The 72,089-nt window shown below is 39.6% G+C and overlaps 1 protein-coding gene across 3 annotated transcripts; it reads right to left on the bottom strand.

Moving 5' to 3' along the window:
• Window positions 1–49,736: 49,736 nt before the first annotated feature.
• Window positions 49,737–69,778, bottom strand: LOC134336579 (thyrotropin-releasing hormone receptor-like). Of its 3 annotated transcripts, none has more exons than XM_063030871.1 (3): window positions 69,598–69,778; window positions 68,105–68,967; window positions 49,737–51,977 (listed from the first exon to the last, which is right to left on the bottom strand). In XM_063030871.1, the coding sequence occupies exons 2-3, from the start codon at window positions 68,900–68,902 to the stop codon at window positions 51,567–51,569; spliced, it is 1,209 nt and encodes a 402-aa protein (XP_062886941.1). In that variant the 5' UTR covers window positions 68,903–68,967; window positions 69,598–69,778; the 3' UTR covers window positions 49,737–51,566. The 3 variants fall into 3 exon arrangements, with proteins under 3 accessions (XP_062886941.1, XP_062886948.1, XP_062886958.1); XM_063030878.1 differs by lacking the exon at window positions 69,598–69,778 and adding an exon at window positions 69,104–69,313; XM_063030888.1 differs by having other exon boundaries at window positions 51,592–51,977; window positions 68,089–68,967.
• Window positions 69,779–72,089: the final 2,311 nt, after the last annotated feature.

The following is a 72,089-nucleotide window of genomic DNA, read 5'->3' as shown; positions in this document are numbered from 1 at the left end:
AATGGTTCGGCACAGCCAAGAAGGGCCAAAAGGCCTGTTTCTGTGCTGTAGTTTTTCTATGGTTTCTAACTGTTATCAGCCTAAAATCATCAGGCTCCTGAACCAGTGTGGATAATTTCACTCACCCTAACAATGAACTGATTCCACGCTCTAAGCACTTACCTTCAAGGAATCTACAATTCATTTTCTCAGTGTTAACTATCTATCTATCTACTTACTGACTATTATTTGTTTTTTTGTATTTGTACTGTTTGTCTTCTTTCGCATATTGGTTGTTTTTCAGTCTCTGTGAGAAGCTTTTCAATTGATTCTATTTTATTTCATTGTTCTGCTCTGAGTGCCTGCATGGAAATGAATCTCAGGGTAGAATATGGTGAGATATATGTACTTTGATAATAAATTTCCTTTGAAATTTGAACTTTTATCAACTGAAAGGAAACATGCCTGGCATTTTCAGACAACAAGCTGCATGTCTGGATATGCTAACTTTATAACAATATACGTTTCTATCAGGCACCGCCACTGTTCTCAGAAATGAATTCAAAATCTATCTCTTTCAAGTCCTACAATAAACTCTATTAATTTTTGAACTGTCATATTATTTTGATCGAACATCAAACGTATTGTATATATTGAGATAGATATATCCAGGATGTGTGCCCTTCTTCATCTCTGCTGTCTTGAGCACATCTGTCCTGTCTTTTATATCTGGCCCACGAGTCCAGCTTTTGCAGCACACTGAGAAGAACCAACACACACAAAATGCTGGAGGGGCTCAGCCCGTCAGGCATTGTCTATGCAAAGCAATAACCAGTCAATATTTCAACCTGAGACCATTCATCAGAAACAAGCAAGCAATAAGCTCAAGTTCAGTGTTGACTTTGATCACAAAGAAGCACTAGATCAAAGAGAATAATGGTGGTTCATCTCACCCTGGACCAATGTTTATTTGCAGCATGTCCAGTGAGTCTCCAGAGTTTCTGGCAACAGACTGTAGATATAAGTATGCAACTTCAGTGAGCAAAGAGTTCTACAAACATGTTTTTTTTTGTGACTGGCCTTTGATTTTTCTAAAGTACAAATGTGAGCCTGTTTTGAATGACTTCACTCTTTCTACATTTCAGGCACTTCTGAGGTGCATTATCATGCAGCATAATTCAGACAGCTAGGCTGAATTTAACAAACTGCACATTTCTGCAGAATGGCACAATTTTCAAAATGTTACCATATAAACAGCAAATTTTGATCACAAGGACACTTAAAAACACAATGCCACATGATCTAGTTTCCAGAAACAGTGTTTTTTAATACCAAAGTGGTCTTAATTAATAAAACTTTCCACATTAATGCAATGGCTTGATTATTCCGAAAAACAGGACTTCATTGTGAACAGGAATACAAGATGCATTTTCAAATCATTTAAATTCGGACAATTCTGTTCAGAATAACCCAATAAATATTCAGTCAATCAATTATTCAATGATAATCTTTTCATACTGTTCTATTCAATTATCCAACATCAAACAAAATACTCCAGTGTTTTACAACTTGAGCATTCCCATTTTCATGCATCATTTTAGCATGTTAATAGGAAACACCTTTGTTCTTTGCAGTATTTTCAAAACTTCAACAATGCAACACACTGTGTATGAGTGCTTAGAGGGTAATGAAGTACTTCATTTAAAATTCATTTTCTATTATACATATCTGTTTTCTATATTGTTCTTTATTTGCATCATAGCTATATTTTCTGAGTTATTATTACCGCAGAATTTTGCGAGGTTCTGTTTCTTTAAATAAACTCAAGAAAAAAATCGTTATTATTCTTGTAACAAGTATGCAATACGTAGCATCCATACCTGGACCACCAGACTCAAAAACAGTTACATTCCCCAGGCTGTAAGGCTGATCAACACCTTCATCCACTAACCCACCCCTCGACATCCACAACCAATACTACTTTACCTTTTCCTGTCAGAGTCACCTTATGTACAGGCACTGTTGTGCCTAGCGTCACTTTATGGACATACATTCAGCCTATGTACATCAGCTATCTTATGTATTTATTATTATTGTGATCTTCATCTTATTGTGTTTTTTTGTCTTGCATTGGATCTGGAACAACAATTATTTCATTCTCCTTTACTCTTGTGTATAGGAAAAGACAATAAACAATCTTGAATATGAGAAAATCAATCACCATATTGCTGGGCTAATCTGCCAACTGTGATTATGAGACGAGATTGCTATTAATGTGTTGTGTGAAGAGCAGAGAGGAACAGGTGGTTACATCTGAAATGAGGAAGCTAAGCAGTGAAGTGTGATTGTATGCAGAAGGACGTACTGAAAGACAGGAATTGTTGAGAGTGATGGGAGGAGAAAATGCTGGCAACCTTCAGCAGATTGGGCAGCAACTGTGGAAAGCAAAATAGTTAACATTTCTTTCTGAGACCCTTCATCAGAAATGGGAAATAGAGAAACACTTATGTTTTTAGTAACAGAGAAGGTGGGGGTGGAATATGTCTGACAGGATGAGAACAAGTGAGTTAAAGTAATGGTTAGACCATGAGATAGGATCAAAATCTGCTTCCTTCTATGACAGGCATAAAATCCAGAGAAGCTCAGTAAGTTAGTCAGGATGCTGCCTGACTTAGTGAACTCCTCTAGCAGTTTGTGCATTTTTCTCAAGGTTTCCAGAATCTGTAGAATCTCTTGTGTTTCTGCTTCCTTCTGTAGACAGTTGCCAATAGCTGGATTGGAACAAAACAATACTCAAAGAAAAATAAAAACAAAGTTAAAGTTCAAAATAAATTTCTTATCAAAGTACATACATGTCACCATATTCAACCCTGATATTCATTTTCTTGTGGGCATACTCAGTAAACCCAAGAACCATATCAGAATCAATGAAAGACTGCACCCAAACAGACCAACAAATAACCAGTGTGCAAAAGACAGCAAACCGCACAAGTACAAACGAAATAAAATTGATAAATAAATCAGCTCTTTGGACTTGCTGACAATGAGTGAAGGCTATTGTGACACCACTCAGTCAGATTTTTATTCTCCCTCCTATATGCAGATTCATCACCACCTTTGATTCAACAAATGACAGTGTTGTTATCAGCAAGCTTAAATATGGCATTGCAGCTGTCCTTGGCCTCATAGTCATAAGTGTAAAGCGACTAAAGCAGGGGGCTATCACACAGCCTTCTGATGCACCTGTGCTGAAGGAGATTGTGGAGGAGATTGCCTATCCAAACCGACTGAGTCTGCAAGTGAGGAAATTAAGGATCCAATTGTACAAGGAGGTACTGAGGCCAAGGCCTTGAAGCTTGATGATTAGTTTTGATGGGATGTTAGTATTGAATGCTGAGCAGTAGTCAATAAAGAGCACCCTGATGTAAGCATATTTCTTGTCCATGTATTCTAGGGTTGAAAAAAGAGCCAATGAAATGGATGTGCTAGTTAGCAAATTGGAGTGATTCCAAGTCACCTCTCAGGCAGGTGTTGATATGTTTCATCACCAACTTCTCAAAGCACTTCATCACAGTGGATGGAAGTACAATAGTCATTGAGACAGGTTCTTCTTAGGCACCGGTGTAATTGAAGCCTGCTTGAAGTAGTTGTGTACATCAGACAAAATGATGACAGACAGAGATAACCAATTCCAATATGGATGAAAGGAAGAGTGAGTAATCAAAAGGTTCTCTAATGCCTGGATGGAAGATAAAGTATTGTTAATTGGGTCTTTTTGTAATAGTGTAAGAGACTACAGGTAGAAAAGTCACATATGGAATGTGTTAAGAAATTTTAAGTGGCAGACAACTCAAAGTTCTGCATCACTCCTGTAAACTGAAGGCAGGTGCTTAGCAAATCAGTCATCAAATCTGCATTTAGTTTCTTCAGTATACAGTGAGTCACATGTGAACACAAAATGTGATAGACTAACTGGAAGAAGTGCAAAAAATCACTGGGAAAGACTTAGTCTTTCCAGGTGAAACACTGATTCACGTACACATTTAATTCAATGTTTAAACTGAGGCTTCTTGAAGAAACTAATCAGAGATTTGGTGATTGATCTGCAGAATCTTTGTATTCAGTCCAGAGGAGAGACCAGAGCTTCTGGTTGTCTAACCTGAACAGTCTTTCCAGGTGAAACAGTGACTGACACGCACATTACACTTGCACCGTAAGATTAAAGACTTAAATCATTTTATCCAGCAGCAAAATTGGATATATTACGTAGATAATCCAATTTGGTGAATTACATTTTAATTATCTGCTATTACACATTCATCTATCACCTATATACATACACCTACAAAAAATCCTGGTATTTCTCTGGGAATATTTCAGAATCAGAATCCGGTTTATTATCACCAGCATGTGTCGTGGCATTTGTTAACTTAGCAGCAGCAGTTCAATGTAATACAAAATATAGAAGAAAAGAATAAATAAGTAAATCAATTATAGTATATGTATATTGAATAGATTAAAATTCATGCAAAAACAGAAATAATATATATTTAAAAAGTATGGTAGTGTCCAAGGGTTCAATGTCCATTTAGGAATCGGATGGCAGAGGGGAAGAAGCTGTTCCTGGTTTGCTGAGTGTGTGCTTTCAAGCTTCTGTACCTCCTGCCTGATGGTAACAATGAGAAAAGGACATGCCCTAGGTGCTGGAGGTCCTTAATAATGGATGCTGCCTTTCTCAGACACCGTTCCCTAAAGATGTCCTGGGTACTTTGTAGGTTAGTACCCAAGATGGAGCTGACTAGATTTACAACCTTCTGCAGCTTCTTTCAGTCCTGTGCAGTAGCCCCTCCATACCAGACAGTGATGCAGCCTGTCAGAATGCTCTCCACGGTACATCTATAGAAGTGTTTGAGTGTACTTTTTGAAATACCAAATCTCTTCAAACTCCTAATAAAGTATTGCCGCTGTCTTGCCTTCTTTATAACTACAGCAATATGTTGGGACCAGGTTAGATCCTCAGAGATCTTGACACCCAGGAACTTGAAGCTGCTCACTCTCACCACTTCTGATCCCTCTATGAGGATTGGCATGTGTTCCATCATATTACTCTTCCTGAAGTCTACAATCAGTTCTTTCGTCTTACTGACGTTGAGTGCTAGGTTGTTGCTATGACACCACTCCACTAGTTGGTATATCTTGTTCCTGTACGCCCTCTCCTCTGCATATGAGATTCTACCAACAACGGTTGTATCATCAGTAAATTTATAGATGGTATTTGAGCTATGCCTAGCCACACAGTCATGAGTATAGACAGAGTAGAGCGGTGGGCTAAGCACACACCCCTGAGGTGAACAGTGAGGTGCTAACTCCATATGATTACACTATATTATCAGAGTTTCTATCTTCTGTCCAAATTATGGTTGAATCCTGTGCCAATCCTTGTTTCAAAGACGTTCCTTTAGATATACAGTAATTATATTGTTATCAACACCCTCTAGTGGTGAGATGATATGAGGAAGACTAACAGCATGTGATCCTTTAACTGCTTTGCTTAGACTGAAAGCTTTTACTCCATGCTTGTCTACACTTAAAGATGTAGATATAACAAACCCCATATGAATTCCCCATATTTTAGAGGTAAATGTAGATGCAATCTACTCAACTGTCTTTTGTTTATGTAATTTTCTTCTTTCTTTTTTTATCAGAAGTCCTGTTTCATATAAACCACAGAATCATTTCAACCAATACATCATGGCATACTAATGAGTGTTCCTTTAAAGATGAACTAGAAATGTGTCTCTCTATTACTGTCAGATAATGATATGGCTGCATGTAATCCTGTGACCCACACCCAAATCCTCATCAAGGGGTCAGCAACGGAAAGAGTGAGCAGCCTTAAGTTCCTGAGTGTCCACGTCTCTGAAGATCTATCCTGGGCCCAACATACTGATGCAATTATGAAGAAGGCACACCAGTGGCCATATTTTAGTAAGAGGTTTGGAAGACTTGGGGAGATTTGGCAAATTTCTGAAGATATAGAGTGGCGAGCAGTCTAACTGCTTGCATCACAGTCTGGTATGGAGGTGCCAATGTGCTGGTATTGGAAAAAGCTGAATTAGATTGCAAACTCAAGCAACTCCATCATGTTCACTTTTCTCCTCACCACTGAGGAGATCTACAGAGGTGATGCCTCGAGAAGGTGGTAGCCATCATTGAAGGCCCTCACCATTAGGACATATCCTCATTGCTACCTTCAAGGAGGAGATACAGGAGCCTGAAAACACACGTTCAACATTCTAGGATCAGTTTCTTGCCCTCCACTGTCAGATTTCTAAATGGACCATGACCCAAGAATACCACCTCACTATTTTCCTCTCTTTTTGGATTATTTATTTGCTTTTTTAAATATTTCTTATAGTAATTTCTATTTATTGCACTGTACTGCTGTTACAAAACAACAAATTTCATGACATGCGTCAGTGATAATAAACCTGATTGAGATTCTGTTCAACTGAAAAAATGTATTTATAATCTTGTGAATATGCAGAGTAATGACATGACATTGAGTTGGGACACAAATTTGTTTGAATCGTGCTTGACCAGATATTTTTAATTCATACCAATGCAATTTCACATACCAGAGATAACTCTTGAAGAGTTTATATTATTTATAGGAATAACTGAGAGGCAAGTACATCAGAGCGCAGGGTAAAATAATTTTCAACAATTCTTGCCCTGCACTAAATCCAAAGAAGTGGATGTAGGAGGCAGGAGATGATGGCTTCTCCTCATTTGATCTTCACAGTCAAGGTAAATCCACTCACTTGCGACTATGCCCACTCATGGGGAAGGCTTTGGGAGTAAACCATGAGGGAAGAATCTAGAGTTAGAGTCCCTAAGGCAGTCCTACATTGAGTTCAATACTGACTGGCAACTCCTGCAGTGCTGCTGGTACTAAACATTATCAGTCTCAGCCATTCCTTTGGGTTCATCAGATGCATGGGGAGGGGATGCTTGCTACATGGGCAACAAAGTCCTCTCCATATTGTACTGCCCAGACTTGCATATCTAGATAGCTAGGATGCAATTTCCATGGTCAACTCTGACTGACAGAGCCCTATCACCTCACAGGTATCGACACAATACATTTTGCTTAAGCATTGCTCCTACTTGTCCAACCAACCACCATCTTCCTTCCCCCAAATCAATTTTACAGTCAACCCTCTCCCTACAAGGTGAGACATCATACAAAATCAAAGTTTTCAAAAGGGGTCAGATAAATGAGACATTGAACACACATATGATGAATCTGGAGTTGCTCGCTTACTCATTGATCCGCTGATGGGATTACATGTGGAATTCAAAGTGTTTGATGCTTACAGTTATTGAACTACCAAGGGATGGCACTACATACAGTATGTTATCAGAATCAGAATCAGGTTTATTATCACCAGGGTGTGACGTGGAATTTGTTAACTTAGCAGCAGCAGTTCAATGCAATACATAATCTAGCAGAGAAAAATAAAATAACAAATAAAATAAAACATAATAATAAATAAACAAGTAAATCAATTCTGTATATTGAATACATTTCTTTAAAATGTGCAAAAATAAAAATATTGTATATTAAAAAAGTGAGGTAGTGTCCAAAGCTTCAATGTCCATTTAGGAATCGGATGGCAGAGGGGAAGAAGCTGTTCCTGAATCGCTAAGTGTGTGCCTTCAGGCTTCCGTATCTCCTGCCTGATGGTAACAGTGAGAAAAGGTCATGCCCTGGATGCTGGAGATCCTTAATAATGGATGCTGCCTTTCTGAGACACCTCTCCCTAAAGATGTCCTGGGTACTTTGTAGGCTAGTGCCCAAGATGGAGCTGATTAGACTTATAATCTTCTGCAGCTTCTTTCAGTCATGTGCAGTAGCCCCTCCATACCAGACAGTGATGCAGCCTGTCAGAATGTTCTCCATGGTACAACTATAGAACTAAGAATAATAACTATTCTTTCAATTCTCCCAGCACAGAAGAGAGCCTGAATTCATACCAGTATTATCTACCTTGGTATTATAACGTAAAGAAAGAGGCCCTACAACTCATAGATTCTGTGCTGGCCATCTGACACCATTTGTATACTAATCCTACTCTACCCCAATTTATTCTTCCACATTTCCTTCTACATGTACAAACGTTTGTACATTTCCCCTACACCCTCCACCACCAACATCTTCCCCCTTCTCTGCTACCACTCTCCTGATTCAATACCATAGGGGCAACTTGCAAAGATCAAATAAACCTAGCAAACCATACATCTTGGGGATGATGGGGAAACCAGACCACTGAGAGAATAACACAGTTTCAGGGAAAGCATGCAAACTCCACAGAGACAACATTGGAGTCAGGATTGAATCCAGTTCTTTTCTCAGAATATGTGAAACGATCCTTGTCTATTATTCTCTGATTGCATCACTGACACCTTACTAATTGCATCTATAAATAATCAGGCATGGTTTTCTGTTTTCATTCTGATTTGGAGTATTTAATTGACCATATACTTCTAATGCTATCCTTTCCTCACTAGCACTTTGTGTCCCTTCTTTAGGTAGAATTCCCTTTACATCTTGTTGAAGAATTGGTACCATATCAATTGGAAAATCATTTCCCAATTTTGTACTCCATTTTCTGTAATGAGTCCATTTGGTAAACCTTTATGTCACTCAAGAGAAGCTCAATGCCAGAGCAGTCATATAAATATATATATATTATATACTGTGTACATACATCTAATGATGCTTCTGGACACATCTTCAGTGATGTTCCTGGAATCATCGGGTGTTTCGGGTCTTTCAACATCATACAACCTCCTCCAGGTGACCCAACCGGGGCTGATCAGACCTCAGCTTGTGTCCAGATGGCTAGCTACTTATGACTCCATGGCTCCCCTCTTTTGAGCCACAGCCATCTTGAGGCCCTCTCTGCCGCATCGGTGGTACTGCGGATGGCTCTCCTCTTCCTCTCTCCCTCGATGCCCAAAATGCTGAAGGCCCTAACTAAGGAACGGGCTGCGAATCCCCTACAACCAGCCTCCACTGGGAGACACCTCGCTCGCCATCCAGCCTGCTGACAGTTGCTGACCAGTCCTGCGTACTTGGAGAGCTTCCTTTCAAAGGCCTCTTCCAAGCTATCTTCCCATGGGACTGTCAGCTCCAGCAGCACCACTTGCTTAATAGACTCAGACACTAGGACAATGTCTGGTCGGAGGGTGGTGGCTGCGATATGGTTGGGGAACTTCAGCTGCCCTTCGAGGTCCACCAACAGCTGCCAGTCCCTTGCAGAGGTCAGAATGCCTGCAGATGTAGTTGAAAGGATGTCGAAACCTCTATTTGTAGTAATAAATGGCAGGAAAGATGAACAACGTGAAACTTCAACAGAAGTCAGAAACAGGGAGTGACGTATCACAGAGATAGCAATAACTATATGGATCCAAGGGTGAAAGAGAGAGTGGAAATTTGAATACCTTGCATTCATGCAGAATGAATTGGACCTGGAAACAGGTGCCTAGAAGACAGTGCTATGAAAATATTTGTTTTTGTAATTGCATGGTCACAAATTAGAAAGAAAAAGTGTTTGGAAATGATGGAATCTGAAGAAAAATGAAATGCTGAAAGAACTCAACCAGTCAAGCAGCATACGTGGAAAAAGAAACCAGTCAATAATTTAGGTTAAAGTCCCATCATCAGATAACAATTTCATGGAGAACAGGAATAGACAGAACTCGCTGCACTGTGGTTGACAGTGGTAACATTAGGACTGATAACACTGATGTGCCAACTAATGATAAATATCATTATCAACTCAGAGTTGATAAATTCCAGTGGCACAGAAACCAGTAGAATTTAGAATAATAAAATATTTCTCAGAAAGCAGAGTATCTTACAAACGTTTGTATTTTTCAGAAAAAAAACATTGAAACTAAGGAAGTTTATCAGACTTGGATAATTTTAGGTGCTGGTATTCCTGGCCTAATTTTCTAGCTCTTACTCTAACATATAGCAACAAGGGTATGTTTTAGAAGTTCACAGTAAATTGCATAAGACATTAGACATAAAAGTTGTTGAATAACTTTTAATGAGATATGTTGTGATATCCTTGGAATCCTTCAGGATGAGCAAGTTATCATACTTGCTTTTAATACTTCATTAATAAAATGTATTTACTTTATTGTGAGAGTAGAGGCAGCAATTAACCAGCAAGATATTTTTAGTCGATGAATAGAAGGCATCAATGTATGAATTAATGTTTGAAATGGACCACCTCCAAGCTTTCTGGCAGAAATGAAGGTTTTGGATAAGATGGTAAAGAAGTGCAAGAATAAAAAGTATATAAGTTGATTGTAAACTCAACGAGAACATTTTCAAAATTTTCCACTGATTTTGCCATAAATAAGGATAATTCTTATCCTTATTTAATATCCTTATAAAAGCTTTAGAGATCATATTTCAAAACCCTTGATGTAATTTACTGATGAAAGCAACTTGAAATGGAAGAAATAATACTTCAGATTATCCAGAATTACTGCTAAATGCAATTTCATGTATTCTACAAAAATCATTCATTATTAGTACTATTCACCTGCCTAATTCTGATCTTACTGTTTTCATTTGATGGTGTGCTAAAGGATTCAAATTCATCATCTGTTGCATGCATTAAATATGAATAAAAAAGCATACCACCTGTACCTAATAGACTGGACACGGAGTGTATGTTCATGGTCTTCTGCTGCTGCAGCCCAACCACAATGTTACGTGCGTTCAGATATGCTGTTCTACTCACACTATATGAACAGCTTGAACAAGTCTGGCCATTCTCCTCTGACCTCTCTCATTAAAAAGACATTTAGGACTATAAGACCATAAGATATCGGAACAGAATTAGGCCATTTAGGGCTTTGAGTCTGCTCCGTCATTTCATCATGGCTGATCCAATTTTCTTCTCAGCCCCAATCTCCTGCCTTCTCCCCATATTCCTGCAAGCCCTGATCAATCAAGAATCTATCAACCTCTGCTTTAAATATACATAAAGATTTGGCCTCTGCAGCTGCCTGTGGCAAAGAATTCCACAGATTCACCACCCTCTCGCTAAAGAAATTCCTCTTCATCTCCATTCGAAAAGGACATCTCTCTATTCTGAGACTGTCCTCTCGTCTTAGACTCTCCCACCATAAGAAACAATTTCTCCACATCCACTCTGTCAAGCCCCTCCATCATTCGATAGGTTTCAATGAGATCGTTCCTCATTCTTCTGAATTCTAGTGAATACAGATCCAGAGCCAACAAATGCTCTTCATATGACAAGCCATTCAATCCTGGAATCATTTTCATGAACCTCCTTTGAATATTCTCCAGTTTCAGGCTCAGGTAAAGGGCCCAAACCTGCTCACAATACTGCAAGTGAGACTTCACCAGTACTTTATAAAATTTCAATATTACATCCTAGCTTTCATATTCTAGTCCTCTTGAAATGAATGCTAACTTTACATTAGCTTCCTCACCACAGACTCAACATGCAAATTAACCTTTAGGAAATCTTGCACAAGGACTCCCAAGTCCCTTTGCACCTCAGTTTGTTTTTGAATTTTCTCTCCATTTAGAGTATAATCAACCCTTTCATTTGTTCTACCAAAGTGCAGGAATATATATTTCCCAACACTGTATTCCATCTGCCAATTCTTTGTCCATTCTCCAAATCTGTCTAAGTCCTTCTGCAGACTCTCTACTTCCTCAAAACCGCCTGCCCCTCCACCTTTCTTCATATCATCTGCAAACTTTGCAAAAAAGCTATCAATTCCATCATCCAAATTATTAATATAAAATGTAAAATAGGTTCCAACACAGACCCCTTTGGAACATTACTAGTCACCAGCAGGCAACCAGAAAAGACTCTTGTTATTCCCACTCTTTGCCTCATGCCAATCAGCCACTGCTTTATCCATGCTAGAATCTTTCCTGCAATACCATGGGCTCATAGATTGTTAAGCAGCCTCATGTGTGGCACCTTGTCAAAGGCCTTCTGAAAATCTAAGTACACAACATCGACCAATTCTCCTTTGTCTATCCTGCTTGTTATTTCTTCAAAAAATTCCTACATGTTCTTCAAGCAAAATTTTCGCTTCCGGAAACCATGCTGACTATGGCCTAGTTTATCATTTGACTCTAAGTACCCTGAGACCTCATCCTTAAAAGTCGACTCCAAGATCTCTCCAACCACTGAGGTCAGACTAACTGGCCTATAGTTTCCTTTCTCCTGCCTCTTTCCCTTTTTTAAAAGTGGAGAGACTGTTGCAATTTTCCAGTCTTCCAAGACCATTCCAGAATCTGGTGATTCTTGACATATCATTACAAATGCCTTCACAATCACTTTAGCCACCTCTTACAGAATTCTGGGATGTTCATCATCTTGTCCAGACGACTTATCTACCTTCAGAGCTTTCAGTTTCCCAAAAACCTTCTCTCTCATTATAGTAACCATTAGACCCTAAGACATAGGAGCAGAATTGGGCCATTCAGCAAGTCTGCACTGCCATTCCATTATGACTGATCCCAGATCCCACTCAACCCCATCAGGAAACAATCAAATTTCACCTTAAATATATACACAGAGTTGGCCTCCACAGAAGTCTGTAGCAAAGCATTCCACAGATTTACTACTACCCAGATAAAAAAAATTACTCCTTAACTCTAATCTAAATGGTCTCCCCTCAATTTTGAGGCTGTGCCCTCTAGTTCAGGATACCTGGATACCTCCACCATAGGAAACAACCTTGTCACAACCACCCTATCTAGTCATTTCAACATTTGGTATGTTTCAATGAGATCCCCAGGCATTCTTCTAAATTCCAGTGAGTACAGGCCCAAAGCTGCCAAATGCTCATCATATGTTAACCCCTTCATTCCTGAAATCATCCTTGTGAACCTCCTCTGGAATCCCTCCAATGACAACACATTCCTTCTGAGATATGGGGTCTAAAACTGTTGATAATACTCCACGAGCAGCCAGAATAGTGTTTTATAAAAGCTCAGCATTATCTCCCTGCTTTTATATTCTATTCGCTTTGAAATAAATGGCAACATTGTATTTGCCTTCTTTACTATGGACTCATCCTGTAACTTAAGTTTCTGAAAGTTTTGCACAAGGACTCCTAAGTACCTCTCACTTCTGATGTTTGAAACTTCTCTCCATTTAGATAATAGTCTGCACTATTGTTCCTTTTACCAGAATGCATTATAATACATTTCCCAACACTGTGTTCTATCTGCCACTTCTTGCCTATTTTTCCAATTAGTCTCAGTCCTGCTACAACTGTAATGTTTCCTCAGCACTATGAGCTCCTCCACCTATCTTTGTATCTTCCGCAAACTTTGCCACAAAGCTATCAATTCCATGATCTAAATCATTGACAAACAATGTGACAATGTGACAAACAATGGTCCAATAAGGACCCCTGAGGAACACCACTAGTCACCGGTAGCCAGCCGGAAAAGGCCACCTTTATTCGCTGCCTCCTGCCTGTCAGTCAATCCACTACCCATGCCAGTATCTTTCCTGCAATTTCATAGGATTTCATCTTGTTAAGCAGCCTCATGTGAGGCACCTTATCAAACACCTTCTGAAAATCTAAGTAAATGACATCCACTGCCTCTCCTTTGTTCGCCCTGCTGGTTACTTCCTCGAAGAACTCTTTACAGATTTGTCAGGCAAGAATTTCCCTTTACAGAAACCTTGCTCTACGACTTATTTTATCAAGTACTTCCTAGTACCTCGAAACATTATCCTTAATAACAGACTCCAAAACTAACCACTGAGGTTAGGCTAATTGGCCTACAATTTCCTTTCTTTTGCCTTCCTCCTTTCTTAAAGAGTGGAGCGACATCTGCAATCTTCCAGTCCTCCGGGAGCATGCCAGAATCAAGTGATTCTCGAGAGATCATGACCAATGCATCCATTACCAGCAACCTCTCTTAGGACTCTGGGATGCAGTCCATCTGGCCCAGGTGACTTATCCACCTTCGGACCTTTGAGTTTGCCTAGCACCTTTCCCTTTGTAACAGCAATGGCACTAACTCCTGTTCCCTGAATCTCACGGACTTCTGGCACACTGCTAGTGTCTTCCACAGTGAAGACAGATGCAAAGCACCCATTAAGTTCATCTGCCATTTCTTTGTCCCCCATTACTACCTCAACAGCATCATTTTCCAGTGGTCCAATATCAACTCTCACCTGCCTTTACCCTTTTATATAACTGAAAAATATTTTCCTATCCTGCTTTATATTATTGCTTAGTCTGTCTTCATATTTCATCTTTCCCTTTCTTATAGCTTTTTTAGTTGCCTTTTGTTGGGTTTTAATCATCCAACTTCCAACTCACTTTTGCTGCCCCATATGCCCTTTCCTTAGCTTTTATGCAGTCTTTAACTTCCTTTGTCAGCCACGGTTGTCTACCCCTGCCATTAGGGAACTTAGTCCTCTGTCAGACATATCTATCCTGCACCTTGTAAACTTCAGCCATCCCTGCTCTGCCATCATCCATGTCAATATCCTCCTCCAATCAACCTGGACAAGCTCCTCCTTCATGCCTCTGTAATTCCCTTTATTCCATTGTGATACTGATACATGTGACTTATGCTTCTCCCTCTCAAATTGTGGTATGAATTCAATCATATTATGATCACTGCCTTCTAAGGGTTCTTTTACATTAAGCTCCCTCATAAGATCTGGGTTACTACACAACACCCAATCTAAGATAGCCTTTCCCCCAGTAGGCTCAAGCACAATTCCCTCTCTTGTGATCTAAAGACAACCTGATTTTCCCAATCCCCTTGCATATTAAAGTACTCCATTACAATTGTGACATTAGTCTTATTACATATTAAAGTCATTACCCTTATTACATGCCTTTTTCACCTCCCTTTGCCATCTTAACCCCACATCTTGGCTACTACTTGGAGGCCTACATATGATTCCCATAATGCTATTTTTCTCTTGCAATTTCTTAACTCCACCCATAATGATTCAATATTCTCTGACCCTATATCACCTCTTTCTAAAGATGTAATTCCATCGCTTACCAACAGAGCCACACCATTGTCTATGTCTTCCTGTCTGTCCTTTCGATACAAAGCATATCCTTTCAATACAATGTGTATTCTTGGACATTATGCTCCCAATTATGGCCTTCTTTTAGCCACGACTCAGTGATGCCCAAAACGTCATACCAACTAATCTCTAATTGCACCATGAGTTCATCCACCTTATTCCAAATGATACATGCATTTAAATACATCACCTTCAGTCCTGCATTCTTCGCCCTTTTGAATTTTGCCTCTGTGGTACAATTTAACTCTTTGTTCTATCTGCATTTGTACCCAGTCATTGGCTTGTCCTTCCTTATATTCGTGTTACATCCATCATCTACTTGTAAACCTGCTGGCTCATCCTCAGCTGTCAACACACTTCACACATTTCATGCCTCTTGACCCCTGGAACTTCTACCATACTGCTAGTGTCTTCCACAGTGAAAAATGATGCAAAGTACTTATTCAGTTCATCCGCCATTTCCTTCTCCCCCATCGCTACCTCTCCAGCATTGTTGTCCAGCAGTCCGATATCCACTCCCACCTCTCTTTTACACTTTATGTATCTGAAGGAACTTTGGTATCCTCTTTAATGTATTGGTTAACTTACTTTTGTATTCCATCTTTATATTCTTAATGACTTTTCTAGTTGCCTTCTGTTGTTTTTTAAAAGCTTCCCAATCCTAAAACTTCCCATTAATTTTTGCTCTGTCATATGCCCTCCCTGTGGCTTTTATGTTGGCTTTGACTTCTCTTGTTAGCCACAATTGTGTCATCTTTCCTTTAGAATAAATATCGTTTACAAAAATTAAAAAAGGATGGAGGTCTTGCTTTGCCTAATTTAAGAATGTATTATTGGGCTGTTAATATACGTTATATGTGTTTTTGGTTATACTGAGCTGATAAAAATTAACGACCACCTTGGGCTGATTTGGAATTGAAAGCTATGAAACAGTTACGCTTCACCTCATTATTAGGAGCTTCTTTACCTGTACAACTGGCCAAAATTGTTAATTTAAATTTATATCCTGTGATTAAGCAGTCATTACAAATTTGGTTCCAGTTTCGTAATTTTTTTAATCTTAAAAAATTTTAACATTTTAGTTTAATTTATCGAAATTATTTATTTAAACCTTCATTAAGTGATCCTACCTTTCTTCTTTGGAGGAATAAAGGAGTTTATTCCTTCATGGATCTGTTCCTAGATGGCCAATTGATGTCTTTTGAGAAATTAGTAACTAAATACTCTGTCTCGTATTCACATTTCCTGCAATATCATCAGGTCGGACACTTCTTACAAGAATATTTAAGTAATTTTCCATATATACAGGATTCTGACCTGTTAGATGTTATTTTAGAAATGAACCCTTTCGTGAAAGGTTTTATTGGGAAAATTTATAATTTATTGTTACAACAGCACAATTAGTCTTCATTTAAGATTAAGCAAGACCGGGAGAGAGAGCTTAACATAACCTTGATACAGAGGATTGGTTGCAGATTTTGAAGTTGGTTAACTCTTCTTCAATCTGTGCCAATCACTCTTTAATTCAATTTAAAATTATACATCGTTGTTATTTGACAAAGGAGAGACTGTCTAAAATGTTTCCTAACGTTGATAGTCAGTGTGATAGATGTAAAACCGAGACAGCTACATTAACACATATGTTTTGGTCATGTTCTGTATTGAAACATTTTTTCTACAATTTCTAAAGTTTTAAAAATTAATTTACAACCTAATAAATGGACAGTTTTGTTTGGTATAATCCCTCAATATATTCATGGTATTTCTCTATCAAACCAACATGTAATTGCATTCGTTACGTTACTGGCCAGAAAGGCTATTTTGTTGAAATTGAAAGATGCTTCTGCTCCTACTTTGATGCAATGGTTCTCTCAGGTGATGCTATGTCTTAGTTTAGAGAAAATCAGAAGATGAACTTTTGATCCTCAATTTGATTTCGAGAAAAGGTGGGGTTCTTTTGCCCACTATTATCATCTGATTTGAGTTAATTAATATGGTTTCCTTCTGATTTTTGTTTAAATGGATTTGAGTTGGCGGATTGATGTTTTTCTTTTATGGAAGTTTGTATGATGTATAGCTCTGGGTTGTGCTCCCAATGGGTTGTTTTTTTGTTTTTTTTTAATTAGTAGGGTTTTTTTCTCTTAGTTAGGGGGGGTTCTTTTTTTTCTCTCTTTTTCTCTCTCAAAATAATTGTTAACACTTTATTTTTTCTTATTATTATTGATATATTGCTTAGCTTTGTTAATCAGTTATTTGCTAATTTAATTCTTTATTGTATATATTGACATATTGACTTGACTACCTTAATGTATTTTTGTTGATCTTTAATAATAATTAATAAAAATTTTAAAAATGAAAATCATTCCTTTAGAATACTTATTTGTCTTGTAATGCATATATCATGTGCCTTCTGAATTGCTTCTAGAAATTCCAGCCATATCTGCTCTGCTGTCGTCCCTGCCAGTATTCTTCATCAATCAATTTTGGCTAACTCTTTTCTCATGCCTCTGCAATTCCCTTTACTCCTCTGTAATACTGATACATCTGGTTTTAGCTGCTCCTTCTCAGATTTCAGGGTGAATTCGATCATAACCTCTAAGGGTTCTTTTACCTTAAGCTCTCTAATCAATTCTGGTTCATTACACGACACCCAATCCAGAATAGCTGATCCTCAAGTGGGCTCAACCATGAGCTGTTCTGAAAAGCCATCTCATAGGCACTCTAGAAATTTTCCCTCCTGGATTCCAGCACCAACCTGATTTTTTGCAATCGATCTGCATATTGAAGTCCCCTATGATTATTGTAACATTGCCTGGAGTGGTTTGGCCAAAACAGACAGGATCTCGCAGTAGCCACCCACTTCAACTCTGCTTCCACTCCCATTCAGATATGTCCATACATGGCCTCCTCTACTGCCATGATGAGGCTAAACTCAGGTTGGAGGAGCAACAGCACATATACCGTCTAGGTAGTCTCCAGCACCTTGGTATGAACATAGAATTCTCCAACTTCCGGTAATTACTTCCCCCTCCCTTCCCCTATCCCTATGTCACTCTGCCCCCTCCCCCAGCTGCCTATCACCTCCCTCATGGTTCTGCCTCCTTCTACCACCCATTGTGTTTTCCCCTATTCTTTCTTCACCTTTCCTGCCTATCACCTCCCTGCCTCCCTTCCCCCACCCCTTTATCTTTCCCCTTACTGGTTTTTCACCTGGAACCTACCAGCCTTCTCCTTCCCACCCTCCCCCCACATTCTTTATAGGGCCTCTGCCCCTTCCCCCTACAGTCCTGACGAAGGGTTCTGGCCCGAAATGTCGACAGATCTTTTCCACGGATGCTGCCCGACCTGCTGAGTTCCTCCAGCGAGTTGTGAGTGTTGTAACATTGCCCTTTTGGCACGCATTTCAATCTCCCATTGTAATTTGTAGGCCACATCCTTACTACTGTTTGGGGATCTGCATACAATTCCCATCAGAATATTTTTACCCTTGTAGTTCCTTAGCTCTATTCACAATGATTCAACACCTTCCAATCTTATGTCACCTCTTTCTAATGATTTGATTTTATTTTTTAACCAACAGAGCAGTCTGCTGCCCCATCTGCCTTTCTGCCTATCTTTTCAATACAATGTGTACCCTTGGACATTAAGCTCCCAGCTATAATCTTTCAGCCATGATTCAGTGATGCCTACAACATCATACCTGCAAATCTGCAACCGTGCTGCACGTTCATCTACCTTATCCCGTATACTGCGTGCGTTCATATACAACACCTTGAGTTCTGTATTGACCCTTTTCAATTTTGTCTATCTTTTACATTGCAACTCATATTGATGACTGCAATTTTTCCCCATCAACAGCCTCCACTCACTACACATTGCCTCTATTTGTAAGCAATAGTGTTTTTCTTCAGCACTGTTATCCACCATTCCTACAATACTTCCCTCTTGCATTGAAATATTTGCAGCTCAAGACACTAGTTGCACTATATTCAAACTTTTGATTTCTAACTCTGTCTGAGGTCTTACCAACATCAGCCTCCACTACCACTCTACTAACTGTTCTGGTACTCTGGTTCCCACCCACCTGCAATTCCATTTTAAACCTCACCATGCAGCATTAACAAATCTTCCTGCTTGGATATTACTGCCCCTCCAGTTCAGGTGCAAACCAACCCTTCTGTAAAGGTCCCACCTTTCCTGGAAGAGAGCCAGTGATTCAAAAGCTTATGCCCTCCCTCCTACACCAACTCCTTAGCCACATATTAAACTGTACAATCTTCCTAGTTCTGGGCTCACTGGCATGTGGCACAGGTAGCAATGCTGAGATCACAACCCTGGAGTCCCTGCCCTTTAACTTAGCACTCAACTCCCTGAAGTCCTTTCGCAGAACCTCGTCACTCATCCTACACATGTTGTTGTCACCTGTATGGACCATGACTTTTGGCTCTTCACCCTTCCACTTAAGAATGCTGAGGACTCGATCTGAGATATCCCAGATCCTGGCACCCGGGAGGCAACATACCATCTGGGAATCTTGTCTTGCCCACAGAACCTTTTGTCTGTTCTCTGTACTAATGAATCCCCAATCAGCCCTGCATGAATCTTCTCCCCTGACTTCCCTTCTGAGTCACAGTGGCAGACTCAGTGCCAGAGACCCAACTACTGTGACATTCCTCTGTAAGGTCATTCCCCCCAACAGTATCTAAAGCATCCACCTGTTGTTGAGGGGCATGGTCACTGGGCTACTCTGCACTGGCCCTTTAACCTCTCTCTCTTCCTGACTGTCACCCAGTTTCCTGTGTTCTGCACCTTGGCTGTAACTAGCTCTCTATATGTCCTATCTATCATCTGTTTGGCCTCCTGAATGATCCAGAGTTCATCCACTTCCAACTCCAACTCCTTAACTTGGTTTGTTAGAAACTGCAGCTGGATGTACTTCTCATAGTTATAGTTGTCAGGGACACTGGAGGTCTCCCTGCCTTCCCAATCCCATAAGAGGCGCATTTCACTACCCTGCCTGTCATCTCTACTGTCCTAAATGAGCAGATATGAAGAAAGAAAAAACTTGAGTTTTTCTTTCTTTTGCTTTCTCTGACTGAAGCCTCTCTTCACTGAAGCCTCGAAGAGCTAAATCCTCAAGATCACCACTCTCTGTCCACTCCAACGCCGGCCACTGTGCTTGTCCCTGCTTTCCTTTAATTTGCTCTTATTAATCAATCCCAAATGCCGATTGGCTGCTGGTCAAAGCTTTATTTCACTGCCAAGACCCAGGCTGCCTCTTATCCTCAGGCTGTGGACCTGATTGAAGACCCTCTTCTCTCCAAACTTACAATATCTGGATTGGCCTCTGGTCAAAGCTCTATTTTCACTAGATGTTTTTTGTTGTTTTTCACACCATTGTCTGTAAACCAGAGACTGTTGAGTGTGAAAATCTCAAGAGATCAAATGTACCTAATAAAATGAATAGGTTTGCCTAATAAAGTGGCCACTGAGGTTTGTTCTCTGTACCCTGAAATTTGGTACCATTTTGTGTAAAGTAGAGTCTACATTGTACAGTTGGTATTTGTAACCAAGAACAAATTTCTATACTGAAATTTCACAGGCAACTTTTTTTTTATTTTAACTTGGAAATAAACTCATCCGATTTTGTAAATTTTCCAATTCTCTGAGATTGGATAGGATATACTGAAGTTTTTCTACTGGAAAGGTTTGAAATTCAGGAAATGGATTGATTCAAAATTACAAGAAAAAAAGGCAATTAACTCCTACCCCTTCCCTTGAGCTATCAAATTGGCTTTTGACAGTCAATTTATTAAACTGCTGAAAGTTGCCAAGATGCAGTTAAATTCAGTTGACTCTCAAGCCGGATGTCAGTGACATTTTGATTTTCTTTTGACTGTTGCTGTTGTCCTTGATGACAGATTGAGCAGTAAAATCACTGTATAGTGTTCCACACTAAAAGTAGTGATGCAAGTTAAGCCTGATACATGTAATAGTATATTAGATTTTAGTTGTGTAATGAATGATAATATTGAATAACCTCTCTGAAAATTTTGCAAGAGAAAAATTTCATTCCTTTAAGACCAAATAATTGGATTCGTCCTAAGTTCCACAAGGATACATATTTAGCTGCATTGATGTTTGTTGAGATCCTCCTCTTCTGACATATGCTATGGTATTTCTCATCCTCCATCACCTCCTGCTACAGACGCTATGCTGATCTTCCTGATGATAGGTTTATGAGGCCTGGTATCCAACCCACTCCGCAATTTACTCTCAGGTAACCTGCTGCAATGCAGACACTGGAATCGCAATTTGGGGAGCCTACTGGTATTCCTCACCAAAATCCAGATGGTGATCACTATTCTGGTAATAGATTAGATTAGATTAGATCATGAGGACACGCAGTCCTCTTTTATTGTCATTTAGTAATGCATGCATTAAGAAATGATACAATATTCCTCCGGTGTGATATCACAGAACTGGGCTTGTACTCGTTGGAATTTAGAAGATAGAGGGGGGATCTGATTGAAACGTATAAAATCCTAAAGGGATTGGACAAGCTAGGTGCAGGAAGACTGTTCCCGATGTTGGGGAAGTCCAGAACGAGGGGTCACAGTTTGAGGATGAAGGGGAAGCCTTTTAGGACTGAGATTAGGAAAAACTTCTTCACACAGAGAGTGGTGAATCTGTGGAATTCTCTGCCATGGGATACAGTTGAGGCCAGTTCATTGGCTATATTTAAGAGGGAGTTAGATATGGCCCTTGTGGCTACGGGGATCAGGGGGTATGGAGGGAAGACTGGTGCAGGGTTCTGAGTTGGATGATCAGCCATGATCATAATAAATGGCGGTGCAGGCTCGAAGGGCTGAATGGCCTACTCCTGCACCTATTTTCTATGTTTCTATGTTTAAACACAGGACAGACCAAGACTGAAAAACTGACAAAAACCACATAATTATAACATATAGTTACAACAGTGCAAGCAATACCATAACTTGATGAAGAACAGGCCATGGACACAGTAAAAAGTTCAAAGTCTCTCGGAAGTCCCACATCTCACGCAGACGGGAAAAGGAAGAAAACTCTCCCTGCCATGCCTGACCACAGTCCGACTCTGAGTCGTCCGAAAACTTCGAGCCTCCAACCAGCCCTCCGACACCGAGCACCGAGCATTATCTCTGCTGAGCGCTTCGACCCCAGTCCCGGCCGCCAGCAGCAGGCAAAGCCGAGGATTTGGGGCCTTCCCTCCAGAGATTCTCAATCACACAGTAGCAGCAGCAGTGAACAGGGGATTTCAGAAGTTTCTCCAGGTGTTCCTCTGTGCTTCTCACGGCTGTCTCCATCAAATCAGAATTATTTCACAAATACAATATCATTTTCACCGGACAGGCTGCGCGCGCTACATCGCGCCGCCATCTTCTCCACCTTAACCTTCACTAGTTGGAGACAAACATGATTTAGAAGCTAAGGAAAAGGATTAACTTTTGTTCCAATATTCTGAGTATAGGCTGAAATATATTGGGTAAGGTTGGCTACCTAAATATAAAGTAGTTTGCTGCTCTCAAAGTCTGAATGTGCTCATAGCATTATGTTCCCTTGGCTGTTGACGAGGAAGCAAAATCCCTTCTTTCCTTCTGCAGTAGGTATGCAGCTGAGAATAAGGAATGGATCAGCCATTGCTCGTGCCTGGACTGACACAGAGTCATGGAGTCCAGATAGAGAGAGGATTCAGATAAGGGTGCATGACCACAGAAAGACAGAGATTTCTCTCAAGCACATCTTAGAATACTACGGTGGAAACATTACCAAAGCAACCATGACAAAGAAGTCTTCCAACTTCATTAGATGATCCCTAGGATGGAGGGTGCCTTGCTTCCACTCCTTGTGTCCAGCGCCTCCCTGATTACTACGTGTGCAGAAATACGCCCAGCTGCAGCGCCTAACAGACTGCATGAAGGCCCTGAACCTGCACGTGGATCCATGAGCTGAGAATGTTGTGGATAACAAATAAAGAGTTGAGCACACCTCAGGTTAATGACCCAGGGAAAGAGCAACCAGCAGGCAGTGCACGAGATCCCTATTGTCATCTCCTTCCAAACGAGATGGACCACTTTGGATGCTACTGGGGGAGATGGCTTATCAGGGGAAAGCAGGAAGAACCAGGTTTATGGCACCCTGGGTGGCTCCACTGCACTGGAGGACAGGATAAAGAGTGGCAGAGTGCAGGTGGTAGGAGATTTTATGGAGAGGGGATTATACAGGAGCTTCCATGGTCATAAATGGGACTCCCAGTTGGTGTGTTACCTCCCAGGTGCAAGGGTTAGGGATGCATCAGAGTGGCAGCAAGGAATTCTGGAAGGGGAGAGTGAACATCTAGTTGCCGTGGCGCATGTAAGCACCAAAAATACAGGGATAAGAAGCAGGAGGATGAGCTACAAGACAAATTTAGAGACCTTGGAGATGAATTAAAATGTATGACCTCAAAAGTTTTACTCTCAGAATTGCTATCTTTGCCATGTGCTAGTCGGAGTAGGAATAGCAACATACTTAGGATGTAAGTACATATGGGGCATGAGCAGTTAGTGCAGGAAAGAGAGTTTTATATCCCTGAGGCATTGAAGTCAGTTCTGGGTGAGGTGCTATCAGGACAGTTTACACCTGGCAGGACCAGGATCCATTTCCTTGGGGGATTGTTTGCCGGTGCTTTTGGGGAGGGGAGCAGTAAACACATATGGTAGGGGGATGGGGAAAAGGCATGATGGAGAAACCAAAGCAAAAGTTAGAAAAGAAAAATGTTAGAGTGGAATACAGAAAAGTCAAATGCAAAGGACACAATGGTTACTAGATTCCAAAAGGACAATGAGTGTAAGGGAAATTTAACTGAATGTCCTTAGTATTCAAATCAGTACAAAGTGGTATAATTTAGTGGCCTTTGTAGAAACATTGTTGCATTGTAGAGACAATTGTGAATTAAATATCTAATGGTATCAGGTAAGATAGAAGGAAAAGCAGAAAGGTCGGGGAGGTGAAGTAGCGCTCTTAATTGAGGATGAGATCAGGGTGATAGTGAGAGACAATATAAGATCTAAGGAAAAGAATGTTGAATCCATCTGGGTAGAGATTACAAATAAGAAAGTGACAAAACCTCTGGTGGGTGTTGTCTATAGGCTACTGAATAATAACATGGCAGTGGTACAGGCAATAAACCAAGAACTATCTGACACGTGTAGGAATTGAACAGCATTTGTCAAGGGGGACTTTAACCCGCACATAGATTGGGTGAATCAAATTGGTCAAGGCAGTCTTGAAGAGAACTTCATAGAAAGCTATTCTGATAGCTTTCCTGATCAGCAAGTTAATAAACCTACAAGGTAAAAAGTCATCTTAGATTAGGTTCTGTGAAATGAGACGGGAAAAATCAACAATCTTGTAGCTAGGGATCCTCTTGGAAAGAGTGATAACAGTAAGACTGAATGTCATATACAAATGGAGGCTGCAACATAAAATACTTATCCCTAAGATAAAGATGCATCCAGCTGGGGAATGTTTTCACCATAGATAGAGGATTGGTTAACTAATAGAAGGCAGAGAGGTGTGGTAAATGTGTGTTTCTCTGGTTAGCATTCAGTGGTGAGCAGTGTGCCACAGGGATTGGTACTGGGCCCACAACTGTTCATGATATACATTAACAATTTGGAAGAGAAGACTAAATGAACCATATCTAAGTTTGCTAAACTGAGTGGAAAAGCAAATTGTCAGAGGATAACGAGAGTCTGCAGAGAGATATAGATAGGTTTAGCCAATGGGCAGGGTCTGGCAGATAAAAGTATAATTTTGCAAAATTAAGGTCATCCACTTTGGAAGGAGAAATAGAAGATCAGATTATTATTTCAATGGTGAAAGATTGCTGGATGATGTTGTGAAGAGGGACTTGGATGTGCTTGTTCATGAATCAGAAAAGGTTGATTTGCAGGTACAGCAGGTTATCAAGAAGGCAAAAGGAATATTTTCCTTCATTGCTAGAGGGATTGGATTTAAGAGCAGGGAGGTTATGCTGCAACTGTACAGGGTACTGATGAGGCTGCACCTGGAGAGCTGTATGCAGTTCTGGTCTCCTTACTTGAGAAAAGATATTCTGGCTTTGGAGGTAGTGCAGAGAAGGTTCACCACATTGATTCTGGTAATCAAGGTCTATGAGAAGATTCTGAGTTACCTTGGACTATACTTGCGGGAATTCAAAAGAATGACAAGATAGATGAGATAGAGGCAGGAAAGTTATTTCAACTGGCAAGTAAGACTAGAATCAGGGGACATTGGTTCAAGATTCAGGGCAATAGATTTAGGACAGAGATTGGGAGAAATTGCTTTTCCCGGAGAGTTGTGAATCTGTCACATTCTCTATCCAGGAAATACTGGAAACTACCTCATTAAATATATTCAAGAAACAGATAAATGTTTCTATAGCACAGAAATTAGGGGCTTATGGGGAAGAGGCAGGTAGGCAGAGCAGAGTCTACAGCCAGATCAGCCATGATTTCATTGAATGGCAGAGCAGGCTCGATGGGCCAGATAGCCTACTCCTATTTGATATGTTCTCATGTAACTCAAAGTTCTCCATGGCATCCTGAATACTTTTTTTTTTGGGTGGTCATTGATCAGGTTGATGTGACTATTACACTTAAGGAGGCTTAGAGAAAATCACTGAATTCATTCTTCTGCTATTTTCATGCCGTGATAGGTCTGAGAACTGAATGCTTTGGGAATCTGATGTTGGGCATGCAGGAGAAGTGGCCTTAGGGTTAGTGGCCATCATCACTAATAACACACAGTATAATTGGGGCCTCAATGGTAGGAATAATGGGCTAAGAAATTATGCTAATGTTAGTTCCCCTATCCTACCAGTGGCTATGGAAGACCTAATAGTGACAAAGTTGGTCAATTGATTGCCTGCTGGGGTAATCCCATCTTAAAAGCATACAAGTGGTAGGGGTCACCTTTGCTTAATAAACCATGAACATTGTATCAGGTATGTGACCCTGATGTTCAAGCACTTTTTTTCCCTTTGGTACGAAAGGTGACATATCTGTCTTTGTTGAAAGCTGTCTCGCTCAGGATGTAGTTCACAATTTATCTTTGTGGATTGGAGAAATGGCACAATACCACATAGAGAAAAAAAAACATTGTAGAAATTTGTAAAAGCTTCCTAAATCCCCAGTAAAACCTAAATCCTCCCTTCTGCAAACAGCAGAAGTATGTTTCAAAATTCAAAGTAAATTTATTAATAAAGTATATGTATCTCATCATATACAACCCTGAGATTTGTAAGTTCTTCTTCTTCGGTCCTTAAGCCATCAATGACCTTCCATGTCCATCGTGCTCTGTTCTGAGCCTTTTTCTAAAGTGTCCACATAATCTAATTTCGGCCCCAATGTCTCTCCTCCATATGTTCTTTGGATGTCCCTTTTTCCTCTTTCCTTGGGGATTCCATTTTAATGCCTGCCCTGGTGATGTTGGTGGTTGGCTTTCTCAAAGTGTGGCCAGTCCACCTTTATTTCCGTTAGCGTGTTTGTCGGCTGTGCAGGATGATGGTGACTTTCCCTGTGTTGTGACATGTGCTTTTTCGACGAGGAGCATCTTCTCACAAGGTCAATGGCATGGTTGGATTGCATCAATGTTTCTCTAATTCACTGTACAGGTGATTGGTCGATACAACTTCACCAGAGTCCTGTTAGGCAGTTTTACCCATCTCCACCTCTTGTGACAGGGACATAGGATTGAACCTTGAGAGGCATATCGTAAGGGACGGTAGACATTTGCTTTAAGTAATCCTATTTTACAAGTGCATGGTCAATACAATGCATACTTTCACTGATCATTTTTGTTAAAATAAAAGGCAGATATGCTTGTTGAATTTATTTTTGATGAAAATATCTTAAAATAATTTCTCATTATAATGCTGAATTTCCTTTATTTTTCTGTTCAAATCTGTCATCTGCTGATCTCAGTGTTAAATGCCTAAATTGTTTTTTTTAAACCTGTCTACCGATATACTGCAGTAACTGACTCTTAGTGCATTAACACAGGGCTTGGCACATTTAACCTGAGATTCCCAAGGGAACAAAGTCAATCAGTCAAGTTGTACATAGTCCAAGTGGTTTTGATATATTAATGCATTATTCAAATTACAACAGGTACAGAGGTCCAAATAGCAGCTCAAGGAAAATGTAATTACAGCACTTAATTGACTTTAGAATTCTACAAGATTAAATGCAATCCATATAATTTCTATCACTGTAATAAAATAGTTATTTAAACAAAAATGGACACCTGTTTCAGGAAAAAAAGAATAGGTTTTGAAAAATGTTTGTGCAGTAAATTTAGAACAGTAATCTTTTTTTAAAAAAAACCTAAGTAAACTGGGCTGTCATCCAAGGTTCTGAAACAATATTCTTGTTCTATTTGCCCTCTTTTCAGCCTTCAGTTATTTTGTCCTGAATGGCTGAAATTTGCTGCAGCAGGTTGTTGTAATTGTGAATCAAAAGAATACATCTTTATTTCAGATAAAATTATTTTCATGATAATGTGTTATAATGCACTGAATTCCCACAGATCTTTGCTCTACTCTGACAATAACGTTGCCAAATTAAGATAAGTTCATTATCTTTGATGCACTTTTATAATCAATAGTGGTAACAAAATTTCCTGAATTTATAATAAAAGAAGAAAACTTCCTTTCTCTTTCTATGGGTCCCGTTAACTGTTCCTGGCAATTTAACTTCAATTATTTTGATAATCATGCCCTCGATTTATGCCATAAAATCCTAAGAGGTGGGAGCAGAATTAGGCCACTCAGCTCATCAAGTGCACTCCACTATTCTATCATGGCTGATTTATTATCCCTCTCTACCCTATTCTCCTACTTTCTCCATGCAATCTTTGACACCCTTACTAATCAAGAACCTATCAACCTCCACTTTAAGTATACCCTATAATTGCTCTCACAGCTGTCTGTGGAAATAAATTCCACAAATAAACCACCCTCTGGCTAAATAAGTTGCTCCATATCTCTACCTTAAAGGCACGTCCTTGTATTCTGAAGCTGTGCTTTCTGGTCCTAAACTTTCCCACTGTTGGAAACATTCTGTCCATATCCACTCTATCCAGGTCTTTCAATATTCAATAGGTTTCAATGAGGTTCACCCCTCATTTTAAACTCTAGTGAGTACAGCAGCAGAGCCATCAAACTCTCTTCATGCATTTACCTTTTCATCCCTGGGATCATTCTCATGAACCTCCTCTGGACCCTCTCTAATGCCCTATTCTTGAGCTGAAGAAAGATGACATGATAACCAGATATTGCTGCCATTTGCTGTGCTTTCATCCCTCTGCTCATGAAAGAACCAAAATAAGGTTATTAAAATACTGAAAATTGTTTTCAGAACAACGTTTTCAGCTCCTCCTTCCTGATTCTTTCAGTCTTGGCAGCTTTGTCGTCCAGAATTCTCTTGTCACCTTGTGAAGGAAATGCATTCATAGCTCCATCAGAGTTTTCTTATTCTTGGTTCTCGTTCTGAATGGGGAATTAAGGAAGGAGATCCCTAAATAATGTAGCTAGTGGCTGCAATAAGCTTCACTGAGGGTTGTAACGGAGGAGTTGAATGTCTGTCACACAGCTCTGTTACTGAAGATTACAATAAAGAGTCAATAGGCCATCATGGTCAAAGACAGAACTCTCAGAGATTGCTTCCAGCAAGTAATTCCCTGGTGTTAGAATCGCATTATAAGAGTTATTTATCTGAACTTCATGGCTATTTTCCCAGTCAGTTTACAAGGCTTCAGTTTCAGAACTTGCCACAAAGTGACAGTGCCATAACATGAAGTTTATTTTGCCGAGTATCAGGCTTTTGTTGCATTCACAAGGTAAATACTATAAACGTATAACATCAAAATCAGAATCCATTTTATGATCACTGACAGATGACATGAAGTTGTTGGCTTGCAGCAGCAGTACATAGCAGAGACATAAAAATTACCCTAAATTACAAAATAATCAATAGTGCAAAGAAAAGCAATAACAAATTAGTGTTAGTGGGTTCATAGAGTCGTAGAGTGTTACAGCACTACAGCATGAAAACAGGCCCTTCGTCTCATCTGGTCCATGCTGGACTGTTACTTAGCCCAGTCCCATCAATTCACACCTGACTATAGCCCTCCCATCCATGTACATATCCAAAATTTACTTTGAACCCACATCCACCACTTCCACTGACAGCTCATTTCATACTTGCACCTTTGCCTTCTGAGCTGAGTAGCTCTCCCTCAGGTTCCCTTTAAATATTTCGCCTTTCACCCTTAACTTATGACCCCTAGTCGCAGTCTTACCCAACCTCAATGGACAAAGCCTGCTTATATTTACCCTTTCTATACCCCTTATTCTTTAGTTACTTACTTTAGCCCATTACTCCTGCTGGCATTTAGGGAAGCAATAAAGGTTCTCTATCTCTGTCTGTTCTGGGCCATCTTCTCTATCGGGCCCCAGATGTGGTTCAGGGTTCTCATTTCTGCCTCTATGTTATGGCGCCATGTTGTTTTCGGTCTTCCGCATTTCCTCCATCCATACCGTCGCAGACAGAACTAGAAGAATTCTTCATTGCTGTTTCCGTAATAGTTTTGCTTGACCAGTCAGGTTGTCCATCCTGAGCTGAACCCCTAAACCTGGGGGACTGTGGACCACTCTTAGTCTGACCTCTTCCCTTTGAAATATTTGGCATGGATTAACCCAACCAAGAACCAAAGCACAAGACCCTGATTCTAGGCAGCATAGCTCTCTGAGTCATTGGGGCACAAAATCCTCCAAACCATGACAAAGTTATGGATCTCTTGGAGCATACTTTTGTATACCTCTTTTAAATCTCCCTTCACTCTCCTATGTTCCAGGGAATGAAGTCCTCATCTATTCACCATTTTCCTATAACTGAGGACCTGAAGTCCCAGCAATATTCTTGTAATTATTCTCTGAACTCTTACAAACTTATTCATATCTTTCCTGTAGGTAGGTGAGCAAAACTGCATGCAGTACTCCAAATTTGGTCTCAACAATGTCTTATACAACTGCAGCATAACATCCCAACTCTTGAATTCAATACTCTGATGTATGAAGGCCAATGTATCAAAAGCTCTCTGTAAGACCCTATGTTTGACGGCACTTTCAGGAAATTATGGATCGGGATTCTCAAAGCCTTTTTTCTACTGCTTTCTCCAGTGCCCTACCATTCAGTGTGTAAGTCCAGCTCTTGTTTGTCCTCCCAAAGTGCAACAACTCACACTTGTCTGCATTAAATTCCATCTGCCACTTTTCAGTCCATTTTTTCAAATGGTCCAATTCCCACTGTAAGTTTTGACAGCCTTTCTTGCTGTCCACCATGCCCCCAATTTGACATCTGAAAATTAGCTGAACCACCTTATCACATTATAATCCAAATCACTAATATAGATAAAAGTTGCTGGTGAACGCAGCAGGCCAGGCAGCATCTCTAGGAAGAGGTGCAGTCGACGTTTCAGGCTGAGACCCTTCGTCAGGACAAACTGAGTTAGTCCTGACGAAGGGTCTCGGCCTGAAACGTCGACTGCACCTCTTCCTAGAGATGCTGCCTGGCCTGCTGCGTTCACCAGCAACTTTTATGTGTGTTGTTTGAATTTCCAGCATCTGCAGAATTCCTGTTGTTTGCACTAATATAGATGACAAGCAACAAGGGACACATCACTGATCCCTAGGGCATAGCTCTGGTCACAGACCTTCAGTCAGAAAGGTAATCATTTACTACAACTGTCTGATTTCTCCCACTAAGCCAATGTTGAAACCAATTTACTACTTCTTCCAAAATGCCAAGCAACAACTGAACCTTCTGGATGAGCGTTCTATGCGTAACTTTGTCAAAGGCCTTGCTAACGTCCACATAAACAATGCCCATGTCTTTCCTTTATCACTTTCCTAGGAACTTCCTTGAAAAACTATTGTTTAGACATGATCTACCATGCACAAAGCCATTTTGACTATGCCTAATCATTCCCTGTCTATCTAAGTCCTTATATGCTTGATAAGAACTTGTGAAAGTACTGATTTGAGATTTAATTTTAGAACCTTTCTCCAGTTGGCAACGGCTATCTGGCTAAAAATGAGTTTTTCACTTATCAACCCCCTCCCGCCATTTATTGTAGTTGAAGTCAATTACATTGATTTTGGTAACATCTTAAATTAAACTCATAAAACCACATTCGCAATAAATATTAGGAACATACACTCTGTTTCTTCTCAAAGGTAGCGATAAATTGCCTTTCAATTAAGGTTCTTTTTCCATTTGTATCTGATGGCCACTAGCTTCAGAACTGATTGTGAGCAATTGTTTACGCATTATTACTCCACTGCTGATGCTGAAAGGAAGGACTATTTTTAATAAACACTGCATTACAAGGTTAATAATAAATGTTCTGCTGGATATAAATCTAAAATAAGAGATAGACTGTTGGCACACCCAATTCAAGGTTATACTGACTGCTGCAACACATACAAAATACCGGAGGAGCTCAGTAGGCCAGACAATGTCTATGGAAAAGAGTGAACAGTCGGTGGTTCGGGCCAAGACCCTTCATCAGGACTAGAAAGGAAAAAGAGAAGTCAGAGTAAGAAGGTGGTAGGAGGGAGGAGGGGAGGAAGGTGGCAGGTGATAGGTGAAACTAGGAGAGAGAGAGGGGATGAAGTGAAGAGCTGGGAAGTGGATTGGTGAAAGAGATACAGTGTTGGAGAAGGGGGGAGTCTGACAGGAGAGGACAGAAGACCTTGGGTGATAAGGAAGGGGAAGGAGCACCAGTGGGAATTGATGGGATGCTAAGAAGATAAGGTGAGAGAGAGAAACAGGAATGGGGAATATGGAAGGAGGAGAGTTGGTGGGGGGTGGGGCTACCAGAAGTTTGAGAAATTGATGTTCATGCCATCAGTTTGGAGGCTATCCAAACGGAATATAAGGTGTTGCTCCAACCTGAGTGTGGCCTAATCGCAACAGTAGAGGAAGCCATGGACTGACGTGTCGAAATTGGAATGGGAAGTAGAATTAAATGGGTGGCCACTGGGAGTTTCTGCTTTTTGTGGCGGATAAAGCAAAGGTGCAAATGCAAAGCGGTCTCCCATCCTACTTTGGATCTCACCAATATACAGGTGTTGGAGGAGTAATACCTTATATTCCATCTGGGTAGCCCACAACTTGATGTTATGAACATAAGTTACTCAAAACGTCTGGTAATTGCACCCCTCCCCCTTCTACATTCTCCATTCCTGTTTCCCTGTCCCACCTTTTCTCCTTACATGCCCATCAACTCCCTCTGGTGTTCCTCCCCATTCCCTTTCTCCCATGGTCTTCTGTCCTCTTCTTTCAGATTCCTCTATCTCCAGTCCTTTTTCTGTTTCAACAACTTCCCAGCTCATTACTTTTGCTCTTGCACATTTCCCAGTTTCGCCTATCACCTACCACCTTGTACTTCTTCCTACTCTCCCCCCACCTTCTTACTCTGACTTCTCTTCTTCCTTTCCAGTCCTAATGAAGGGTCTCAGCCCAAAACATCGAATGTTTACCCTTTTCCATAGATGCTGTCTGGCCTGCCGAGTTCCTCCAGCATTTTCTGGTTGCTTTGGAATTCCAGCACCTGCAGATTTTCTCGTGTTTGTTATACAGATCACTTATATTTGCTTTCAACAATACCCAGACACACACACTTACCTGGCAAGGCCCAGGTGGAATTGCCTCTGTAAGCTTTGGATTGGCATTTGCCATGTGCTATAAGGAAACCAGCAGCCAACCTTCACCAGTCTAGTAAAACCAATGATATTTAATATGACCTCTGAGCACTTCTTGGCTGGACTAGTCTCAGAATCTGCAGTGGTCTGACACACATTTTCTGCTGACAGGTGTTTTCTGTCAAGAGATTTAGGACACATACATAAGAAAATCTGCAGATGCTGAAAACCCACAAAATGGAGGAGGAACTCAGCAAGCCAGGCAGCATCTATGGGAAAGAGTAAACAGTTAATGCTTGGGGCTGAGACCCTTCATTAGGACTGGAAAAAAAGATAAGAAGGCAGAGCAAGTAGTTGGGGGGAGCGGAGGAAGAAGTACCAGGTGGTAGGTGATAGGTGAAACTGGGAAAGGGGGAGGGGTGAAGTAAAGTGCTGGGAAGTTCATGGGTGAAAGAGATAAAGGGCTTGAGAAGGGGGAATCTGATAGGAGAGGATAGAAGACTGTGGAAGAAAGGGGAGGAAGAGGAGCTCCAGAAGGGGGTGATGGGCAGGTAAGGTGATGAGTGGGAGAGGGAAACAGGAATGGGGGAAATAGTGAGGGGGGGGTAATAATCGGATGTTTGAGAAATCAATGTTCATTCCATCAGTTTGGAGGCTACCCGGACAGAATATAAGGTTTTGCCTCTCCAACCTTAGTATGGCCTCATCGGGGCAGTAGAGGAGTCCATGAACTGACAAGTCAGAATGGGAATGGGAAGTAGAATTGAAATGGGTGGCCCCAGGAGCTCTTGCTTTTTCTGGTGGACGGAGCTTAGGCGCTCAGTAAAATAGTCTCCCAATCTATGTCAGGTCTCACCAATATTCAGGAGGCTACACTGGGAGCATCTGAGACATATTTTCGAAAGTAGTATTTCAATTAAAAATTGATATTTCCTAGTGTTCATTTTACTTTTAATTATTTTGTATGCTATTGATTATCTGAAGTCAGGGAGTTACATGGATTACATTGGTTTGTAGTACCTGAATATCACGAGAAGAATGGCTTTGCTACAGTAGACATGGAGGAATAAATTGTAGTTACTTTTAAGAAAATGGAATGCCTCCGTGTATTTCATTAGACCGTTATCAAACAAACTGTGACTTAGGTCGGGTTACAAAGACCTTGGTTAAACAAGTAAGCTTCCATGAGATTTTTTTTAACTGCTGCAGAACAGTTGGTGGAAGGAAACATGAGATGGAGAATATCTGTGAGAAGCCCTGGTAATAGATGTCACCGTTTTGGACTACAATTTTGTTCATGAGCAGCAGTTCATTTCAGTTTGACAGAAGGCAACAAGGACACTGGCAGGGGTGGAGGGATAAATGCTGTCTTGCTGGAAGTTGACTATAGGAACGTAGTCCAAATGGCCTTGACCGCTCCCCTACCCAAATTCAGCATCGCAGTGACTTGACAAAATTGAAGGATAATGAAATGGAGAATCCCACCCATGCATACCAATGCTCAAAAGTAGGAACATGCTGAGAGTGGACAAATGAAATTTTAATTTGGAGGGATCTCTATTATTATTTAAAATTCATTTTAACATGGTCAAGAATATAAAATAAAGTCTAAAGCTAAAAGAGAAACAGAGATGCAAAAGTATCCCTAATATCAGAATCAGATTTATTATTGCTGAAATATGTTGTGAAAATTGTTGTTTCACAGCAATAGTACAATGCAATACATCATACTTACTATAAGCTACAATAAGAATATATTAAAAATCAAATAGTGCAAAAAGAGAGCAGGTAGCCTCTGTGGGTTCATGAACCATTTATAAATCTGACAGTAAAGGTGTAGAACTCTGCTAATACAAAGAGTATTTTTCAGGCTCCTGGAACTTCCATCAGAAGGTAGTAATCTAATGAGAAATCAACATACATCTATCATTAATCATTTAACTATTGTATATTATGCACTAAATATTATATTATTATATAAGTATCTATTATTGTGTATACTTGTGAGCAAAGAAAACTATGTAAAGAACACCAGTAAAATAACAAACAGTTGAAGTAGTTATTTGTAATTCCCATTGGAGTACACTCATCTGGTTTTACTGTGGTATGGACAACAAAACACTAATTTTTCTTCAAGTCTCTGCCTGAGGCTAGGCTTTAACAGTTCTGATATACAACTGAATAACCTTCTCCAAGGTGAACTGATGAAGTTGAGCTTAAAAATTATCTTGGAACTGCACCCAATGTCTCCAGGTAGTTCCAATATTAATTGCTTAATCCCACTAGAATTTCAATAGAACATAAAGCCCAATTGCACTTTATTTCCCTGAGGATGGTCAATCCAGACAAGTGAAAGCACAGTGGCTGGTGTCTGGCAGGCACCTAAATTACTTCATACTCCTGATTGGATGTCACCTATTAGCAATAGAGTAGATTGTGTAATTCACCTATGATGTTTGGCTGTTGTGATATATTCCAATGGCTGTATTAGTGACAAAATAAGACGTATTTTAGGTGAAAATTCTGTGTTCTATTTAGTTGTTGTCTATTTGTCTTGGAAAAGCTGATACATATGTTGCCCTTAACAAACAAAGGTTTGGCTTGATGCGTTGATGCATTGATAGATTGACATTGTCTGATTAATGTCATTATTGGAAGATTGAAGGCATCATGTAGAAGAAAATTCAATACAGTCATTGTCACTGCATTAGCCCAGGCCATGTACAAAGATAGTTTCAGTTGATGCCATAATTCAGTGACAGCTGCTTATCAAAATGTAGAAATGCAATAGAAGTCATCACATATGACTCAGCAGATTCTCATGAGTTGGATAAGGTCAAGTGAGAGCAAGAGAAAGATTGGGAAATAGTTCTAGCACCTACCTAAAGTTGATGCTGTGGACTATGAGAAGGGTGATCTGCTACATCTCAGCTGCTGTGTGGAGTGGGAAAGCAGGTCTCTGTTAGAGAATATCAACCAAGTATTGTCTTCAGTATTTTAGTTCTGTTCCCTTGTAGTCCAAGCAAAAATCTTTCTCAATATCCCACATAATATAATGGGCTCCTCATATATCTGACTAACATTTTTTGGGGTTTTTAATCTGAAGTCTACACTTATGAATCTGTTGCTCTCTGACAGTGGTCTCCTACCACAAATTTAAACAGCTGGGTAGTTGCTTCCCATTGAACTTCCAGACTTCTTGCCTTGTAACTCTGCAAATATTAAAGCAAAGTGGGCCTATCTTTTAAAATCATCAAAATCTATATGCTGTTACTTTTAGATTCGAAGGCTTTGGCTCACTCTCATTTAGAATTTCAATTTAAAATATTTTCTAATTAGGATCTCAACCTTTTATTGATGTAAAGGAAGGATTTGTTTTTATCTCACTTCATTCTTGTCCTTAAAATGCTTTACGTATCTTAAAGACTATCAAGCACCAACTGCTGTAAGGCAACATCAAAGTACCTCAATCAGCAATGATATTAAAAGAACAATGGTGCTGGTTGAAAAATCAGGACCGATCATATCACTGTTCTTCAAATAGTTTACAAAATGTATGGAATTGAGCAGAGAAATGAGGCTTTGATTTAATCTCTTCTTAAAAGTCAGTGTCTCTAATGCTTCAGTACTGTATTTCCAAAGTTGTTTACTGAAATGTCAACCTGGATTTCATGCCCATGTGTCTTGCGCAGAGCATGAATCCAAAACTCCTGTGTCAGAACCGAGGCTGATGCTGTGCCAGCAAGTAAATGGGTACCCTTTCTATATGAGCAATACTGTATAAATGAAGAGAAGCACTGGTCCAAATTGAACTACAATCACTACTGCACAGTAGCAATGAACCGACATGCATGAGTACTCAAGATATTTTCATATTCCATTCTGCTGTGTGCATTAGGAAATCTCCTGCTTCGTTGGGGGATAGGTGCACGGACAGGTCTTTTTAATCAGTGTCACGAGAGTAAGAAAATAAAATCATTTCAACACCACCTCTTCAGATACAGAATTACAGTAAGCTGGAGCAATCGTAAACTTAAATGTATATTTTGAACTTTGATATACCTTCCAGAAGCATTATTGAGCTTTGAGTTGTAAACAGAACAGTTTACAACTATGTAACAACTGTATCAAAAAGTTGTAAGGGCAAGTTTTTACCTCTCAAACACACTGGTCCATAATTGTAAAGCAGTGTAAATGTCAATGTTTGTTTAACAGGTGCATTACCTTGGCCACTGCCCTGCTCAGGGAGTCTCGGCTGAACTCTCAAATGATGAAATGATAAGTCAATGATGAACTAAAAATACCAAAAAGGGTTGTTTTTTCACATTCCAGCAGACTGAAGTTTTTTAAATCAATTTAGCATATTCCATTCATCAAAAAAAATGATGTTCCAAAATGAATGCCATTTTTTTTATTCTTCAACAAAAATACATCGATTATTTCAAATAAATTACAATTATCTACTGTATATATACTTCCAGGTATCCATGTCTATCAGGATTTTGCTGTTGTCGGAGGATGCTTAATTGCTTTGAAAATGTGATTGTTTAGTTTGAACAATAGGGGGATGATTGTTGATCCAGATTAATGTTAGATTGACAAAATGTCAATGGCACGTGGTGATGGTCCAGTCAGCTTAATGCTTGGCCCTTTGGAATTTCTCACTTGGGTCCCAGAAAAATGCATGGCAGAGATCAAGAGAAAAATAAGTAAATATGGAAACATTGGACAGGTGAAATGCAACTTGGAACTAAATCACTGGACAATAGGGTGGAATTTGAAGGGGGAGGAATGGGGGTTGAGAATTTGGCTGTCTTGATTTTTGAGTTAGCACATTTAACTGAAGAAATCCAAAGACAACAAAGCTGGAATACTGATTGATTTGGGTCATGAGGTGTTTTGATTTCTTACTTTTTTCTTCCTCTGCTTCTTCATTTTAGAAACTGAGGATGATTTCCTTCTACTCTTTTTTTTAGGTTCTGAGGTGATGTGCAAGGCCAATGTGGGAACAGCAAACACTTCCACAGATGGGCAGGAGGTGCCTGAGTGGATCAGTGGGTGGATAGTTTGGAAGTAATATATTCTACTTGTCATTTGTACAGGGCCCTAATGTGCTTCGGATGAATATCTTGAAGGTTCTGAATACCACCCCCAAAGTACCTTTTCCCTTCTGAGTGTTCTGTCTTCATTTACAGGTGGCTACTGAGACATGAGAAGTAATCAATATTTTCCAGGATTTTGCCATGGATCTTTATTGCCAGATGGCAGCTATGTACAGCTGGTGTTGTGACAAGAGTCCTTGACGAGGATGGCTTGCACCCAAATGCTGGAGGCTGTGACTGAGACCCAGTATCAAACTGGATCAAGAACTGAGCAAAAACAAAATACTCGACGATATCACTACTAAGGCTTACAATTGAGCACCAAACCTCAGTTCAGATGCTCCTTAAATACTCAGTTCTTGCTGCCCAAAACATGATTGCCAATTATTGGGATGATCTTGAATCTTTAAAGGAGCTGCAGCAGCTAGCCATACTCTGGGGAGTTAGAGGGTCTAAACCCCAGAAACTGACACGGTTGGATGCATGTCATAACAGGTGCAGGTTGTTTGAATACTTCATCATGGGGATGTGGAACATAAAACTCATCCTCTCATATGTTTCAGTGAATGAGGTTATGTGCCAGGACTCTAAGAGCATGAAAACTCAATCTTAGTATAGTTTGATTATTGAGATGGGATGGCCTTAGATTTGGTCTGTATTTGCCAGTTTCTTATTACTTCTGAAGCTGTGTTCCACTGCTGTGGGAACTGTTGGAGGTAACATGTAGCTTTACAATGGGAAAGATTGAAAAAGTCTCAAGGCAAAGATGAAACTGATCTTGGTTGACAATGAATCTGCAGTAAATCCACTGGTTAGGATCATGGCTTGCTTACCTACATGAAGCAAGCACAAGATGGAGATAAATTTCTTTAGATTTTGAGCAGGGTTCTTCATCATTAAAGTTTTTGAAGCTAGAAGATGTGGAGATTCTTCAAGTGGGCTTCCATTCTCATGGACTGTGGTTGTTGCTACTCCCTATGTTCCTTCATCATGTCACAACTCCAGAAGAATTCAAAGAGAAACATCAACTGCTATTCTTGGCCTGATGCGTACTAATCTGTACTGTGCACAGTGTTAACAGTAAACTTAAAAAAAAAATACAGAATAATGGTATCCCTGAAGTATAATACTTAATTCATGTCTTCCAACTGTGTTGAATATATTGAACTGAGTCAAATTTTCTTGGCTGCCCGTTAGGTTAGCCCCATAGGATAAATTGGCAGTGGCAACCTCAACATCAGCTTTATAAAGTAAATGTTGAACTCTATGAGCTACGAGAATGCGTACAATTTCATTATTTTCTTATAAACAGGATAAATTCCAATATTGCCCTCCGGCACATTAGCATAGAAATCTCTGATGGCTGCGATTCAGGTGGAACAATTATGATTTAGCCCTGCACCATGCCATCACCAAGACCACCTATTTGTACCACTGGCTTCACCCCTGCCCCAGCTCTTTATTAACTCTAGACTTTGCTATTTCAGTGCACTTTAAGCCATACATTTCTATTATAAGCTTGATGTTATTAAATGTTTGAAACTACAACATTTCCGATCATTCATCATCTCTAAGTCAACTGAACTGCTGGCTCTTGAGTACGTAACTTATTTATAAAATACATTAACTTGTTTTTTGAATTGCTCTATGGACTTGCTCTTTTCTATCAATGCAACTTTGCCTTGAACTACCAAAGCTTTAAATTACGTTAGTCCATCACTAAAGCTTGTCACTGGGACAGGAAATGGCAGGAGCTCAGTCTTCTTGCATATGTACTGAGGCCCTAACAATATTCAAACAGCTGTGTTGGCCAGGTCGCAATGCTTATAGGCTTGATGCTAGAGATCCCCCAAAACAGGCTCTCTATTTCAAACTCTGTAAAAAGAAGAGATTACCAATTGGCCAAAGGAAAGTATTCAAGGATGTGCTCTAGGTCTCCTGTGGATTTCTTGCATAAAATGGAACTGGAAAAATCAGGGTGGTATTGACATCTCAAATCCACAACTTGGGACTAAAAGTATTGTGAAAGCTGCAGAAGGAGCAGGAGCAAGCCTTCTCAGAATTTGAGGAAGAGTAAGAGATTCACTTATTGACCTCATTGACCATCTCAAAACCCATGAAACCAAAGTGGAAGGAACTCCTCTTTGTACCCAAGGGACTGCTTCGGAAGACTGTTTAGGAACACGAGAAAAGAAAAAGGCAGAGACATCATCTTCTTCTTCCATAAATCCATTAAAGATGTAGAAAACCAATCACATTTTGTACTGAATGATGGGACAGAAATGGACTGACAGAGAATATCTAACTATTTTCCTGATTTTTCAATACAATAATGATGCAGCCTCTTTTATAAAATGGTTAAACTTTTTATCTTGCGACAGTTTTTATCCCAGCACAGGATCCAAAGATGATCAGTGACAAAGAAAGACTGTAAGTTAATGAAGTATTAGGCATTTTGCAATGCAAATGTTATTAGCAGTGCACTCAGATGAGTTTTTCAAGGTCAGGAAGGATCATTCAAAGATGCTCCTTCTTGTGACTGTGAATGAAATTACCTGTGAAACCCCCTGGTTACCTTGGCTGCGTAAGTCTAAGGAAGACAACGTACAGCCCCGCTAAACTCGTGAGATTGAGGTGCTCCCCCATCCCAAACCCCTGTTTGTGTGGACGCTGTGTCACTTGCTACCCTGTTACACACGATTAAAGGAATTATATTTATGAATCTTAACTAAAGGGTTAGCAAAGAATAACAAAAAGAAAAGGACCTATTCTAATTAAGCAGTCAAATGTGCACAAGTGAGAGCTCATCTTGTACTTCTCTGTCACTCGCATGCTGGGCCCTTCTCATCGTCAATGCCCACACCACCTTCCGAATGTCGCTCGCAATCCACCTCAAACAAACAGGTCTCCCACCGGATCGTATGCTATGCCCAGTTCTCCCTGTCACTTTTCCCCTCATCTGCTGCCGAACAAAAGCCCAAGACCAAGTTTATTGACTCTCACCAAGAAAATCTCCTGCTAATTAGATGGCACACATTCCATATCTTTCCTTACCTTCAACTGTAACCCAAACAAGCTGAAAATGGAGCAAGCTAAAAACAAGCTGCTCTTACAGAACTGCCAAAATGAAATACATACAGCATAACAGTAAAAATATGTACCAGGGCATTACACCCAAGAGACACTGAAACTAGTGATATAGAAGTCTTTTATCACCGCAAAAAGCAGGCATCATTCTGGAAACACTCTCGACAGAGGCTCACAAACCCAAAGGCATATACATCACAATTTTATATCCTTAAAATCAAAGGTAAGAATAGGTGAGTCAATACAATTTCAATAGTTACAATGATACTATTTACTTCAATACTTTGGGTTGACAAATGGTTCCTTTGTCACGCATAGTGGAAGCACATTTGTAATTGATAAGACACCTCTGAAGATCCAAATGACATTTGGAGAAAGTAATTAAGACAAATATTCTAGAACCTTTTGATGACAGAGAGAAAGACACACAAAAATAATGTTCTCAGGGCTGTTCCTGCGTACACAAATAAGAAAAGGACACGAAAATATTGATTGTCTATACCTGTGACCATGTTAGATATGCTAAGTGAAAACATCCATCTGGTCTGCCAGTTTTAACTCGCGTCACAATGGTGCAAATAACTTTGCCTAATTGGTTTGATGCAGGTCAATTAACATAAATCCATTGTTTCAGTGTTTGGCTCTTGCATATGCAATCTCTTAATCTGTGGAACAGTCTGTGCTTTTAACTTCAATTTACTGCTTGCAATTTGCAAAAAATCTGAAGGCTAATTGCAAGCTTCCTGAATTTATTTACAGTTATAGTAAGAAATGAAGCCAGGTTCTTATTTGAATTATTATCTGCTATATTCACATAACTCAAGAATATTCCCTAACATACCATAAAACCATAAGATCATAAAATGTAGGAGCAGAATTACACCATTTGGCCCATCAGGTCTGTTCTGTCACTCAATCGTGGTTGATCCACCGTCCCTCTCAACCCCATTCTTCTACTTTCTTCCCGTAACCGTTGACATCCTGATTAATCAAGACCCTATCAAAATCCGCCTTAAATATACTCAATGACTTGGTGTGCACAGCCATCTATGACAATGAACTACACAGATTCACCATCCTCTGACTCAAAAAATTTTTCTTCGTTTCCGTTCTAAGTGGATATTGCTCAACTCTGAGTCTGTGGCCTCTGGTCCTAGACTCCGCAACTATCAGAAACATCCTCTCCGCATCCACTTTATCCATTCCTTTTAATATTTGATAGGTTTCAATGAGATTCCCCCTTATTCTTCTAAACTCCAGTGAATATAGGCCAGAGCAATCAAATGCTTGTCATATATTAATCATTTCATTCCTCTGATCATTCTCGTGCTAACATTATATTTACGTTCCATGCCACTGACTCAACCTGCAAGTTAACCTTTAGGGAATTCTGCATGAGGACTCCTAAGTCCCTTTACACCTCTTAACATAGAATTTTCTCCCCATTTAGAAATAGTCCATGCCTTTACTCCTTGTGCCAAAGTGCATCACCATGCATTTCTTTCTTTATTATATTCCATTTGCCACTCCTTTGCCCATTCTCCCAATCAGTTTACGTCCTTCTGCAGACAGCCTGCTTCCTCAACAGTGCCTGTCTCTCCACCTATCTTTGTATCATCCACAAATTTGGCCACAAAGCCATCAATTCCTTCATCCAAGTCATTGACATACTACATGAAAAGAAGTGATCCCAACACCGACCCCTGTAGCACACTAGTCACCAGCAGCCAACCCAAAAAAAAACCCTTATTCTTATTATTTGCCTCCTGCCAATCAGCCAAACTTTTATGTATGCTAGTTTCTTTCCTTAAACACCATAGGCTTTTATTTATCTAAGTAGCTCATGTGTGGCATCTTATCAAAGACTTTCTAAAAATCTAATTGACTCCCTTGTCTATCCTACTTGTTAATTCCTCAAAGAATTCCAACAGATTTATCAGGCAAGATATCCCCTTAATGAAACAATGATGACCTTGGCCTATTTTATTATGTGCCTCCGAGTACCACAAAACCTCATCCTTAAAGACAGACTCCAACATCTTCCCAACCACTGAAGTCAGGCTATCTGGCCTTACAATTTCCTTTCTTCTGCCTTTCTCCCTTAAAGAGTGGAATGACATTTGCAATTTTCCAGTCCTCAGGAACCATTCCAGAATCTAGTGATTCTTGAAAATCATTGCTAATCATTCCACAATCTCTTCAGCTACCTCTTTCAGAACCCTGGCGTGTAGTCCATATGGTCCAGGTGACTTATCTGCCTTCAGGCTTTTCAACTTCCCAAGCACTTCTCCTTCACACTTGCAATGACACTCATTTCTACCCTTGACACTGGCTACGTCCACACTATGCCGGATAATTTTGAAAACACTGGTTTCGAGTAAAAACGACAGGCGTCCACACTAAGCGTTTTTCAAAATATCTCTGTCCACATTAGATGGATATTTGGGCGAATCTCCTCCTACTGGGCATGCGCAGGACACACAGAAAACAAGCGAAGAGGAAACTGTATACTTGGTGCGCGCTTGTCCAGTTACAGAGTAGAAAAACTTGAAAGGAATTGCTCTTGGCTCTCGCGCAGGAGGACTTAAAACTGAAAAAAAAACAAATACTGGAGCGTATGGAGGCAACCGAAAGGGAGTTCACGGACAGTATGACCCGGCTGATGACGAACATTGAAAAACTGACTAACTCTGTTGCATTAATAAAGCACCATGTTGAATGTATAAAATCTGTCTGCATCAGCGTTATCTTGTATTTCCATACAATGTTACATTCGGCTGTTACACATCTATTGTCAGAGAAGTACTTGCATAAGTAGGTAAACCACCTTGGTTCTTGGTTCTTGATCCTCCAAAATACTCCGCATGGAATTTAAACTGGAGGTGGCGGAGGGTGTTTTCTGTCCTTACCTTCATACAAGCATGGACAGAAAAAAGGGCAAAGTGAGTATACTTATTTATTCAGTAAGCTATAGGTCAAAGTATTTGGTGAGTCCATTTCTAACTCTTCTGGCTTCAGTCTCGTTGCCCTCTGTTCTGAAATTGTTAGGTTCTACGAAGCGCAGAATCAAATATCGCTGTGATGATTGTACGCTCTAGTATCAATTGTTTGGTGACAATAAAGTAACAATAATAAGAAGAAAACAATGAATTGCCACTCTGTCGCCATCTGTTGCGGCACGTCATGACAGCGGTTTTAAAAAGCTCCGGTTAGCATGTCTACACTGCAACGGATATTAGGCGTTTTCAGATTTATTCACTCTGGAGACCATTCCTGAAAATCTCTGTTTTTGGGGGATGAAAATGCCATCTTAGTGTGGACAAAGGGTCAAAACGAAAGCTGTGTTTTCAAAATTATCCGGCGTAGTGTGGACGTAGCCACTGTCTCATTTCTGGCATTCTGCTAGTGTCATTCACAGTGAAAGCTGGTGCAAAATACTTATTAAGTTTGTCCCCGTTTACTAACTCTCCAGTTGTCTGACATCTATACCCATCAGGGTCTTTTTACTCTTGTAGTTTCTGAAATTAATCCACAAGAATTCTACATTTTCCGATCACATGTCACTCCTTTCTAAGGATTTGATTTCAATTTTTACCAACAGAGCCTCGCTGCCCCCCTCTGTCTACCTGCCTGTCCTTTCAATACAATGTGTACCCTTGGATGTTAAGCTCCCAATTATGATCTTCCTTCAGCCACTACTCAGAAATGCCCACAACATCAAACCTGCCAATCTCTAACTGTACTACAAGATTATCTGTCTTATTCTGAATACTATGTGCATTCAAATATTACACCTCCAGTCCTGCATTTATGTTCTTTTTAATTTTGGCCTCTAGTTACACATTAACTTATCCCACTAACAGCAATTTTGCCCTATCATTTGCCTATCCTTACAGTCTCACGACACATTTCATCTACATGAGTACCAACTGAACCATCCTCAGCTCTATCACTCCAGTTCCCATCCCCCTGCCAAATTAGTTTAAGCCCTCCCCAACAGCTCTAGCAAACCTGCCCACAAGGATATTGGTCCCCCTCAGGTTCAGGTGTAACCTGTCCCTTTTGTACAGGTCATATCTTCCCCAGAACAGATCCCAATGATCCAGAAATCTGAAACCCTGCTCCCTGCACCAATTCCTCAGCCATGCACTCATATGGCAAATCATCCTATTCTTACCCTCACTGCCACGTGGCACAGGCAGCAATTCAGAGACTTCTATCCTGGAGGTCCTGCTTTTCAGCTTTCTCTTCAGGACCTCCTCCATTTTCATACCTGCAGTATGTCGTTGATGCTAATATGTGCCATGACCTCTGACTGTTCACCCTCCCCCTTTAGAATTCTGTGAATCTGATCCAAGACATCCCTTACCTTGGCACCTGGGAGGTGACATACTATCCAAGAGTCTCTTTCATGTCCACAGATTCTGCTATCTTCTCCTCTAGCTATGGAATTCCCTATCAGTACTGCACTCCTTTTCTCTCTCCTTTCCTTCTGAGCCACAGATCCAGAGAAGCTGCTGAGGCTTCAACAATATCCAAACCAGCACACTTATTATTGAGGGGAACAGTCATAGGAGTACTCTGCTTTAGCTGCCTGTTTTCTTTCCCTCTCCTGGGGTGACCTCCTGTAATTTAGGGGTCACTACCTCCCTTTCGCTCCTATCTTTCACCGCCTCAATTTCCCATATGAGCCAAAAATCGTCCAGCTGCAGTTTCAGTTCCTTAACATAGTCTCTAAGGAGCTGCAGCTTGATGCACTTCATGTAGAATTAGTTATCAGGGAGACTGAAGGTCTCTTAGATTTCTCACATTTCATAGTTCTTATTGTAAATGTAAATACGTTCAGGAAACTTGCAATTAGTCTTCAGTTTTTGTGTAAATTGCCAGCCGTAAATTAAAGTTAAAAGCACGGGCTGCTCCACAGATTGAGATTTCATATGCAAAAGCCAAACATTAAGACAATAGGTTTGTGTTAATTGGCTTGCATCAAACTGGGTAACATGGCTAAATTATTCACACCACTGTGACTTGAGTGCAAGTTGGCAGATGTTGTTGTTTAATATACCGACCATGGTCACAGGTATAGACAATCAATAGCTTTTGTGTACTTTACATACTTGTGTGCTCAGAGACAGCCCTGACAACATTAATTTTGTGTGCCTTGCTCTGTCGTCAAAAGGTTTTAGAATATTTGTGTTAACTTGTTTCTCACAAAGGCATTTGGAGCCACAGAGGTGTCTTATCAATTACAATGCGCTGCTTCTACATAACTCAAAGGAACCATTTTCAGCCCATATTGTTAAACTGAACTATGTTATTGTAACTATTAAAATTGCATCAACTCACCTCCTGTTACCTTTGACCTTAAGGATATAAAAATGTGATGTCCCTTTGGGCTTGTGAGCCTCTACTGAGAGTGTCTCCAGAATGATACCTGCTTGTTGTGAAGAATAAAGACTTCCATATCACTAGTTTCAGTGTCTCTCCAGTGACTTTGATCCCAGTCACATCAGCAAGCTTCCTGAATTTATTTGCATTTACAAAAAGAACTGAAATGTGGTTCTTGTTGGAACTAGTATCTGCTATGTTCGCATAACTTCAATATACTCCCCAACTTACCTCCCCTTACATTCCCTCATCGTTGTCGTCCAACTTCATGCTCCTGTTCTTTATTTTTTCTGTTTATTTGATGGAATGGGCTATCATCTCACACTAACAAGACTGAGGAATATTCTTCCCGTTGAGTACCACTGAGCTGCTGCAGAGCAGTCCGAGCAGTGCCCTATGAAACTTTATGTGGAAGCCCAGTTTCAGTGGAAGCATGCTGGAAACGCACTTGTGTTTTCTCACCAGAGTCAAAAATATCTGATTAATTTAATCGATAACCCTTGCTGCCAGTAGCCACACGTCTGTTGTAATGGTGGCTCATACCTCATTTAATCACAGAAGGAAGACTGCATGACAGGTATCAGGATCTCAGCCATCTGCCTGAATTTATGTACCAGCTGGACACTTACAGCTTGAAGCGATATGTGGCATCTGAAGAGCAGTGTGCTTGCAAACAATCGCATTCATTAGGCAGGAAGTCTGCAGCCCAAGCAGAGTCACGTGTCCTCTCTACAAGCTGACCTCCACCAAGGAGGATGAAATGCATTGAGTTGTATTGGAGCTGAGAGCTTCAGTTAGCCACTGCTGATGGCAACATGGAAGATAATAAAAAAGCAAGAATATAAAATCAAGGAGGTAATGCTGAGAATTTATAAGACACTGGTCAGGCTGCATTTGGAGTATTATCAACAGTTTTGGGCCCCATATCTCAGAAAGGATGAGTTGTCATTGGAGAGAGTTCGGAGGAGGTTCACGTGGATGATTCTGGGAATGAAGGGGTTAACATATGAGGACCGTTTGGCAGCTTTGGACCTGTATTCACTGGAGGTTAGAAGAATGTACAGGGGTCTCATTGAAACCTACCGAATATTGCAAGGACTAGATAGGGTGGATGTGGAGAGGTTGTTCCCTATGATGGGGGTATCCAGAACTAGAGGGCACAGCCTCAAAACTGAGGGGGAGACCTTTTAAAATGGAGGTGGTAAGGAGAAATTTTTTTAGCTAGAGAGTAGTGAATCTGTGGCATGCTCCACCACAGACTGCAGTGGAGGGCATGTCCGTGGGTATAATTAAGGTGGAAGTTGATAGTTCCCTGATCTGTTAGGGCATCAAAGGATATGGTGATAAGGCAGGTGTGTGGGGTTGAGTGGGATCTGGGATCAGCCATGATGGAATGGCGGAGCAGACTCAATGGCTGAATGGCCTAATTCTGCTCCTATGTCTTGTGGTCTTATGATAAGACAAATTTCTCCAAGAGTAGCCTAGATAGAGTCATAATGGTAACATTGTCACCTTTGCCCTTGTGATACGTATTCCATCCTGAGTTATTCCTCTTTCCCAGCACCTTTCTTCATTGCCCTAGTTGTGTTGCATTTGAAGAAACATGTATGCCCATGATTTCACTTTTGAATATTCAAAAGCCTTGAAATCAGCAAAAAAAAATTTCATAACTTCACCCTTCTCCCTGCAGACTTCCAGTTGAACTATGGAAACCACGAGACTTTTAAAATCATAGCCACTAGAAAAAAAAAATCAATCTGCAACTAATCAGTATATCCTGTAGTTTTATGTGTTAACCATTCTAGCTTTTGGCCTGTTAATTCAGTGCACTCAATAGTTTCCAAATGAACAGCTACTGCATATTCATATTTTAACTTCAATAATGTGCCTGTCCAAGACTGCATTCAGAGGATGAGGATAAACAGTGGCTCTGTCCATTCAAGCTTATGCTATGGGCAGAGAGGACCTTCAGAGCCGTCTGCTGCAGTTTTAGGTTTGGAGGAGGGAGGGTACTAGGTTTTGGAGTCCTCTATTTTGTGCAAGTAGAATCAGTGGGATTCTGTGCCCTTTTGTGGTGGTGTGGTGAAGAGGAATTTTACAAGAGGTCAAGGAATGAGTTATACTGTACAAGATTGAATAGGGCAGCAGGTGGTAGTGGTAATGGAGATCAGAATGGGGAAGGGGGTGGCACTGAGGAATTTGAGTGCAGTGCATGGGGTGGGATCTGAAGAGAGGAAATTAAGTAGAAAGCTTACCCGAAATGTGCCCCAGTTGTGATGTGCGCTGAGGGGATCTGTTCATATTACAACTGCTCAGTGATTGCCACTCCTAGGACAGGGTGGTTTAAGTTCACAATTATCCAAAAGAAATGGCATCATCTGATATGGAAGTACGAGTCATGCCCAGAAGTGTTCGAGTGAATCTATGAAATGAAGCATAGTTATAAAAATGTTGTTATGTAACTCAGATGAGATGTTTGAAGGTACCATTGCTTAAAATCAAACAGAACACTGACATAGCTGGAAAGGAACTATAGTTTTCTATATAGTAAGGTCATGGACTCAGAAGAGATCAGCAGCTACTTTACATAAATGAGCGGTCAGCCATGGTTTAAAAAGTCTGCCGACTTAGTAAGAACCCATTTATCACTTCTGTAAATTTCACTTCCATATCTGTCTGTCAGAGATTTGTGACTCACTATCAGTAAAGATACAGCCAGCTGGTGGTGTCGTGGCATCTGCACCAGACCTCGGAGCTAGTGGCCCTGCATTCGAATCCGGAAGGTTCCTTGCATGCTTTCCTTGTGCGTAAAACAGACAAACACTGAAGAAACGGCAAGGTTACTGCCCAATGCACCAGTGAGACGCGGGAGGATTTTATTATTATTATCAATAAAGGTTACTTCTCCAAAGAAGAATTGATCTTACTTTGTCTTTTTAGAAGAATAAGTGTAGGTGTAAGTTATGATTTACATATGAATATACAGAATAGGAGCAGGAGTAGGCCATCTGGCCCGTCAAACCTGCTCTGCCATTCAATAAGATCATGGCTGATCTGGCCATGGACTCTTCTCCACCTACCTGACTTTTTCCCATACCACTTAATTAAATCGTAAATGTTCTAAAAATCTGAAGGGAATGACAACTAAATGTAAGGTAGCAATAATGGGCTTAAAAAATGACAAAACCTATTAATATCCAATGTTCTGATATCAACCAGATTTATGAGTGTTTATTTACCACTCTAATGGACAATGCTTAATTACAAGAACATTTACATAATATTACAGACTCTCTTGTCACTTTACAGTTCAATACATGGGCAACATACTCAAATTATTAAATTTCTACAATACATGTAAAAAGATCACAGATCTATTCCTGTGAAAAATATCTCTATCCAGACACACAGTAAATCAATATCATAAGCAAAGGTGCACAAAGCATATAATGCTGGATCTTTCAGATATCTAAAGAACATTTAAGTGTCTCCTCTCACAACATAAATAAAGTGTGACTTGACTACGAAGCATGTCCACATTCTCAGCTATATCAAATCAACAAACCTACTTAAAAGCTTTGGAATATTTGCTTGAGTGCTACGTGATTGTTTGCATTTTAAACACAACTGCATACTATACAGAGTTCTGCTACAGGATTATCAATAATATATAATAAGCTCAATAAATTAATCAATAAATATTTATCCAATATTAACAGTTACAGAAAGTGCAATGTGTTCTATCTAATAAATATTCAGAGCCACAACATTTTTAAGGATACTTCCATGTAAATATTAACAAATTACATGTAGCAGCATAATTGTTTTGAACTTCACAGCATGAATTACCAACTGAATTTAGAATGCAATATGCAACAGGTAAAATAACATTTAAAAATATTCAATCCCATTTTAGTTTAGGATTGTTGCATCCATTTTCATTTTCAACTCTTGATAATGTTAAGCAAAACATATTGAAAAATTTAGCACAAGAGATGTAAAGATAAAGACCAACTTTATTTGTCACATGTACATCGAAACATACAGTGAAATGTGTCACATCTTTCCCTCCACACCCCCCACCCCTACTCCCACATTCTGCTTTCCGCAGGAATCGTTCCCTGCACGACTCCCTTGCCCATTCGTCCTTCTCCACTGATCTCCCTCCTGGCACTTTTACTTTTGATTGTTGTAGATATCAAAAATACGGATCGAAGGAATAAATCAAATAATTTTAAAATTTGTACGTATTTTAAATTGCTTTCCCTGCAATAACCAATTTCAGAATTGCTAAGGATTAATTGTGGAATTGTGGTATTATGTTATTCATGCACCCCTCCTGATGAATATTTTAAATGGCAGGGCTTCACAGGCATTCTGTTATGCTTATTCTAATAACATGATAAATGAAAATAAACTGATAATTAGGAACTATTACATTATTCCAGAATTATCAGGATAATATACATGTTTAATGATGCAGTACTTACAAACTGTTGCAAAGGCAAGAATTTTCTGTGTGATTGTTGGTTTGAAGTATAAAACTGGATATATAAATATGTGTAGCAATACATGCAAAATGCTGGGAGGAACTCAGCAGGCCACGCAGCATCTATGAAAAAGAGCAAACAGTCAACGTTTCAGGCTGCGACTCTTCATCAGGACTGCTTTTCTGTAGATGCTGCCTAGCCTGCTAGGTTCCTCCACCATTTTGTGCGTGTTGTTTAGTATTTCCAGCATCTGCAGATATTCTTTTGTTTGAATTGTGTACAATCATGATGGTTCCTTCTCCTTATCTATTAAAGGCAGATGATCATAATACAGTAGTTCTTATTTTCAAGTGTAAAATCAATGTTCAGATTCGTTGTAATTTAAATCACAACTCTTGCCTGAAAGTGAATAGAATAATTTTCCAGAGTATGGTTGCTTATTTTAAAAACATCAAGGAATTAACATTCTATGCGAAAATATTTTACACATGCAACAAAGGGGAACGATGAATAATTTATAACATATTCTAGGCAAATAAGCTTTCCATTTTATCATCTTGGTTTTGGGATGAACATTACTGCTTCAGGCCACTTTAAATGTTTTGTCACTTCTGGAATTATTAAACTGGATCTCTTTGTTAGAAATGGGATATCCATTGATATCCTCTTGCTCTGTTAGATCATCATCAGGACTTTCAAGTGACATATCTTTCATCACCTTGTAGTAAACAGGCATATTATAGGCAGTAGACTTTTCCACCTGTGTCTGTTGGCATGTGCATAGTTTTTTGAAGGCAGCTCGAAATTTCTGCGACATTAGGTTGTAAATGATAGGATTGATGGCGCTGTTCAGATAAATACCCATCCTGCAGAACAACAGAAACCAGACGTTCAAGTAGGGTGCATTCATGAACGAGTTGACCACCACCAAGGTTCGGTAGGGCATCCACAGGAGTGCAAATAGGATAACCACCACTGCCAGCATTTGTGTGACCTGAAAAGAAAACAGTATTACCAAACTGATTGGTATTTATTTTTGAATAGATGAGCAGATTTGTTTGATGATTTTCTGCTAAATAGCATCCAGGAAATAAACGGATTTCACATTTAAGATTTTCTTGTTAGGTTGGCATGTACCTTTTATGATGTACACTGATGTGCTTACTAATGAAAACAACAAAAAAATCAGCTGTTTTCATTATTAAACCCATCAATGCAAAGTACCTCAAATAGATTGATGCAAAGCTCGAGGAGAATAAAGGCATAATTAAGACATCAACTTTTTGAGCCTTAAAGCATCTCAAAGTATTTCATTGCCATAAGTACTTTTAGACAAGCATGACTGCAAAAGGCTGTGCCTCTGGAAGGTGGCATTGATTACCAAAGACCCTCACAATCCAGGACATGTCCTCTTCCTATTACTACCATCTGGGGTGAGATACAGGAGCCTCAAGACCCACATTTAACATTTTAAACAGCTTCTTCTCCTCCACCATCAGAACAGCCCAGAAACCCATGAACAATACTTCACTACTCCTTTTTTTACAATGTTTGGGTATTTCATAATTTATAATAATTAGTATGTCTTGCACTGTACTCCTGCCACAAAACTACAAGTTCAATGACATATGTCAATGGTAATAAACCTGATGGTGATTCTGAGTCTGAGTCCACTTGGTTCGAGAAGGATCCTTGGTTAAGGTTGAAGGTTAAACCCACCACATAAACCTTTATCCAGCAGCATGTTATCCAGTAACCTTTTTTTTACTAACGATCTTGAGAATTCTGTCATCATTTACAGCAGCGGTCCCCAACCACCGGGCCGCAGACCGGTACCAGGCCGCAAAGCATGCGCTACTGGGCCATGAGGAAACGATATGATTTGGCGATAGGAGTCAGCTGCACCTTTCCTCATTCCTGGACTTATTTCCTGGCATAATTTACACATTACTATTTAATTATTTATGGTGCAACTGTAACGAAAACCAATTTCCCCCGGGATCAATAAAGTATGACTATGACTATGACATTCCCTGTCACGCCCACTGTTGAGCTTGAACACACGCGAGGTCATTACGCACGCGTCATCCATGTCAGCGCGGGAAGGAGATCAACTTCTCGAGCTTGCAAATGACGGCGGGCTGAAACGCATACTTGACATAACATCTTTGCCAGCATTCTGGATCAAAGTCAAGGCTAAATATCCTGAGATAGCCACGAAAGCACTGAAAACCTTGCTTCCATTTCCAACATATCTCTGCAATGAATGCAACGAAAACTAAATTGCGGAATAGACTGGACATAAGGAACCCCGTTCGAGTATCGCTGTCTCCCATCACCCCTCGACGGGACCGTCCTGTTGCAGGGAAACAAGCCCAGGGCTCCCACTGATTCAGCAATATTGGTGTGTTGCAATGATTTTATATGTTCATACGGGGAAAATATGTGCTGTGTGTTTAATATCCAAATGTTACTTAAAATGTTATGATGCTATTGACTTATATAACCATATCACCATATAACAACTACAGCACAGAAACAGGTGATCTCTGCCCTTCTAGTCCATGCCGAACGCTACTCTCACCCAGTCCCACCGACCTGCACTCAGCCCATAACCCTCCATTCCTTTCCTGTCTATATACCTATCTAATTTTTCTTTAAATGATAATATTGAACCTGCCTCTACCACTTCTACTGGAAGTTCGTTCAACACTTACTTCAAGCTCCCCTGATAATTGACTTATCGTTATATTCATGCGAGGAAAATATGCGCTGTGTGTTTAATATTAAATTCATTAGATAAACCCTTTTGGAAACGAAATTGAGTGTATTAGCCACTTATCACCTATATTCCGGTCGTGATTTACAACCACCCCCCCACCGAACAGAATCGCCAAAAACGATTTGTAGAAAAACATCGGCACGTGCACGTACACGCATGCGCACTGGTGCCCGCGCAAGGCTTCATGGTCATTGTAGTCTTTCTCGGGGTAAACCCAACGTATTTGACTGCTACTCTTGTTCGTTTGCAACCTTACCACTCCCCCTCCCCCCCGGTTGGCCGGTCCGCAAGAATATTGTCAATATGAAACCGGTCCGCAGTGCGAGAAAGGTTGGGGACCCCTGATTTACAGTACAGTGCAAAACTCTATATACAAGCAGGGCGCCTAAGACTTTTGCACAGTACTGTAGAATAATTTTATGTATTGCACTGTACAGCTGCTACAAAAAACAAACTAAACTTCATGACATATGTGAACGATGATAAACCTGATTCTGATATGGGTCTCTATTGTGGACAGAGATTAGGAAGGGAGTAGGGACAGTGGAACCATGGTTGGGAAAAGGGGAAAGGAGAGTGGAAGAAGCAAGATGCATCAGGGACGTTCTGTAATGATAAATAAGCCAATTGTTTGGAATCAAGTTACCTTCCCTGGTGTCTCAGGGCTGGGTGTGCCAACCTCTGTGCCACCAGCTGCCCCAGATCTCGTTCTCTGCCACCTGGCCCACACCCCTTCCTCGGTACTCCACCCTCACCATTCCCAGCATCCTTTGTTCCTACCAGATTTACAAACTCTGTTGGCAAATACAGTGCTGATCAAAAGTCTATATATAGTATGTGCCTATGACTTTTGCACAGTACTGTATGCTTAAGTAGACCGACTCTTGGTACAATACCTTATTTGAAAGGCAATGCATTTAAAAATAAAGTACTACCTCAGTGTCAGTTAAATGATGCTTTCAGGTTATAGAGTAGGAAGTCAACCCACAAGCTTTTGACTAAGGGATAACTTTGTTATCACTAACCCTGGCTGATACTGAGGTAAAAAATTGATAAGCATTATGATAATAACACTATTTGGAAATTGCTTGCAAAAGCAACTAATTTCTTTGCAAATTACTAACTTGTAAGTGGAGTGATTAGATTGGTGGATGTTAGCTAAAGCTATCAGAAGCATTGAAATTAGGAATAGTAATACTGCATCATATTTTGAAACAGAAGTTAGAGGTTGTATTTATACCACAATTGTCATTATCTCAGAAAGTCCCACAGACATCAACACAAGGTATTTCTAAGTTGTATTCATTCTAACCATTTAGGAAGTATGGAGACCATACATCTGCATGTACAATCTGTAATGAGGTAATGAATGGAAAATATTTGACGGAGGAATAAGTATTAGCCAAAACACTATAAGAAATCTTATGTCCTCCTTGGAAATATAGCTCATGGATTATTTTCATGTACTTGAGAGGTGAGCATGTTATTAATTTAAGTTACCATTAAAAAACAACATGTCCAAAAGTGCAACACAGGGTCCATATTACATTAGACATCTTAATTGCTAGTCCTAATATCCCACAGATATTTTGGCTCAAATCTCTGAAATGGAACAAACTATTATACTGTGAGTCAGGAGCTAGTTTTCTACCCACTGAGCATGAATGAAGCTCTTAAACAACTAGAATGTTCCATGTCAGTGATTTGCAACAGGTTCATTTTTTTGGCAGTGTAATTAGTCTGATCTGAACAATGCCTCATTTTTTTTCAAAGAACATAAGGGGCCCAAATGACATTTTGATCTTTTGGAATATGAATCATAGGTTATAATCCAGAATCAAAGGGCAACATAGGGTGCCATAGTAGTGTAATGGTTAGCAGAACACTATTACAGCTCTGGGCATTCGGAGTTCAAAGTTCAATTCCGGTGCCACCTGTAAGGAGTCGGTATGTCCTCCCCATGGAGTGAGCAAGTTTTGCCCAGGTGCTCTGGTTCCCTCCCACAGTCCAAAGATGTACCAGGTAGGTTAACTGGCCATTGTAAGGTTAGGGTTAATCGGGTTTGTCAGGGATTGTTGGCGCAGCACAGCTCAAAGGGCCAGAAGGGCCTAACCCATGCTGTAAAACAAAATAAATAAACAAATAAATATGCAGTGTTCAATAGAAGGGGCTGAATAAAAATACAGAAAATAAATTTTGAAAAGACCTCAGAGTGTGGTTAAAACGAATGAACCACACAGTTCTGACCTGTGTACCTCACAAAAGATATATTGCAACAGATTCTCAAAGCTTCAGTAGAACATCGCTCAAACCCATCACATTCTAAAATTAAGCCTTTATTCAACAGCATGGTAATCATTTCTTTTACTAACCCGAGTGAAATTATGCTTTTTTACTCCTACATATTTTGTCACCGTTTTGATACAAAAGTGGGATCATGATTTGTTATGGGTGAATGAAGTTTTCACTTCCACGGATGAGAAACCTAGTTAGAAATTGCATGCCAGCTCATGCCAAAGCTGAATGGGTTTCTTGTTGCTGCACAACATTTCTCTGCTGTACTAGAGTACTGTAGTTACGGTATACACTGAAATTGTCGTCAAGTCTTGTTCGATAATACCTCACAAACCTGTGGATAGAAATACCAATACAAAATTCCCCACATATCAAATGCAAACCTGATTTGCAAATTCCTTGTTGTTCTTTGATCAACTTTAGGGAAAAAAAAATGCTGAATGGCCATTTGTAATGTCACAATGGGCATCCATCCCCCACATGGACTGCAGCAGTTCAAGATTGTGGTTCAGCACCAGTATGAGAAGGTATTAGTGATGAGTAACTAATTCTGACCTTTCCAGCTATACCTATGTAACACAAATGAATAAATATCAATTCTTAAGATAATCTTGTGTAGTTAGTTTAGCATAATTTATTTAAAGCACAAGGTAAGGAAAAACTATCCATATGCAAATTCTCATTTCTCCAGCTTGGAGAGTTTCTGTATTTGAATTGATATATATTTGTTACAATATATTAGAAAGGGCTATTTCCAATTTTAGCCACTATGAACAATAATTTTTCCTGGTATTAATATTTTAAATTAATCTTACATTAATAACTACATCCTTACTTTACAATTATATTTTAATCTATAATTTATTTGAATATTTATTCTGAGCAAATTGACAATCTTGTTTATGATCTTTTATTTTTCACAAATTAAAACATTGACCTTGAGTATAAATTATTCTGTCTGAATTAAAATACATTATGCTATACTGTTGGTATTTTAGTTAAACAAAAGTAAGTATGTTAGACAAAGTAAAGTTGTGCATCAGAGATTGTCCAGAGATTCTCTTTCCCAACAACTAACCTTTCAAATATTTGGAGATGGTTAAGATTGCCGCAGCATTGTTTTCTTTAAAGAATCGTTATCCTTCATGGATATTAATGGAAGTAAGAACAGAGCAACATCTTCTCCTCTGCTCTCATAAAAGTAATCCCCATTTTCATGTGTTTTGATTTATTTGTAATCATCAAATTTGTGGAGTTGACAACCTGCCTACCGACCCCACTACCATTACTTTACCATGTCCTCTCAGAGTCACCTTGTGTACAGGTACTCCTGTACCTAGCATCACTTTATGTACATAAAATCAATCTATACAAGCTATCTTATGTATTTATATTTATTGTGCTTTTTAAAATTATTGTGTCTTATTGTGCTGCATTGGATCCGGAGTAACCATTATTTTGTTCTCCTTTACACTTGTGTACTGGAAATGACATTAAACAATCTTGAATCTTGAAACTGTAGTACAATTCATATTGCTTCATTATATTTCATCCAGTCTGCTGCCCAAATCTGCCAATGTATTTGAAGTTTGCTGTTGCTAAGGATTTACCCAAGGTTTTATATTGATCAATCGTCACATAGCTCTTCCCATAAAACCCAGAGAACAATACTTTGCTATTGAGATGCTCTTTGGCTCATGTGAACCAAAGTCCTCCCAATTCTGTGTTTATCCATACCATTCTTTTTTCCTCTAGTATTTATGAGAATATGCTACTTATATTTATGGATACTGAATTCCATCAGCATACAAGTGTCTCAACACAGCATTCGTTAATCTTTAGCATAATTTATTCTTTCTGTTCTTTTCACATCCATTGCCATATGGGCAACACTTTCTATAGCCCTCATATCACTGTTTAAATCAGGGTAAACTATTGTGAAATTTCAAAATATGGAAATGCTGATGTCGTGTAATAGCTTAGGAAGAATTTGTTAATGTAATGTGATGTGACTTTAAAGGAAATGAAGGCCAGGGAGAGAAAAAAATGCAGTGTGATATTTTCTAGCTCCCAATCTCATCTCATCAATCAGAAAACAAAGAAAGGAAAATTAATGACACTCAACAAGGCGGTGGATTCTCTGTACTTATGAATGGTCACTAACAGAGAATAAGCAAATTCAAGGAATACATTTATATAACCAACACACACAAAAAATGCTGGTGAATCAGCAGGCCAGGCAGCATCTAAAGGAAGAGGTACAGTTGACTTTTCGGGCCGAGACCCTTCGTCAGGACTAACTGAAAGAAGAGATAGTAAGAGATTTGAAAGTGGGAGGGGGAGGGGGAGATCCGAAATGATAGGAGAAGACAGGAAGGGGAGGGATGGAGCTAAGAGCTGGAAAGTTGATTGGCAAAAGGCTGGAGAAGGTAGAGGATCATGGGACGGGAAGCCTAGGGAGAAAGAAAGGGGGAGGGGAGCCCAGAGGATGGAGAACAGGCAAGGAGTTATAGTGAGAGGGACAGAGGGAGAAAAAAGAGAGAGAGAAAAAAAAAGGGAATAAATAAATAAATAAATAAATAAAGGATGGGGTACGAAGAGGAGGAGGGGCATTAACAGAAGTTAGAGAAGTCGATGTTCATGCCATCAGGTTGGAGGCTACTCAGACGCAATATAAGGTATTATTCCTCCAACCTGAGTATGCCTTTATCTTTACAGTAGAGGGGGCCGTGGATAGACATATCAGAATGGGAATGGGATGTGGAATTAAAATGTGTGGCCACTGGGAGATCCTGCTTTCTCTGGCGGACAGAGCGTAGATGTTCAGCGAAATGGTCTCCCAGCCTGCGTCGCGTCTCGCCAATATATAGAAGGCCGCATCGGGAGCACCGGACGCAGTATATCACCCCAGCCAACTCACGGGTGAAGTGTCGCCTCACCTGGAAGGACTGTCTGGGGCCCTGAATGGTGGTAAGGGAGGAAGTGTAAGGGCATGTGTAGCACTTGTTCCGCTTACAAGGATAAGTGCCGGGAGGGAGATTGGTGGGAAGGGATGGGGGGGACGAATGGATAAGGGAGTCGTGTAGGGAGTGATCTCTGCGGAAAGCAGAAAGTCGGGGGAGGGAAAGATGTGCTTAGTCGTGGGATCCCATCGGAGGTGGCGGAAGTTACGGAGAATTATATGTTGGACCCAGAGGCTGGTGGGGTGGTAGGTGAGGACAAGGGGAACCCTATTCCTAGTGGGGTGGCGATAAATGTGATTTATCGTCTTCATGAGAACTATAATGACTGTGGTGAAGCAATAAAGATTTGAGCATCCATATTGAGAAATTCAGTAAGTGCACACAGTGGTATAGTTGCTTAGAGGCAAGTTCAAAACTGGTATTTGCAAGGTACGTAGCAGATGAAATTCAGTGTGAGAATTTAAGATAATAGCTTTAGAGCTACACAAAAATACTTACTTTTGACAAAATCTAGAAACTGGTCTTAATGGATTTCGGTGTTCACATGAATAAATCACTAAAAGTTTGAAACTCAGGAACAAAATATAATCAGAAAGACTAATGGAATCCTGGCCTTTATTTTAGGTGAATTAATGTACAAAAACCTATAATGGATGTGCATTGGAACATAACCCACTCATGAATAAAAGAAAGCAACTGTCACAGTATTAACAAACAAGAGAAAATCTGCAGATGCTGGAAATGGTATTTTGTTGAAAATCAGTAAGTATGAAATACTGAACCAAATTTGAATGGTTTATTTTTGGTTTTGAAACTGGTGATGTCTTTTTAAGGGAAGACCATAGAGGTGCTGGGTATTTAGGTACAATTATTATTTGGACATGGGTAATAATGTCATATAATAAACACGAGAAGACCTGCAGATACTGGGAATCCAAAGCAGTACACACAAAATGCTGGAGGAACTCAAAAGAGTAAACAGTCGACGTTTCAGGCTGAGACCCTTCTTCAGGACATATAATAGTTATTTGCAGAGGCGACAGCATTCTTAAATTATGGCTTCCAATAATAATCACAAAATGCTAATTCCAAGCAAGTTCACAACTAATTATGTTCCCACTCATTAGCTGGTCTAAGGCCAACAGCAGCCTGTCTAACTGATGGGAACACCTTAACTCTCGTGTATTGAATATGAATATGGAATCTACTTGATCATACTGACAAGCCTGGGTTATCTAGTATAATAGATACTATGGACAGTCATAGCTGAAAAGCTTGACTAGTATTTAAGACAAGAAAGTAGTAACACCTACTTTAACTGTTAGTTACAGATCAAAGTGGACTGGTAGATATAATTTCCCATAACAATGAAACCAAAAGTGTATCAATTTAGTTAAGTACTTCGTGTGCAATAAAGGTATTTCAGTAACTATCTATACAAAGACCAGTCACTGTCTGATTTTCTCATTTCCAAAACCACCTGTAAATTCTGGAAATTTGAAATAAGAAAGTGTTGAAAATGCTGCAAAGATAATAATATCTTCAACAAACATCATCTGACTTATGTATTTCCAGGATTTTCTGTTTGTAATTCTTTTGCTTATATATTTGACTCAGAAATTATATTTGTTGAATGTTACAACATCAAATGTGAAATGAGTTTTATGTTGCTAAACAATATTTCCACTTCAGATGAACTACGGTCATCATGAGAAGGCCTTTATGGAAAGTCTGCCTGACATGATTCTTCCTCAGTATTAGCTGTAGTTTTTCATTCATTTTTGCAGTCTCTGTGGCATCAGTTAACACTTCAGATTATTAACATTTTCAGAACTTGCTGTTAATCTTTAAGATTACCAGAAATTGCAGGCTATGTCATTGTAGGAAGACTCCACAATATTTCAGACTTTAGCAGATTAGCAAAACATCTCACAGAGAGAGGGGCCACATTATGTTACATTGTCATAAAATGCTGTTATCTGCCCTCCCCCCACAACACCTGTTTTCTTGTTGCTGCCTTTCAGCTCCAATGAAGGGCCTGCCACATGAAACTTCTCTTTCTACAGATGCTGCCTGACCGGCTGAGTTTAATTTCACAGGATCTTTTTCTTTCTTTCTTTCTTTCTCTCTCTCTCTCTCTCTCTCTCTCTCTCTCCCTATCTCTCTCTCTCTCTCTCTCTCTCTCTCTCTCTCTCTCTCTCTCTGTCCCTCCCTCCCTCCCTCCCTCCTCCCCCCCACCCCACCCACGGCCCCCCACCCTTGCAACCACTGTTCACCTGATTGAAATGTATAACCTGTATAACAAAGGTGAACAGGTGCCATAAGTTACCCTACAAAGCGCTCAAAATCCGGTGATTCAAAGTGTCCTCCGTCGCATGAAACAAGCGTTTCAGGTCACCGGAACAATATTTCAACTTTAAGTTCGGAGTTGTAACGATTAACCATTACGACTTATTATAAATAATATAAACAATAACGAAATAATAAAAAATCCGGAAATAGATTAATTGCGGAGAAAAAGGTTTCAGAGAGTCACCTATCTGAGAAAGCTTAAATAGTTCTCCTTTGAAACTGTAAACAGGACTTCCGGTAGAGCTCATGGAGTGAAGTCATGTTCTTGACTCGCTCCATTACCTCTGAGATTTTCTTCTTATGATCAGCTATATTTTAATTAACCATTAAGGCATCGACTTTTACAATACTTTGAAATAAATTTGGCTCTTTGATAATCAAATGCGTTTAAGGTCTGCTATGTCTAAGAATGGAAAAAACGGGAAGGACGGCAAACCTCCGGTTAGACCGAAAGGTACCGATTTTCCTCCGACTGAACCACCGCTGACTTTGAAAGCTATATCGGAGCTAACTCAAAGGGAAATTTCAACCTCTGTTACGGAGCTGATTCGTGCGGAAATTTCAACCTCTGTTACGGAGCTGATTCGTGCGGGAATTTCAACCTCTGTTACGGAGCTGTTTTGTGCGGAAATTTCAATTTATTTCCAGAAAATTGCTGATTCAATCGATAAGATACAAACATCTATTATGGAACATCAGTCGGCTATACCTGATCTTCAAAAATCCACGCAACAAAATGAACTCAAGGTGGAGAAAATTGAAGAAACAATTAATGTAATGAAGAAGAAACTTGACTTTCTGACCTTTAAAAACTCTGACTTAGAATGCAGAATGCAACGGCAGAATCTTCGAATGATTGGGGTGCGTGAAGCTGTTGAATCTGATAACCCTATGAAGTATTTTTCTCAACTTTTAAAAGATGCATTTCCTACCGTATTTCCTGACCAACCACATTTATTGGATCGTGATCACAGAGTTCCATCATACTCATTTAAGTCAGATAAACCTCGACATGTCATCTTACGCTTTCATTACTTTCAAGACAAGGAGAAACTGTTTCGTTTCGTTTGATCTAAAGGTTACATTGATTTTTTGGATCTTAAGTTCCGATTCGTGGAGGATTTCAGTAAACCAATTCGGGATCAACGGGTTCGTTACAGATCTGTGATGTCGGAACTCTACAAGATGGATTTAAAACCAGCGCTGCTTTACCCTGCACGTCTAAGGATTCGTACGTTGGATGGAGCCCTCCGTTTTTTTGAATTTCCATCGGATGCCCAGAGTTATCTGGATCAATTTTCACCTTCAGCATCTTAATCGTAATTTTTAACTATCTCTGTTTGATCGGAGGTTGTGAATTTGTCAGTCTCAATTTTTTTTGCCTTATATGGGCAGAAAAGTTTATTTTTGATTAATTAATATGGTTGCTAAACTTTTTTTCTATCTGCGTCATTCCTTTCTTTTTCCCAGGGGATTCTGGGTGGTTATTCCCTCACCGTCATTCTACGTATTTCCTTTGAGGCCTTAAATTTTGTAGTTTTTAAATCTACTTCTTTTTGTAGGTTTTCATAACTAGTTTATGTTAACAATTTCATTTCTTTTTTTGTTTACTCATAGGGTCTGGGGTTTGTTGTGGTTTTTTTTATATTTTCTGGCTTTTTCTCTGTTATATTAAGTGTTTGTTTTAATTGATTTACCTTTTTTTATTCTTTTACTGTTTTATAACTAGCTGATCTTTTTTATATTTACACTTTTTTTAGGGAGCGTATACCGGAAGTCATGGGGGTAGTTTTAGTGCTTGCTTCTTTCTGGCTGGTCTGTGTTAGATTTAGCCTTGAGGTCATGGGGTGGGGGGTGGTGGGAGGGGCTTCACGTTTTAGTTTCTTTCTTCTTGGGCTATGTACACTATTGAAGTATTGGTTGCATTCTCCTTCGCGGTATCTCTTATTTGTTCTGTTCCCTTTCCGAGTTCATGGGTCGAGCCTATCGTCAATCCTCCTTGTTGTGGGTTGACTTTAGGGGTTATGGAGTCTATTATTAATTTTGTCTCCTGGAATACTAATGGTCTTAATCATCCTATTAAAAGGAAAAAAGTTTTTAAAGTGTTCTGGAGACTTAAAGCACAAATTTTATTTTTACAAGAGACCCATGTGCGGAGGGGGGACAGACTACGTTTTTTTAAATTCTGGAAGGGACAACAGTTTCATTCGAACTCCAACGCTAAGATTCGAGGCGTCTCTATTTTTATAGACTCCTCAGTTACTTTTATACAACATGATATTATTTCTGATCCGAATGGTAGATTTCTACTGGTTAGTGGTCTATTATTTAATAAAAAGGTAGTTTTGGTTGATGTTTATGCTCCTAATATGGACCATCCGGAATTTTATAAATCATTATTCAATCAGTTCCCGAATTTGAATGAGTTTTCATTGATCTGGGGCGGAGATCTTAGTACCTGTTTATCTCCAGCTTTGGACCATTCTGCTCCTCTACGGACCTTACCTAATAAATCTTCAACTTTGATTAATTCATTTCTCTCTGATTCTGGGTCGATGGACATTTGGCGTTTTCTGCATCCTCAGGAAAAAGATTTTTCTTTTTTTTCACATGTTCACCATTCCTATTCAAGAATTGATTATTTCTTTATTGACTCTCGTCTTATTTCTTCAGTGATTAAATGTGATTATGACTCTATAACCATTTCCGATCATGCTCCACTTAAGCTTTCTATTAAAATTCAGGCCAATACACAAAATAATAGACAATGGTGTTTTAATTCGCTGTTGCTTCAGGACTCGGACTTTGTTAACTTTATGAATGAACAGATTGAACTTTTTTTTACAATCAACTATACAGAGGATATTTCTGTGAACAGTCTTTGGGGTACTTTTAAAGCTTATATTCGTGGTCAGATTATCTCGTGTTCTACTGCTTTGAGGAAGAAGCTGAAGCAGGAGGAGTTGGTAATTGTGGACAAGATTAAGGAAATTGATAAGAAATATGTTATAGCTCCCTCTGAAGAGTTATATAAACAAAGAACTGAACTTCAAATGGAACACAGTTTATTACTTTCGTCCTCGACTGTAAACCAATTAAAGAAAACAAGAAGTGAATTTTATGTACACAGTGACAAAATTGAACCAATTGAAGTCTAATTATGCTAAATCTCAAATTAATCAGATTTATAATCAAAATGACCGACAGATACTTGATCATGCGGGGATTAATCAAACCTTCTGTGATTTTTATTCTTCCTTATATCAATCAGAGTCTCCTCGAGACTCTAAATATATGAATGATTTTTTAGATAACCTAGACTTCCCTGAGATTTCACAGGATATGTCTTCTATGTTAGATACTCCCATTACCACTGATGAGATTAAGAATGTTATTTCCTCTATGTATTTGGGGAAAGCTCCTGGCCCTGATGGGTTTACCGTGGAATTTTATAAATGTTTTGCACCTTCATTAATCCCTTGGTTCTGTAGGGTTTTCGAGGCTTCATTAAAACTTGGTAAACTTCCCGAATCTTTCAATAGAGTGTCAATCTCTCTAATATTAAAGAAGGATAAAGATCTTGCTCAATGTGCATCTTATAGACTAATATCTTTATTAAATGTTGATTCTAAAGTTTTTTCTAAGTTATTAGCAAACAGATTAGAAAAAGTACTTCCTTTTATTATTTCGGAAGACCAAACGGGTTTTATTAAAGGTCGTTACTCTTTTTATAACATTCGCACACTGTTAAATATTGTTTATACCCCCTCACAAAATGTTCCTGAGTGTGTTATTTCTTTAGATGCTGAGAAAGCTTTTGATAGAGTAGTATGGCCTTATTTATTTAAGGTGCTTGAAATGTTTAATTTTAGCTCGAAATTTATATCCTGGATCAAACTGTTATACCATTCTCCTGTGGCCTCGGTCCGTACTAACTCTCTAAGTTCACCTTTTGTCCATCTTTTTTGAGGTACTCGACAAGGTTGTCCTCTTAGTCCTTTATTATTTGATATTGCATTAGAACCTCTTGCAATTGCCATTCGAGAATCTCCAAATATTACTGGGATAACTCGGGGCTTAAAGTCCCATAAAATATCACTCTATGCTGATGACTTACTTTTATATATTTCTAATCCTCAAAAATCCATCCCTGCTGTTTTAGAGTTATTAGCACAATTTAGTCTTTTTTCAGGTTATAAATTAAATCTTAGTAAGAGTGAACTTTTCCCGATTAATAAACAACTTCCCTTATATCATAATTTTCCATTTAAATTGATTAATAATTATTTTTCATATCTTGGGATTAAAATTACTCGTAAATACAAAGATTTATTTAAGATTAACTTTTTACCCTTAATTGACCATATTATTCAACTTTCATCTAAATGGTTTCCTTTATATTTAACATTGATTGGTCGTATTAATGCAGTTAAGATGTCTTTTTTTGCCAAAATTTCTATATATATTTCAGGCAGTACCAATCTTTGTTCCAAAATCTTTTTTTGATAAAGTTGACTCAAAAATTTCTTCATTTATTTGGCAAAATAAAAACCCGAGACTGGGTAAAATACATTTACAGAAAGCTAAGAGAGATGGAGGTTTAGCATTACCTAACTTTAGATTCTATTATTGGGCAATTAATATTCGACATATGAAATTTTGGTTACTTGACCAGGATATACTATCCATTCCTAAATGGGTAGCATTGGAATTACAATCTGTTCAGGGCTATACACTTGGCTCTATTTTAGGTTCCTCTCTTCCTTTTGATTTGAAACGCTTCAAACAGGTATCTAACCCGATAGTTAAATATACCTTACGTATTTGGTTTCAATTCAGAAAATTTTTTGATTTTAACCAATTTGGGCTAGCGATTCCTATTTTAGGTAACATATTTTTTCCTCCCTCTTTTACGGATCGTGCTTTTCAAATTTGGAAGACTAAGGGTATTTCATGGTTTTTGGATTTATTTTTAGATGGTTCCCTTATGTCTTTTGAACAATTATCTAATAAATATAATTTATCAAGAATACATTTTTTTAGATATCTACAAGTTAGAAATTTCCTAAGTACTATACTTTCTTCTTTTCCAATGCTTCCTCCTACATACATTTTAGATACTATAATTAACCTTAATCCATTTCAGAAAGGTGCATCGGCTATAATTTATAATATTATTATGAAACTTAGGAAAGCTCCATTTGATAAGATTAGGGTAGATTGGGAACAGGAATTGGGGTCTATCATTTCCGTGGATGACTGGGGGCAGATTTTACAATTAGTCAATACTTCCTCTATTTGTGCTAAACATTCCCTAATTCAATTTAAAGTTGTTCATAGAGCACATATGTCCAAAGATAAATTAGCTCGCTTTTATTCTCATATTAATCCTTTTTGTGATAGATGTCCGGGGCAGATAGCCTCTTTAACTCATATGTTTTGGTCTTGTCCTAGTCTGGAAACTTTTTGGAGAGACATTTTTAATATTATCTCCAAGGTATTGAATATAGATATCTCTCCTCACCCTATTACTGCTATCTTTGGACTACCTAAAATTTCCAGTAATCTTTCTCCTTCAGCCCATAGAATGATTGCATTTCTTACTTTAATGGCGAAAAGATATATCTTACAACATTGGAAAGAGCTTAATGCTCCAACTACCTTTTTTTTGGTTTTCTCAGACGATATTATGCTTGAATTTGGAGAAAATTAGAAACAATCTTTATGATTCCTCACTTAAATTTGAACAGACCTGGAGATCTTTTATTCAATATTTTCATTTAATGTAATTTTTTTTCTCCTTTTTTTTGCTCCATATTTATATATCCTTCTTGTTTTTTTTTACTGTGTTTTGGTTGGGATTGAGGACGTGATTTTAAGTTTTTTAATTCTGCTTGGTTCCAAGTTAGCCCGTTGCTTTGCTTTGCTTTTAGTTAGTTGCACGGTGGGTTTTTTGGGTTTTATTTTCCCTTTTCTCTATTGATATATATATATAAAAATTAGTATACAATTATGTTACCTTAGTATGTTATGTTTAAATTACATTGTTTGCATCTTTTTTTTGTATTAATATCTCCTGTAATTTTATTATATTCTAACAGTGTATTAGTGCCTATATGGCTTACCTTTTTGTACACTTATTCAATAAAAAGATTTAAAAAGAAAGAAAGAAACTGTAAACAGAACTCATACCGCCACCTACCGCAACCTACGGGAATTCCGCTTTCCGAAACTCAATATACAAAACGCATAGTTTACCCTGTATAAAAGTAAACTCTTTTAAGTCTACAATAGAGAGGTGCGCCTTTATGGTCATAAGAGGAAAAAAATGAGCAGTATTTTCAGGCATTTCGACAATATTAGGAAAAGTGGATGTGACACCTTATTTTACATTGTGTCACCACAAAAATAATTTGAAGCCTAATTTTTAAATAGTGTCTATAAATTATTAACTGTCTTTTTCCAGCATTAATGCAATGCAATTACAGAAATGGGCTCAACTTCTTGAACATTGGGAACAGGTTCCTGGACAGATTTGGCTGCCTCGGCATACTTTAGTTTATTAGCTTTGTATAATGTGTGGCAATCATTTTAATTTAATCTTCCTGAGCATAACTTGTATGCAGGAGTGTTAGCAATAAAGGACCTGGCGCCAAACAATTAAAGATGATGATCGAAGCAGATCGGGCTAGGGAGCCGGAAGGTTTTGTTACCTGCCGGGATTGTTACCTGCTTCCTTGAAGATTGAGCACTCTTGCTGCGGCCACCGGACGTCTTGACGGTTTTGGAGGGTCCCTTGTGAATGGAATTATTGGATGTATCCTGTGGGGTGTTGGGAATGGGATTCAGAATCAGGATCCGAGCAATGAGACTATAAAGGACCGTGGCCACCAATAACGGTATCACGTAGAACATAGTGAAGTCCAGGAAGTAGATGGGCAAGTAATGGTTTCTGGACACTTTATAATCACAAACCACCTCAATGCCATCAGCATGTGGAATCTGCTTGATGTCTAGTAAAAAGAACCACATCACGCAATATACAGAAGTGAAGACCCATACAAATGCGATTATTTTCTTTGCTCTGGACACAGTGCAGATGAACTGTGCTTTGATGGGGTGGCAGATTGCAATGTACCGCTCGATGGTAAACGCGGTGATGGAACACGAGGACGCGTTGATGCCTAGGTACTGAAGGTACGTGATACAAAGGCATCCCACGTATCCATAGACCCAAGAGGCAGTCACACTCTCGGTGATATTGGGCAGACCGGCCGCCAAGAGTACAACCAGGTCTGCGATGGCCAGGCTCACCAGGTAGCAGTTAGTGGGGGTTCTCATGTGCTTGGTCTTCAGCACCACGAGAACTACCATGACGTTGCCAGCTATCCCCACACCACAGATCAACAGGACCAACAGTAACGTGACCACCTGGTATTCGAGAGGGTTCCAGGGCATCGGCTTCATGCCCTCTGTCTCGTTCATTGAGTTGTTTACCAACTCCATCATACTTGTCAGATTCTCCATGGTTACCGACACCTTCTCTTGCTGCGAGCTTCGTTAGGTTCGAGGACTCATTGTGCTGCCGAACCCTGTATAAAAACAGCAACAGCCACAACTTATTGAAGAGTATAGGATGATTCACAGCAACTTTTCAACGGAATTAAAACCCGCTAAGACGCGGAACGTTGCTCTAAATGTGACACGCCGCAGAGCTAACAGATTTACCGCTGCATCCCCTCAGGTTTTCATCCGTTTCCCAAGAAGACAAATTTGAAGGCAAGTATGTGTGTAAACGAATAAAACGAATGCTGCTGAGTATTCTACTGACTGGTACACGATCAGCCGGTCATTTCAGACATCTTTCTCATCAGGAAGTCCCGATAACCACCATTAAGAAGTGTTCTCTTTAATATAAAATATTCTATTGTTTAAAGTTAGTTGTCTTGTCAAACACCTTGACTGATATTGTCAGAACATTTCTACTTTTAAAATACGGCTTCCTGGTTTCTGTAGAACTTCAAGCAATTTCCCTGCCGTGGAATTTACAAACAAGTCTCGAAACCGTGCTCAGTTCTCAGTATTCCTTCAGTTTCCGGTACTAATATTTCATGATGTTAATAAACCAATCAGTAACAAATCGAATGATTTATTAAGATACACATTACAAGCGTTTTAAATGCACAAGTAGGAAGATGGTTACAATCAAAAGTGTCACTTACTTCGTGAGAAGCCAATGCTGATCGAATGTCTTCCTGGGATTTCTTGGCGAAGTGGTTTGCCACAGGCGTGCAGTAACGGTAAACTGGCATTGCTCCTCTCGATGCAGCTCGGATGACGAGGAGCTGGCCAACAAGCAGCTGCTGCGACTGATGAGCGGGGGCGCCTGCAACCTCAGGTCCTAATGCCTTCTGATTCACAGCCCTATTTTCTCGCAACCATTTTCTAGCAAAGCTCCCCCCCCCCCCCCCACGAAGAAGACCTACTGAGCACGAATCCATGCCAGGAGCGATTACAGATTATGTGCTACATTTGTGTATAGAATATGGACAAGCTGAGATGCAATTCATGGACATTCTGACCTAAGTGTGCTGTGGTAGTAACTTGGCGACACAAGAGACTGCAGATGTCACAACTTGCTGGAGGAACTCAATGCGTGGAGTGACATCTGTTTGAGGAAAGGAATTGTCAGTGTTCGGAGTTGAAACCCTGCATCAGTCCAAAGGTTTTGACTCACTGAGATCCTCCACAAGATTGTTTGTGGTAGGATGAACCTTGCCAGAAGACTACAGGAGTTCAAGAAGGTGGTCAAAATTACATATCTTTGCAAGGGAAATTAGGCATGAACAACATAGTCACATTACAAACAAAAATCAGAAAGCCATATAGCTGTAGTGTTTAATGATGTCTTCATGGAATGTGATGCAAGCAGCATTTGAGAGAATAAATATTATAGTGATTGATCTTGTCACCATTCTCAGCATGGTCCCAACTATGTCATGATTGGCAGCAACAGGAAAAGTTGTCAAGCAACAATAAAATCATGCTGCACCTCCAACAGATCTCTCCTACATCACACTCATCAAGGAGCTGGGACAGATCCTAAAACAAAGGAAAAACTGGAGAAACAGAGTGAGGCAGGGGTGCAGCTGGTGGAACTGCTGCTTCACAATTTAATCCTCACCTTCAGTGTTTTCCGTGTAGAGTTTGCCAGTTCTCTCAATGACCAAATAAATTCCCTCCCACATCCTGAAGGATGAATTACTCTAAATTGCCCCTTATGTGCAGGTGAGTAACAGAATGTGGGTAGAATTGATAGAGCTATGAGGAGAACAGAACAGAATTAGTATAAATGTGTGGCTGGCAAGGACACAGTGGAACAGAAGGGCTGTTTCCATGCTCTATGACTCTAAAGTGGCAAAGTTCAAATTGTCAAAGTTCCTGAATGTAGACTTAGTGAAAGTGAACTCATTTGTACAGTACCAAGTACTGGTGGATTACATCAGAGCATACACGAGAGCTGGTGTGTGTGTGTGTGTGTGTGTGTGTGTGTCTGTGTGTGTGTGTGCGTGTGTGTGTGTGTGTGTGTGTGTGTGTGTAGAATTGTAGGCAGCAGCAATCACTAGCAAGACAGCAGTTGCTCTTAAAACAGCACCAACTGATTGTAAAGTAATAATTAAAGTAAGCTGGTAAAACAAAACAGGCAACATAATGACATTCACTATGTGTGAAATTAAATCACAGGAAACGAGTATAAGAACTGCTGTACAGACTTGGCAAGAAAAGAACAAGGTGATTACAAGACAAAGATGTTTGCCGTGGTCACCAATATTCCAGAGGTGCTTGGTACACCAAGAACATGCAGGAATATTGAATGAAAATACCATATTTTCAGAGACGATTCAGAAATTAGAAGAATACTTTAAAACTCAGTCATTTGTGTTAGTTAAGAGCTATAAATTTGGCACCCAATAGAATACAAGAGAAACTTTAAGTGATTTTATCATTGAACTGGCAGCCAAGTCATTTTAAAATCTGGAGAGCTTTTGAACTGCACACTAAGAGGCAGGTCTGTGTGTGTGTGTGTGTGTGTGTGTGTGTGTGTGTGTGTGTATGTGTGTGTGTGTTGGGTCTAAGAGAAGAGACATCCCGGCTAACCTGTCAAGCACAAACTATCTCATAGATACCAAGCATCCTTCAAGGGCCACAAACACTACAAATACCTGTAGTAATCAAATGACACACCCATCCCAAAGCTTTGCTCTGAAAATAAATGCAAGTTGTTATCACAAGTAGTGCAAGTCATTCACAGAGCAATCATTCTTTTAAGGTGACCAATTGCCAGAAGGAAAGACACGTGACAACAGCTTGCAAATGGCAACAGGATAATGGACCGTAGAGCACTATTTCTAATGGAGCACCAGGTCAACGGGATCATCATCACAAACAGTGAATCTTCACTATAGTCATAGTCATACTTTATTGATCCCGGAGGAAATTGGTTTTTGTTACAGTTGCACCATAAATAATTAAATAGTAATAAAACCATAAATAACTAATAGTAATATGTAAATTATGCCAGGAAATAAGTCCAGGACCAGCCTATTGGCTCAGGGTGTCTGACCTTCCAAGGGAGGAGTTGTAAAGTTTGGTGGCCACAGGCAGGAATGACTTCCTATGATGCTCAGTGTTGCATCTCGGTAGAATGAGTCTC

Source organism: Mobula hypostoma, chromosome 2 (assembly GCF_963921235.1).
Source record: "Mobula hypostoma chromosome 2, sMobHyp1.1, whole genome shotgun sequence".
Taxonomy (NCBI): Eukaryota; Metazoa; Chordata; class Chondrichthyes; order Myliobatiformes; family Myliobatidae; genus Mobula; species Mobula hypostoma.
Note: the sequence above shows the minus strand (reverse complement) of the source record. Positions and strands in the feature narration are given on the sequence as shown.

Bases quoted from the DNA above. Each gene is read 5' to 3' on its own strand.
- LOC134336579 (XM_063030871.1), bottom strand. From the start codon at position 68,902: ATGGAGAATCTGACAAGTATGATGGAGTTGGTAAACAACTCAATGAAC. The intron at 51,978-68,104 runs GTAACAATCCCG...TTTTCTTTTCAG, and splicing joins CTCAATCTTCAAGGAAGCAG to GTCACACAAATGCTGGCAGT.